The sequence below is a fragment of the Ranitomeya variabilis genome, chromosome 1, assembly GCF_051348905.1.
Source record: "Ranitomeya variabilis isolate aRanVar5 chromosome 1, aRanVar5.hap1, whole genome shotgun sequence".
NCBI lineage: Eukaryota > Metazoa > Chordata > Amphibia > Anura > Dendrobatidae > Ranitomeya > Ranitomeya variabilis.
The window spans coordinates 600552615-600624703 of NC_135232.1; the positions used below are offsets into that span (position 1 = coordinate 600552615).

The 72089-nt window shown below is 48.0% G+C and overlaps 1 protein-coding gene across 2 annotated transcripts; it reads left to right on the forward strand.

The window, feature by feature from the left end:
• Nucleotides 1-27243: 27243 nt before the first annotated feature.
• On the forward strand, nucleotides 27244-60601 carry OTUD7B (OTU deubiquitinase 7B). 2 transcript variants are annotated; one of them, XM_077258992.1, is made up of 11 exons: nucleotides 27244-27498; nucleotides 49013-49177; nucleotides 50002-50217; nucleotides 53986-54087; nucleotides 54161-54288; nucleotides 54433-54545; nucleotides 55317-55444; nucleotides 56385-56534; nucleotides 56810-56927; nucleotides 58906-58990; nucleotides 59181-60601. In XM_077258992.1, the coding sequence occupies exons 1-11, from the start codon at nucleotides 27486-27488 to the stop codon at nucleotides 60468-60470; spliced, it is 2508 nt and encodes an 835-aa protein (XP_077115107.1). In that variant the 5' UTR covers nucleotides 27244-27485; the 3' UTR covers nucleotides 60471-60601. The 2 variants fall into 2 exon arrangements, with proteins under 2 accessions (XP_077115107.1, XP_077115099.1); XM_077258984.1 differs by lacking the exon at nucleotides 27244-27498 and adding an exon at nucleotides 42595-42763.
• The last annotated feature ends 11488 nt before the right edge of the window (nucleotides 60602-72089 follow it).

Genomic DNA, 72089 nt, shown 5'->3' on the forward strand with positions numbered 1-72089 from the left:
TGTAATGCTTCAGAGCAGAATCAGGACATGAGATGGAGGAGATTGGGGCCAATGAGGACTGCAAGTTCTTCATAAGTTTCTGGGTGTTAATGGCCTGTATGTTTCTATAAGTGTGGAAAGTGGGGGTGGCCTGAGCGGGATGGCAGTTCTTGATGGAGAATGAAAGAAGGTTGTGGTCAGAGAGCGGGAGAGGGGAGTTTGTGAAATTGTCCACTGAGCAAAGCCAGGAGAAGACCAAGTCAAGGGAGTTTAAATCTTCATGCGTTGGAGAGTTAGTATGCTGCGAGAGGCTGAAAGAGGAGGATAGAGATAAAAGGTGAAAAGCAGATGGAGAGAGGGGAGAAGCAATGGGGATGTTGAAATCACCCATGATAAGGGTGGGGGTGTCACAGGAGAGAAAGTGTGGAAGCCAGGTGGCAAAGTGATCCAGGAACTGATGAGAGGGGCCGGGAGGACGATACACCACCGCCACTCGCATGGAGAAGGGGACATAGAGTCTGACAGCATGGACCCCAAAGGAAGGGAATACAAGTGAGGGTACTTGGGGGATAACTTGGAAGGTACATTTGGGTGAAAGGAGCAGACCAACGCCTCCACCTGCTCTGTTGTCTGATCTTGGGGTATGAGAAAAGTGTAGTCCACCATATGAAAGAGCAGCAGCAGCGGTGGTGTCTGACTGCTGGATTCAGGTTTCAGTAAGAGCCAAGAGATTAAGAGAGTTAGAAAGGAAGAAGTCATGAATGAAGGAGAGTTTATTACACACAGAGCGAGAACTCCAAAGGGCACAATTGAAAGAGACAGAAGGCATGCATGGAATATTAATAAGGTTAGAGGGGTTTCTGGGTGTAGCAATTGGGAGGTTTGACTTGCTATAACATGGGGGGCTGGGGTTGGGAGAGATGTCTCCAGCAACTAGGAGAAGGAGGATAGAAAGAGTGAGCAGATGGTTACGTGATTTGTGAGAGCGTCTCTTGTGTTGGATGGTGGGACTGAATGGATCTGCGCTGTTAAGCAATGTGAACAGAGCATGAGTGCTATACATAGGAGAGGCAAGAACAGAGGGGCCGATATGGATGGAGTGTAAAGAGTTTATGCAAGGGCGGTGAATGTGAGTGAATGCAGCAGCCAGGATATAGATTATACAAATACATATGGTGAGTATTTGTTCTGTTTCAAATGAATAGGGAATAGATTTAGATTGTCTTACCTGTCTCCTGCCCTGTCTAACTGCCATGTTATAACTGCCGAGTACTTAGAAAAAGTACTTTGAATAAATGCACACGAATAATACTGCACGAATGCATCCCCAAACAGGACAGCAGGACACAATAAATGTAGTGATCAGATAAACAAATGTCCAGGTCTACATGGATCATAAACCGCTTTGAAACAGTTATGTGATCTCTCTGCATAAGGACAAGCAGAAGTGAGTTAAATATCTATAAACACAGTACACAGTGTCAGAGTGTACCCCTATGCACATTGTCAGAGTGTTCCCCTGTATAGTGTCAGAGTATACCCCTATACACAGTGTCAGAATGTGCCCCTATAGGGTGTCAGAGTGTACCCCTATACACAGTATCAGAGTGTTCCCCTGTACACAGTGTCAGAGTGTGCCCCTGTACACAGTGTCAGAGTGTGCCCCTATACACAGTGTCAGAGTGTACCCCGAAACAGTGTCAGAGTGTTGCCCTATACACAGCGTCAGAGTGTACCCCTATATACAGTGTCAGAGTGTTCCCCTGAATAGTGTCAGAGTGTACCCCTATACACAGTGTCAGAGTGTGCCCATATACAGTGTCAGAGTGTTATCCTGTACACAGTGTCAGAGTGTACCCCTACACACAGTGGAAGCCAATATGATACATAAGTGACAGCGTTACTCTGCGCAGAAACCCTTCTGTCACTCAGCAGGGGGCGTTCTCTGGATAGAATATTAAATGCTTTTGGGAAGACTCTGACTGCCCTATCTGGGCGCCCTTTGACACTTTTCGGAGCAGCTTTCTGTCTGGCGTTGGGTGAAGCGGCTCTTTCTTCCTGACAGTTTATGAGGACACTGGCTCAGTACTGTGTGTAGGGTACTTTCTATCCGATACTGTTTCTGGGGGCACTCTCTGACTACTTTTGGAAAGATTCTCTGACTCACACTGTTCATACTGTTCATGGGGTAACATATTGTATGATGCTGTTTATGGGAGGATGCTATCTGCCACTGTTTATAGGGACACTGTCCCAATACTATACTATGTGTACTCTGTGGTTGGCACTGCGTATAGGGGCACTGTCTGTCTAGCCCGTTTGTAGGGAGACTGGCCAACCACTATGCATGAGGTACTCTCTAGCTGAATTTGTTTATGAGGTCACTCTCCCTGACACTGAGGGGGCAGTCTGTCTGGAACAGTATAAATGGGTACTCTCTGGCTGTCCCCCTTTATGGGGTACTGTGAGGCAGTGAGGGGGGTCATATACGAGGGCCAGTATGTGTCCCCCAGGATGTGCATATATAGACATACTAAACCCACTGGAGTGCTCTGTAATTACAGCCACAGAAGTGGTTACAATGCAGAATAAAAGAGAGTGTGGATTCGGTTAAAGGGAACCTGTCACCTGAATTTGGCGGGACCAATATTGCCTTGCGCTGGCGTGTACTCCGGAGGACAGAGAATGAACTTCAATCCAATATTGCAGCCAGCATGCAGCCAGCGGGTAAGGAAAGGGTGAATCAAACACCCCAAAACCCCGCCCATATGACCCAAAACTGGTCCCGCCAAATTCAGGTGACAGGTTCCCTTTAAACTATTTGACCAAGTCAGATTTAGGAAAATCCGACATGTGCACAGGGGTATTCTCTGACTGTCACTGTGTACAGGAGTATTCTCTGGCTGTCACTGTGTACAGGGGTATTCCCTGGTTGTCACTGTGTACAGGGGTATTCCTTGGCTGTCACTGTGTACAGGGGTATTCTCTGACTGTCGCTGTGTATAGGGGTATTCTCTGACTGCCACTGTGTATAGGGGTATTCTCTGGCTGTCACTGTGTATAGGGGTATTCTCTGGCTGTCACTGTGTATAGGGGTATTCTCTGACTGTCACTGTGTATAGGGGTATTCTCTGGCTGTCACTGTGTATAGGGGTATTCTCTGACTGTCACTGTGTATACGGGTATTCTCTGACTGTCACTGTGTATAGGGGTATTCTCTGACTGTCACTGTGTATAGGGGTATTCTCTGACTGTCACTGTGTATAGGGGTATTCTCTGGCTGTCACTGTGTATAGGGGTATTCTCTGACTGTCACTGTGTATAGGGGTATTCTTTGGCTGTCACTGTGTATAGGGGTATTCTCTAGCTGTCACTGTGTACAGGGGTATTCCCTGGCTGCAGGGGTATTCTCTGGCTGTCACTGTGTACAGGGGTTTCTCTGACTGTCGCTGTGTATAGGGGTATTCTCTGGCTGTCACTGTGTATAGGGGTATTCTCTGACTGTCTCTGTGTATAGGGGTATTCTCTGGCTGTCACTGTGTATAGGGGTATTCTCTGACTGTCACTGTGTATAGGGGTATTCTTTGGCTGTCACTGTGTATAGGGGTATTCTCTAGCTGTCACTGTGTACAGGGGTATTCCCTGGCTGCAGGGGTATTCTCTGGCTGTCAGTGTGTACAGGGGTTTCTCTGACTGTCGCTGTGTATAGGGGTATTCTCTGACTGTCACTGTGTACAGGGGTATTCTCTGGCTGTCACTGTGTATCTGGGTATTCTCTGACTGTCACTGTGTATATGGGTATTCTCTGACTGTCACTGTGTACAGGAATATTCTCTGGCTGTCACTGTGTACAGGGGTATTCCCTGGCTGTCACTGTGTTCCGGGGTATTCCTTGGCTGTCACTGTGTACAGGGGTCTTCTCTGGCTGTCACTGTGTATAGGGGTATTCTCTGACTGTCACTGTGTATAGGGGTATTCTTTGGCTGTCACTGTGTATAGGGGTATTCTCTAGCTGTCACTGTGTACAGGGGTATTCCCTGGCTGTCACTGTGTACAGTGGTATTCTCTGGCTGTCACTGTGTACAGGGGTTTCTCTGACTGTCGCTGTGTATAGGGGTATTCTCTGACTGTCACTGTGTACAGGGGTATTCTCTGGCTGTCACTGTGTATACGGGTATTCTCTGACTGTCACTGTGTATAGGGGTATTCTCTGACTGTCACTGTGTACAGGAGTATTCTCTGGCTGTCACTGTGTACAGGGGTATTCCCTGGTTGTCACTGTGTACAGGGGTATTCCTTGGCTGTCACTGTGTACAGGGGTATTCTCTGACTGTCGCTGTGTATAGGGGTATTCTCTGACTGTCACTGTGTATAGGGGCATTCCCTGGCTGTCACTGTATACAGGGGTATTCTCTGGCTGTCACTGTGTATAGGGGTATTCTCTGACTGTCACTGTGTATAGGGGTATTCTTTGGCTGTCACTGTGTACAGGGGTATTCCCTGGTTGTCACTGTGTACAGGGTTATTCCTTGGCTGTCACTGTGTACAGGGGTATTCTCTGACTGTCGCTGTGTATAGGGGTATTCTCTGACTGTCACTGTGTATAGGGGTATTCTCTGACTGTCTCTGTGTATAGGGGTATTCTCTGGCTGTCACTGTGTATAGGGGTATTCTCTGACTGTCACTGTGTATAGGGGTATTCTTTGGCTGTCACTGTGTATAGGGGTATTCTCTAGCTGTCACTGTGTACAGGGGTATTCCCTGGCTGCAGGGGTATTCTCTGGCTGTCACTGTGTACAGGGGTTTCTCTGACTGTCGCTGTGTATAGGGGTATTCTCTGACTGTCACTGTGTACAGGGGTATTCTCTGGCTGTCACTGTGTATCTGGGTATTCTCTGACTGTCACTGTGTATATGGGTATTCTCTGACTGTCACTGTGTACAGGAATATTCTCTGGCTGTCACTGTGTACAGGGGTATTCCCTGGCTGTCACTGTGTTCCGGGGTATTCCTTGGCTGTCACTGTGTACAGGGGTCTTCTCTGGCTGTCACTGTGTATAGGGGTATTCTCTGACTGTCACTGTGTATAGGGGTATTCTTTGGCTGTCACTGTGTATAGGGGTATTCTCTAGCTGTCACTGTGTACAGGGGTATTCCCTGGCTGTCACTGTGTACAGTGGTATTCTCTGGCTGTCACTGTGTACAGGGGTTTCTCTGACTGTCGCTGTGTATAGGGGTATTCTCTGACTGTCACTGTGTACAGGGGTATTCTCTGGCTGTCACTGTGTATACGGGTATTCTCTGACTGTCACTGTGTATAGGGGTATTCTCTGACTGTCACTGTGTACAGGAGTATTCTCTGGCTGTCACTGTGTACAGGGGTATTCCCTGGTTGTCACTGTGTACAGGGGTATTCCTTGGCTGTCACTGTGTACAGGGGTATTCTCTGACTGTCGCTGTGTATAGGGGTATTCTCTGACTGTCACTGTGTATAGGGGCATTCCCTGGCTGTCACTGTATACAGGGGTATTCTCTGGCTGTCACTGTGTATAGGGGTATTCTCTGACTGTCACTGTGTATAGGGGTATTCTCTGACTGTCACTGTGTATAGGGGTATTCTCTGACTGTCACTGTGTATAGGGGTATTCTCTGACTGTCACTGTGTATAGGGGTATTCTCTGGCTGTCACTGTGTATAGGGGTATTCTCTGACTGTCACTGTGTATACGGGTATTCTCTGACTGTCACTGTGTATAGGGGTATTCTCTGACTGTCACTGTGTATAGGGGTATTCTCTGACTGTCACTGTGTATAGGGGTATTTTCTGGCTGTCACTGTGTATAGGGGTATTCTCTGACTGTCACTGTGTATAGGGGTATTCTTTGGCTGTCACTGTGTATAGGGGTATTCTCTAGCTGTCACTGTGTACAGGGGTATTCCCTGGCTGCAGGGGTATTCTCTGGCTGTCACTGTGTACAGGGGTTTCTCTGACTGTCGCTGTGTATAGGGGTATTCTCTGGCTGTCACTGTGTATAGGGGTATTCTCTGACTGTCTCTGTGTATAGGGGTATTCTCTGGCTGTCACTGTGTATAGGGGTATTCTCTGACTGTCACTGTGTATAGGGGTATTCTTTGGCTGTCACTGTGTATAGGGGTATTCTCTAGCTGTCACTGTGTACAGGGGTATTCCCTGGCTGCAGGGGTATTCTCTGGCTGTCACTGTGTACAGGGGTTTCTCTGACTGTCGCTGTGTATAGGGGTATTCTCTGACTGTCACTGTGTACAGGGGTATTCTCTGGCTGTCACTGTGTATCTGGGTATTCTCTGACTGTCACTGTGTATATGGGTATTCTCTGACTGTCACTGTGTACAGGAATATTCTCTGGCTGTCACTGTGTACAGGGCTATTCCCTGGCTGTCACTGTGTTCCGGGGTATTCCTTGGCTGTCACTGTGTACAGGGGTCTTCTCTGGCTGTCACTGTGTACAGGGGTTTCTCTGACTGTCGCTGTGTATAGGGGTATTCTCTGGCTGTCACTGTGTATAGGGGTATTCTCTGACTGTCTCTGTGTATAGGGGTATTCTCTGGCTGTCACTGTGTATAGGGGTATTCTCTGACTGTCACTGTGTATAGGGGTATTCTTTGGCTGTCACTGTGTATAGGGGTATTCTCTAGCTGTCACTGTGTACAGGGGTATTCCCTGGCTGTCACTGTGTACAGTAGTATTCTCTGGCTGTCACTGTGTACAGGGGTTTCTCTGACTGTCGCTGTGTATAGGGGTATTCTCTGACTGTCACTGTGTACAGGGGTATTCTCTGGCTGTCACTGTGTATACGGGTATTCTCTGACTGTCACTGTGTATAGGGGTATTCTCTGACTGTCACTGTGTACAGGAGTATTCTCTGGCTGTCACTGTGTACAGGGGTATTCCCTGGTTGTCACTGTGTACAGGGGTATTCCTTGGCTGTCACTGTGTACAGGGGTATTCTCTGACTGTCGCTGTGTATAGGGGTATTCTCTGACTGTCACTGTGTATAGGGGTATTCTCTGGCTGTCACTGTGTACAGGGGTATTCTCTGACTGTCACTGTGTATAGGGGTATTCTCTGACTGTCACTGTGTATAGGGTTATTCTCTGGCTGTCACTGTGTATAGGGGTATTCTCTGACTGTCACTGTGTATAGGGGTATTCTCTGGCTGTCACTGTGTATAGGGGTATTCTCTGACTGTCACTGTGTATAGGGGTATTCTTTGGCTGTCACTGTGTATAGGGGTATTCTCTAGCTGTCACTGTGTACAGGGGTATTCCCTGGCTGCAGGGGTATTCTCTGGCTGTCACTGTGTACAGGGGTTTCTCTGACTGTCGCTGTGTATAGGGGTATTCTCTGGCTGTCACTGTGTATAGGGGTATTCTCTGACTGTCTCTGTGTATAGGGGTATTCTCTGGCTGTCACTGTGTATAGGGGTATTCTCTGACTCTCACTGTGTATAGGGGTATTCTTTGGCTGTCACTGTGTATAGGGGTATTCTCTAGCTATCACTGTGTACAGGGGTATTCCCTGGCTGCAGGGGTATTCTCTGGCTGTCACTGTGTACAGGGGTTTCTCTGACTGTCGCTGTGTATAGGGGTATTCTCTGACTGTCACTGTGTACAGGGGTATTCTCTGGCTGTCACTGTGTATCCGGGTATTCTCTGACTGTCACTGTGTATATGGGTATTCTCTGACTGTCACTGTGTACAGGAATATTCTCTGGCTGTCACTGTGTATAGGGGTATTCCTTGGCTGTCACTGTGTACAGGGGTCTTCTCTGGCTGTCACTGTGTATAGGGGTATTCTCTGACTGTCACTGTGTATAGGGGTATTCTTTGGCTGTCACTGTGTATAGGGATATTCTCTAGCTGTCACTGTGTACAGGGGTATTCCCTGGCTGTCACTGTGTACAGTGGTATTCTCATGCTGTCACTGTGTACAGGGGTTTCTCTGACTGTCGCTGTGTATAGGGGTATTCTCTGACTGTCACTGTGTACAGGGGTATTCTCTGGCTGTCACTGTGTATACGGGTATTCTCTGACTGTCACTGTGTACAGGAGTATTCTCTGGCTGTCACTGTGTACAGGGGTATTCCCTGGTTGTCACTGTGTACAGGGGTATTCCTTGGCTGTCACTGTGTACAGGGGTATTCTCTGACTGTCGCTGTGTATAGGGGTATTCTCTGACTGCCACTGTGTATAGGGGTATTCTCTGGCTGTCACTGTGTATAGGGGTATTCTCTGGCTGTCACTGTGTATAGGGGTATTCTCTGACTGTCACTGTGTATAGGGGTATTCTCTGGCTGTCACTGTGTATAGGGGTATTCTCTGACTGTCACTGTGTATAGGGGTATTCTCTGGCTGTCACTGTGTATAGGGGTATTCTCTGACTGTCACTGTGTATAGGGGTATTCTTTGGCTGTCACTGTGTATAGGGGTATTCTCTAGCTGTCACTGTGTACAGGGGTATTCCCTGGCTGCAGGGGTATTCTCTGGCTGTCACTGTGTACAGGGGTTTCTCTGACTGTCGCTGTGTATAGGGGTATTCTCTGGCTGTCATTGTGTATAGGGGTATTCTCTGACTGTCTCTGTGTATAGGGGTATTCTCTGGCTGTCACTGTGTATAGGGGTATTCTCTGACTCTCACTGTGTATAGGGGTAGGGGTATTCTTTGGCTGTCACTGTGTATAGGGGTATTCTCTAGCTATCACTGTGTACAGGGGTATTCCCTGGCTGCAGGGGTATTCTCTGGCTGTCACTGTGTACAGGGGTTTCTCTGACTGTCGCTGTGTATAGGGGTATTCTCTGACTGTCACTGTGTACAGGGGTATTCTCTGGCTGTCACTGTGTATCCGGGTATTCTCTGACTGTCACTGTGTATATGGGTATTCTCTGACTGTCACTGTGTACAGGAATATTCTCTGGCTGTCACTGTGTATAGGGGTATTCCTTGGCTGTCACTGTGTACAGGGGTCTTCTCTGGCTGTCACTGTGTATAGGGGTATTCTCTGACTGTCACTGTGTATAGGGGTATTCTTTGGCTGTCACTGTGTATAGGGGTATTCTCTAGCTGTCACTGTGTACAGGGGTATTCCCTGGCTGTCACTGTGTACAGTGGTATTCTCATGCTGTCACTGTGTACAGGGGTTTCTCTGACTGTCGCTGTGTATAGGGGTATTCTCTGACTGTCACTGTGTACAGGGGTATTCTCTGGCTGTCACTGTGTATACGGGTATTCTCTGACTGTCACTGTGTACAGGAGTATTCTCTGGCTGTCACTGTGTACAGGGGTATTCCCTGGTTGTCACTGTGTACAGGGGTATTCCTTAGCTGTCACTGTGTACAGGGGTATTCTCTGACTGTCGCTGTGTATAGGGGTATTCTCTGACTGCCACTGTGTATAGGGGTATTCTCTGGCTGTCACTGTGTATAGAGGTATTCTCTGGCTGTCACTGTGTATAGGGGTATTCTCTGACTGTCACTGTGTATAGGGGTATTCTCTGGCTGTCACTGTGTATAGGGGTATTCTCTGACTGTCACAGTGTATAGGGGTATTCTCTAGCTGTCACTGTGTACAGGGGTATTCTCTGGCTGTCACTGTATATAGGGGTATTCTCTGGCTGTCACTCTGTACAGGGGTATTCTCTGGCTGTCACTGTGTATAGGGGCATTCTCTGGCTTTCACTCTGTACAGGAGTATTCTCTGGCTGTCACTGTGTACAGGCGTATTCTCTGGCTGTCACTGTGTACAGGGGTATTCTCTGGCTGTCACTGTGTATAGGGGTATTATCTGGCTGTCACTGTGTACAGGAGTATTCTCTGTCTGTCACTGTGTATAGGAGTATTCTCTGGCTGTCACTCTGTACAGGGGTATTCTCTGGCTGTCACTGTGTACAGGGGTATTCTCTGGCTGTCACTGTGTACAGGGGTATTCTCTGGCTGTCACTGTGTACAGGGGTATTCTCTGGCTGTCACTGTGTACTGGGGTATTCTCTGGCTGTCACTGTGTACAGGAGTAATCTCTGGCTGTCACTGTGTATTGAGGCACTTTTAGATTGACAAGGTTTATAGGGGTATTCTTAGTCAAACACTATTCATGGAAGCACTCTTTGTCTGGCACTGGGACAACCTTTGCCTGTGAGTGCTGCAGGGGGTACAGCGTATACTCAGCAAGCCACACTGCCCATATACATAATGTATACAGAAGAGACATACGATGGCTGCGTATCTGGACATGGCTCTGTCACAGCTCCAGGGAACAATGGCTGACTGATAGCCAAAGATAAAGCCTGTAACTGTATCGTGTACTAAATCGGCAGTACATCGGATATTGGGAGTGTCTGGGCTTATACCCAAAGCTCCAGCAGGTTCAGTCCTCTGTGTATATAGCGCAGTGCCTCGCCCTCTGGGCAGGACTGGGTTCTATAGGATGAGATTACTGGATTCCTTGCTTCTCCATTGATTATTCTCCATCCTGGTGCTTTGTAAACCATAACTGGTTCTGCGGAGGCCGGACTATGCAAATGGAAAAAGATTCCAGCCTATTGTACAAGATAATCAGAGGGTGCAATTTTACAGGGGTTATGCCATAGAAATAATAGGTGATAAATATATGATAGGTGACAGACATCACTCGGCTTGGTCCCTATCATGACTGTAGTCATGCATGCATGCCCACTACTGCTGGGGACCCCCATTCTTGTGATTGGAGCAGGGTCTCAGAGATCATACTTCTTTAGATAAGTGATCAATGGTTTTTGTGAAATACCCCCTCTTAAAAAACTTGTCTCCTGAAGACTACTGCCTGACCTCTGTTTCTCCACTTTTCTCCTTTTTTAGTGACTTTAGCATTTATCTTCCATACTTTTTACACCGTCTTTCCTCCTTTTTTAGTCTTTTTATATTACGCCGTCTGATTGTGTCATCGGAATCTACCCGTCGGGTGACACCATTTTACAAGTGGTAACATAACGTTCAGGCAGGTCTATGGAATAAATGATCCAGGGTTGAATCACCATGCGCTCGTGTAGAAAAATCATTTCGAGAGGAGCCCAAATATTCGTGGAGCCAGTTCATAAGTTCCCAAAGTGAGAAAAGTTTTGAAAACTTTTTGCATTCAAAAAGGGGGGGTCAAAAATGAGTGAGGGACTTGTGTATTCAAAGTATCTTCCAAGGGCATCACGGATGGCAGTAACGCAATGTACGGGCAGGTGTAGTGAGGGTGAGGTCACCGGATTAGAATTACAGGTAGCACACGTTATTCCTGATTCCTCTCGCAGGATCTCTGCTCCCTGGAGGCTCGGATATACATCCCAGATATGTCTCACCACTACTTATGTAATGATGGGTTCATATAATGGCAGAAGCCTCCTTATATAGTTAGTCGGCTCTCCGGGAGCAGTACGGGAAACCTGAGCGCATCCATCCATGGTCTATTATTTATGGGAATCTAACCTGATCTCTTACAGAGGATTGCAGCCAAGACAGGTAAGGACGAAAAAAGGGAAGAACACGCTGATATTATTACACATTCATCGGCTGCAGATATGTATTTCATGTAGTCACAAACTAACAATCCAAATGACCAGAATGGTACAATATATTTAATGTAATATTTGTCATATTTGGTAAAATTCTAGATAGATTTTATGATTTTCTTGAAACATTTCGTAATGACGGAGACGTTACTGATCTACAGACGATGAGAATGGGGACAACATTTTCTAAACATCTCGATGCATTCAGTCTGGAGTATGAGCCTCGGCTGCTATCACTGAGGTTATTAATGGTCGTCTGAGGAAGGTTCTGCTGGAAGCTCCTGTGTGATCACCGGCCAATGACGTCCCCTATGTGCTCGATGGGAGACAAGTCTGGGGATGCCACAGCCATGTTTGCACGTTTAGACCACGCCGGCTGCCGAAGAGTGGTCCTGCTAGCGTAAACTGTGCCACCACACATCCTGGAAGTAGTATGGTGTTCCCTCTTGAAGGCCTCTTCATGGTGTTGTCCTGTGGTCTTCAGGTAGACACTGGAGGCTTGAATAGAGCAATGGATGGTGGAATGGAGGTCTGTCTTTTTCAGCAATAAGTCCTGCCTTTCTCTCGAGCTCATTTATAGCTGGAGATTGGTCTGGAGATCACGTGGGCAACACCATGAAGAGGCCTTCACGAGGGAATATCACACCAGTCCTGCTCCAGTGTCATGTGCACTAACAACTCGGCCATTTCTCCAGAGTGTTCCAGGAGCCATTTACACCATTTGCAGACCAGTGACGTCTCCATCCTGGGATTTCCACCACTTTTCCTTCTTGGTGTCACAGTTTCAATGTTGAGAAGTGCATAAAATGGAATATAGAAAATGTATGTGGTGCTTGTGTGCACATAAATATCACAAAATGTTTATTAACTGATGGGAATTTCAGAAAACCCCTCCGTCCCACCCCGATCACTACTCTGATCACATATCTCCAAGTCTAAGACACAGTACTGTAGATCTGAAGGTCCTGGAAGCCAGCATCCATCAGCCTGGTCTCCGGCACTTTCTAAGCCCATCTATCGAGTGCCTGAGAACCTCGGGGCAAAACTGCCAGTGATCAGCTACAGGTTCACAGCTGCCCTGGAAAAATCAGATAAATCATGTATCCACTTGTAATGGTCATCGTAGCATTTGTGTTTTGGAACCTTGTGGATTTCAACCCCAGACCACCAGGGTAATCCTGGACACTCACAGCCACCCACACAGCGCACTGCAGAGTGGAATGTAAACGCCTTGTGTGTGTACTGTCTATCTATATAATTGTCTAAGGGGTACTTTCGTCTGTTTATCTGTCTGTCTGTCTGTAACTAACTTCTGTAACGGAAATCCTGCGTCGCTGATTGGTCGCAGCCACAGGCTTAGTCCGGCCACGAATTGGCCCCTCCCTACTCTCCTCCAGTCAGTGCCCCCTCCCTACTCCCCTCCAGTCAGCGCTAGTGTGTCGCCCCATCCCGGACCAACTTTTTACTATTGATGCTGCCTATGCACTGCGTGGGCTGTGCTATATACTACGTGGGCTATGTTATATACTGCATGGTCTGGGTTATATACTGCATGCGCTGTGCTATATATTACATGGGCTGTGCTATGTATTACATGGGCTGTGCTATATATTACGTGGGCTGTGCTATATACTACGTGGCTGTGTTATATACTACGTGACTGTGGTATATACTACGTGGTTGTGCTATATACTACGTGGCTGTGCTAAGAGCGACAGACATACATACATATTCTAGAATACCCAATGCTTTAGAATCGGGCCACCTTCTAGTATATATATTCTGTGTAGTATCAGGGTCACTATATGGCCCTGAATGTTAGTATTTTCTATGTGTGGTGGTATTATGTATGTACTCCGGTAGTATATTGTGCACTATGTGTCAGTATTATGTGTACTCTATGGCGGTATTATGTTTCTACTTGTCTCTATGGTACTATTGTGTGTACTCTATGATAGTATTGTGTGTACTCTATGGCAGTGTTGTGTTTACTCTATTAGCATTATTTTGTGTGTACTCTGTGGTAATATTAGGTGTGTACTCTATGTTAGTATTATATGTGTACTCTGTGTCAGTATTATGTGTACTCTATGGCGGTATTATGTTTGTAACTGTCTCTATGTTAGTATTATGTGTGTACACTATGATAGTATTGTGTGTACTCTATGGTAGTATTATGAGGGTACACTGTGTGTTGTCTATGGTGGTATATGTGTACTCTGTGGCAGTGTTGTGTGTTTACTCAGTATTATGTGTGTACTCTGTGGTATTATGTGTACTCTATGGCAGTATTATGCATGTACTCTATGGTTGCTTCATTTGTGTACTCTATTGCAGTATTATGTGTACTCTTTAGTAGTATGTGTGTACTGTTAGTATTATATTGTACTCTATCGCGGTATTATGTTTGTATTCATCTCTATGGCAGTATTATGTGTGTACTCTATGGCAGTATTGTGTGTACTTTATGGCAGTATTATGTGCACACTCTGTGGTAGTATTATGTGTGTACTCTGTGTCAGTATTATGTGTACTCTATGGCGGTATTATGTTTGCAATTGTCTCTATGGTAGTATTATGTGTGTACTCTATGGTAGTATTACACTGGTCAACGCAATTTTTCTGGCAAAAGGTTTTAAAACATATTTTAAGTCAATTTTGTCTGCCTGCTGATTACAAATATGAACTCCGTTTTTGGCTATCACATCAGGATTTCGAGATTTTAAATTTTTGATGAAAATTACTCCTATCTAATGTTTTATGATAAAAACACATGATTTTCGATACTACATTGTATATTTTTAATCAAGGAATAGCAAAGATTACAAAGTCTATGTACAGCAAATCAAATATACTTACAGAATTAAACTACAAAATATAAAAACACATATATATGGCCCTCAGATGAATGGCAAATGGCAGTTATTTGAACTTTCTTTTCTTATCTGATCTGTGATGTACAGCTTCTGGGTTGTCTCTCATCAAGCTCCAGCAATAGTCAGCCATCATATGTGAGTCCCATCGGCCTCTATACCGTTCTTCCATTGTTTTAATGTCCTGATGAAAACGCTCCCCTTGTTCCTCGCTCACATCCCCAAGGTTCTCTGGAAAAAAGTCCAAATGGCTGTGTAAATGGTGAATCTTGATACTCATTCTACATCCAAGATTTTGCAGACTCATTAGTAGCTCTTCCACAATCTCTTCATAGTTGTCTGCTTTCTTATTCCCTAGAAAACTCTGCACCACATTACAAAATGCATTCCAAGCTCTTTCTTCTGTCTCATTCATTGATGTGATAAAATTTGAGTCTCTCATAAGTGTTCTTATTTGAGGTCCATCAAATATTCCAGCCTTTTTCTTCTCTTCACTAAGACCAGGAAAAGTTGAACATATATAGTTAAAGCATTCTCCACTGTGATTGAGAGCTTTGACGAACTGCTTCATCAATCCAAGTTTTATGTGTAAGGGAGGAAAGACAATGTCCTTCCTATCCATTAGAGGATCATGGATGACATTCTTATCGCCAGATGCCAAACTCTGTCGCTGAGGCCATTCAGTTTTCACCCAAAGCTCTGCTGTAGCTCTACTGCCCCAGTAGCACATAAAACAAGGGTGTTATCATAACAAATGGGAATTATGCATGTTCAAAGAAAGCAAAGATATTCTCACATTTATTGGGAGACTAAATGAAAACTAAATTTACCTTAGTGAACCGTATAAACCGGCACTTTTCATACACTACTTATATTTATCATGGAATTCTTGAAAATTGGCTATATACCTATAGCGCAAAAACGTGATGTGATAGAGAAATTATAAGATCAGATTTTAATTCAGCACCCTCAAATTAGTCTAAAACTGTTCTTAAAGTCCATGCCAGAATTTTTTTTATTTTTCTAGACCAGTGTTATGGGTGTACTCTATGGTAGTATGTGTGTACTCTATGGCAGTATTATGTGTGTACTCTATGTCAGTATCATGTGTGTACTCTGTGTCAGTATTATTATTATTATTATTATTATTTATTTATATAGCACCATTAATTCCATGGTGCTGTACATGAGAAAGGGGTTACATACAGGGTTATAGATATCATTTACAGTAAACAGGTTTACAGTGACAGACTGGTACAGAGGAGAGAGGACCCTGTCCTTGCGGACTTACATTCTATGGGATAGTGGGGAAGAGACAGAAGGTAGGGGTGAGGCGGCGGCGGCTCTGGCGGTGGTGAGACGGCGGCTCGGTTATTGTAGGATGTAGGCTTTCCTGAAGAGATGGGTTTTCAGGTTCCGTCTGAAGGATCCGAGGGTGGTGGATAATCGGACATGTTGAGGCATGGAATTCCAGAGGATGGGGGATATTCGGGAGAAATCTTGGAGGCGATTGTGTGAGGAACGAATAAGTGTGGAGGAGAGCAGGAGGTCTTGGGATGAACGAAGATTACGTGAGGGAAGATAGTGGGAGATTAGTTCAGAGATATAGGGAGGGGACAGGTTGTGGATGGCTTTGTAGATCAGTGTTAGTAGTTTGAACTGGATTCGTTGGGGGATTGGGAGCCAGTGGAGGGATTTGCAGAGGGGAGAAGCAGGGGAGTAGCGAGGAGAGAGGTGGATTAGGCGGGCAGCAGAGTTGAGGACAGACTGGAGTGGTGCAAGAGAGTTAGCGGGGAGGCCACAGAGGAGGGTGTTGCAGTAATCGAGGCGGGAGATGATGAGAGCATGCACAAGAGTTTTGGTAGATTGTGGACTGAGGAAGGAACGGATTCTGGCAATATTTTTGAGTTGGAGGCGACAGGAGGTGGCAAGAGCTTGGACGTGAGGTTTGAAGGACAGGGCAGAGTCAAGAGTTAAGGTACCTTCACATTAAGCGACGCTGCAGCGATAGCGACAACGATGCCGATCGCTGCAGCGTCCCTGTTTGATCGCTGGAGAGCTGTCACACAGACCGCTCTCCAGCGACCAACGATGCCGAGGTCCCCGGGTAACCAGGGTAAACATCGGGTTACTAAGCGCAGGGCCGCGCTTAGTAACCCGATGTTTACCCTGGTTACCAGCGTAAAATGTAAAAAAACCAAACAGTACATACTTACATTCGCGTCCCCCGGCGTCCGCTTCCTGCACTGACTGAGCGCCGGCCCTAACAGCAGAGCGGTGACGTCACCGCTGTGCTGTACTTTCACTTTCACTTTACGGCGCTCAGTCAGTGTGGGAAGCGGACGCCGGGGAACGCGAAGGTGAGTATGTACTGTTTGTTTTTTTTACATTTTACACTGGTAAACAGGGTAAACATCGGGTTACTAAGCGCGGCCCTGCGCTTAGTAACCCGATGTTTACCCTGGTTACCAGTGTAAAACATCGCTGGTATCGTTGCTTTTGGTGTCAAATACGACGATACACGCCGGTCTGACGACCAAATAAAGTTCTGAATTTTGTTCAACGACCAGCGATATCACAGCAGGATCCTGATCGCTGCTGCGTGTCAAACTAAACAATATCGCTAGCCAGGACGCTGCAAGGTCACGGATCGCTAGCGATATCGTTTAGTGTGAAGGTACCTTTACTCCGAGGCAGCGGATTTCAGGTATGTGTACTCTATGGCGGTATTAAGTTTGCAATTGTCTCTATGGTAGTATGTGTTTACTCTATGAAAGTATTGTGTGTACTCTACGGTAGTATTATGTATGTACTCTATGGTAGTATTATGTGTGTACTCTATGGCAGTATTATGTGTGTACTCTATGATAGTATTACCTTATGTGTGTCTCTATGGCAGTATTATGTGTATACTCTATGGCAGTATTATGTATGTGCTCTGTGGTACTGTATGTACTCTATGGCAGTTTTATGTGTGTACTCTATTGTAGTATTATGTGTGTACTCTATGGCAGTATTATGTCTGTACTCTATGATAGTATTATGTGTGTCTCTTACAGTATTATGTGTATACTTTATGGTAGTATTATATGTTTGCTCTGTGGTATTGTATGTACTCTATGGCAGTATTATGTTTGTAGTCTATGGTAGTATTATGTGTGTATGTGTTCTATGGTAGTATTATGTGTGTATTCTATGGCAGTATTACTTCTGCGCTCTGGTAATATTATGTGTGTAGTCTATGGCAGTATTATGTGTGTTCTCTGGGAGCATTGTATGTGTATTGTATGTACTCTATAGGAATATTATGTGTGTACACTATGATAGTATTGTGTGTACTCTATGGTAGTATTATGTGTGTACTCTATGGCAGTATTATGTGCGTACTCTGTGTCAGTATTATGTCTACTCTATGGCGGTATTGTTTACAATTGTCTCGGTAGTATTATGTGTGCACTATATATTATTGTGTGTACTCTACAGTAGTATTATGTATGTACCCTATGGTAGTATTATGTGTGTACTCTATGGCAGTATTATGTGTGTACTCTGGGAGCATTATGTGTGTTGGTGGTGTTATTATGTGTGTACTCTATGGGAATATTATGTGTAGTAATATGTGTGTACTCTATGGCAGTATTATGTGTGTTTTCTATGGGAGTATTATATCTGTACTCTGGGACTATTATGTGTGGTAATATTATGTGTGTACTCTGATAGTATTGTGTGTACTCTATGGTAGTAGTGTAGTGTAGTGTATGGTGGTATATGTGTACTCTATGGCAGTGTTATGTTTATGCTATTAGCAGTATTATGTGTGTACTCTGTGGTATTATGTGTACTCTATGGTGGTATTATGTTTGTACTCATCTCTATGGTAGTATTATGTGTATACTCTATGGCAGTATTATGTGTGTACTCTATGATAGTATTGTGTCTTTATGGCAGTGTTATGTGTACTCTTTGGTAGTATGTATATACTCTGTTAGTATTAGGTGTGTACTCTGTATCAGTATTATGTGTGTACTCTATAACGGTATTATGTGTATACTCTATGGCAGTATTATGTGTGTGCTCTATGGTATTGCGTGTACTCTATGACAGTATTATGTGTCTACCCTATAGCAGCATTATGTGTGTACTCTATGGTAGTATCTGTGTACTCTAAGGCAGCATTATGTGTGTACTCTGTAATAGTATTATGGGTGTACTCTATGGCGGTATTATGTTTGTAGTCTAAGGTAGTACTATATGTTTACTCTATGGCAGAATTATGTGTGTACTCTGTGGCGGACGCGACGGACTAAAAACGTTCACTTGAACGTTTTTTCGTGCCAACGGTGCGCCAAAACACGACGGATCTGTTGCACGACGGAAGCAATGTGTGGCCATCCGTTGCAATCCGTCGCTAATAAAAGTCTATGGGCAAAAAACGCATCCTGCGGGCACATTTGCAGGATTCACTTTTTGCCCAAAACGACGGATTGCGACGGATTAAAAAAAACGCTAGTTTGAAAGTAGCCTAACTTGTACTTCTCAACAACTTTGTCCCTGACATGTTTGTAGATCTCCTTGGTCTTCAAGGTGCTGTTTGGAGATCTTCTTTGGTCTTCAACGTGTTGTTTAGAGATCTCCTTTGGTCTTCATGGTGTTGTTTTGTTAGTTTTGCCTCTTGTTAATGGTGTTGCCGTCTCTGTGGCCTTTCATAAAAGGTAAAGTGTACATAGTGACAGACATGGGACACTTAGGGTATGTGCACACGTCCGGATTTCTTGCAGAAATTTCCTGAAGAAAACCGGAAATTTTCTGCAAGAAATCCGCATTTTTTTTTTGCGGTTTTTTTCAGTTTTTTTCGCGTTTGTTTTAGCATTCTGCAAGCGTAATTAGCTTGCAGAATGCTAAAGTTTTCCAAGCGTTCTGTAGCATCGCTTGGAAAACTGACTGACAGGTTGGTCACACTTGTCAAACATAGTGTTTGACAAGTGTGACCAACTTTTTACTATAGATGCTCCTTATGCAACATCTATAGTAAAAGATAGAATGTTTAAAAATAATAAAAAAAATAAAAAAAATGCTTATACTCACCTGCAGACCTCAGCGGCGTCCGTTCCGTATAGATGGTGTGTGCGCGCAGGACCTTCCATGACGTCGCGGTCACGTGAGCGGTCACATGACCGGTCTCGACCAATCACAGGACCGTGACGTCATCGCAGGTCCTTCACCGCACACCAGCTATAGGAACCGAAGCGGCAGCATGCACCTGAGAGGCGGGAAGACATCGAAGGTGAGTATATCACTATTTTTTATTTTAATTCTTTTTTTTTTACCACTTATATGGTGCCCAGTCTGTGGAGGAGAGTCTCCTCTCCTCCACCCTGGGTACCAACCGCATATAATCTGCTTACTTCCCGCATGGTGTGCATAGCCCCGTGCGGGAAGTATGCAGATCAATGGACTCCTAGGTGTGCGGAATCCCCGCAATTCCGCATTTTTAATTAACATGTTGCTTTTTTTTCCACGATACGATTTTTTCGCGGAAAAAATCGCAACATTTGCACAAAAAATGCGGAATACACTGTAAATAATAGGAGGCATAGGTTACCGTTTTTTTCGCGTTTTTATCACGTTTTTATAGCGAAAAAACCGCGAAAAATCCTGAACGTGTGCACATGGCCTTAGACTGCACACAGGTGGATGTCCTCTCACTAACCATGGGATTTACAAAGGTAATTACTTGCAACAGAAATTTTTAGGGGCTTCATAGCGACAGGGTGAATACATATGCACATGCCAAGTTTTAGTTATTTGATCTCATAAATGTAATTTATGCCTATATTTTTCTAACTTCGCCAACTTAGACTATTTAGTACTGATGTATCATACACAAATTGGATTACAAAAATATTTAAACACAGGTTGTAATGTATCAAAATAGGTAAGCCAAGGGGTGAATACTTTTGCAAGCCACTCTATGTGTGTACATTATAGCAGTATTATGTGTGTACTTTGTGGCAGTATTATACACTACCGTTCAAAAGTTTAGGGTCACTTAGAAATTTCCTTATTTTTGAAAGAAAAGCACAGTTTTTTCCAATGAAGCTAACATTAAATGATTCAGAAATACACTCTATACATTGATAATGTGGTAAATGACTATTCTAGCTGCAAACATCTGGTTTGTAATGCAATATCTTCATAGGTGCATAGAGGCCCATTTCCAACAACCATCACTCCAGTGTTCTTATGGTACTTTGTGTTTGCTAACTGTATAAAAAGGCTAATGGATGGTTAGAATACCCTTGAAAACCGTTGTGCAAGTATGTTAGCACAGCGGAAAACAGTTTGGCTGATTAGAGAACCTATAAATGTGACCTTCCCTTGAGCTAGTTGAGAATCTGGAGCATTACATTTGTTGGTTCCATTAAACTCTCTAAATGGCCAGAAAAAAGAACTTTCATGTGAAACTTGACAGTCTATTCTTGTTCTTAGAAATTAAGGCTATTCCATGCGAGAAATTGCCAAGAAACTGAAGATTTCCTACAACGGTGTGTGCTACTCCCTTCAGAGGAGAGCACAAACAGGCTCTAACCAGAGTAGAAAGAGAAGTGGGAGGCCCCGCTGCACAACCGGACAACAAGACAAGTACATTAGAGTCTGTAGTTTGAGAAATCGACGCCTCACAGGTCCTCAACTGGCAGCTTCATTAAATAATAAACGCAAAACCCCAGTGTCAACGTCTACAGTGAAGAGGCGACTCCGGGATGCTGGCCTTCAGGGCAGAGTGGCAAAGAAAAAGCCATATCTGATACTGGCTAATAAAAGGAAAAGATTAATATGGGCAAAAGAACACAGACATTGGACAGAGGAAGATTGGAAAAAAGTGTTATGGACAGACGAATCCAAGTTTGAGGTGTTTGGATCACACAGAAGAATATTTGTGAGACGCAGAACAACTGAAAAGATGGTGCTGGAAGAGTGCGTGACGCCATCTGTCAAGCATGATGGAGGTAATGTGATGGTCTGGGGTTGCTTTGGTGCTGGTAAAGTGGGAGATTTGTACAAGTTAAAAGGGATAGGCTATCACTCCATTTTGCAACGCCATGCTATACCCTGTGGACAGCACTTGATTGGAGCCAATTTCATCCTACAACAGGACAATGACCCAAAGCACACCTCCAAATTATGCAAGAACTATTTAGGGAAGAAGCAGGCAGCTGGTATTCTATCTGTAATGGAGTGGCCAGCGCAGTCACCAGATCTCAACCTCATTGAGCTGTTGTGGGAGCAGCTTGACCGTATGGTACGCAAAAAGTGCCCATCAAGACAAACCAACTTGTGGGAGGAACTTCTGGAAGCATGGGCTGAAATTTCTCCTGATTACCTCAGCAAATTAACTGCTAGAATGCCAAAGGTCTGCAATGCTGTAATTGCTGCAAAGGGAGCATTCTTTGACAAAAGCAAAGTTTGAAGGAGGAAATTATTATTTCAAATAAAAATCTTTTTTTTCTAACCTTGTCAATGTCTGGAGTAGATTTTCAATTCATTTGGCAACTTATTTGATTAATAAAAGTATGAGTTTTTGTGGAAAGCACAAAATTGTCTGGGTGACCCTAAACTTTTGAACGGTAGTGTATGTGTTCTATATGGCAGTATTATGTGCATACTCTATGGCGGTATTAGGTGTGTACTCTATGGCGGTATTAGGTGTGTACTCTATGGCAGTATTATGTGTGTGCTCTATGGTAGTATTATGAGGTACACTATGTGTGTAGTCTATGGTGGTATTATATGTGTACTCTATAGCAGTAGTATGTGTGTTCTCTATGGCTTTATTATGTATGTACTCTGTGATAGTATTATGTGCACACACTATTGTAGTATTATGTGTGTTCTCACTGGTGGTATTATGTGTGTACTCTATGGTAGTATTATGTGTACACACTTGCAGCATTATGTGTGTACTCTGTGGCAGCATTATGTGTGTACTCTGTGACAGTATTGTGTTTACTCTGTGACAGTATTATGTATGTACTCTGTTATAGTATTATGTGTACATACTATGACAGTACTGTGTGTGTTGTCTATGACAGTATTATTTGTGTACTCTATGGCAGTATTACCGGTATGTATGTACTCAGTAGTAGTGTTATGTGTACACTCTATGGCAGTATTTTGTGTGTACTCTATGGCAGTATTATACATTGTAAGATGGCCGCCGGATTGGTCATTGAGGGGAGATATGTGTCATCTCGGTTATTAGCTTCTGTGATATGAGCTCGGAAGCATACCCAACACATATAGTGCTGAGAGAGCTATTAGGCCATTCTAGGGTCGGGTTTCACGAGCAGTCATAAGAGATGGGTAGGAATGACTGCTCACATATCCCAACCCCAGGGGCATGGTTTAGCAAATAAAATGGAGACCGACTGTGTCATTCAGTGTCTGGATCTGGAGCAGTGTGGATTTCCTATGTGTTGGTCTGTGCTAAGGCCTAAATAACCGGACACTATCCTGAACGGGCGGACCCGCTGTATTGTACGGACTTTTTACTTTGTGTTTCACCTTGTGCTGGAAAAGGCTGTTTTTTGTTTGCTATCCTGAACAGTTTATGAACTTTAAATAATCTTTCCTGGATGTTTCAGCAATACAGCTTCCTGTGCCTACCTCAACAGCGGCTGAGTCAGTACAAATCTCTACAATTGGTGGAGAATTCAGGCAGCGATCCTGGAAAACACATAGCGGCTGTGAACAAACCGCATGTCCTTGGTAAAATCCGCCATCCAGCACGAGATGTCCGGCAGCATGGAGGAGCTTGTGAAGCATTTGGTCCAGATGCAACAGCAGCACCAGCTCGCCAGTTAACAGCAGCAAATGACGCAGGAAGAAACGAATAAGCAGGGGCGGTTCGTGGGAGCCCGGCGATCTCCTCCCCAACTCCAGGTGATGACTCGTACACCAGGAAGACGGTAAGAAGAGCGTTGCAAAAGATTACCCCGAGGGATGACGTTGAGGCATTCCTGATGGTTTTTGAGAGGTTGGTGGAGCGGGAGAAATTGCCCCCTGAGCAGTGGGCGGAGGTTCTGGCACTATATTTAACAGGCAAGCCGCAGAAGGCCTATTATGACCTGGCCTTGCAGGACGCTAAAGGAGTATGCTAAGTTGAAGACTGAGATCTTGGCACGCTTAGGAGTAACTGACTCTCAGGGCGCAGCAAGTGTACCATTGGGCAGTGACAAATTTCCTCGGTCCCAAATGTTTGACCTCCTACACTTGGTCTAAAAATGGTAACAACCTGAATCTTCCTCCCCAGAACAGACGATGGAGAAGGTCGTCACGGATAGGTTTATACATTCCCTTCCGACGCCGCTGCAATCCTGTGTTGCCCAGAGAGATTCCCGTAGTGCTGATGAACTAGTGGATTAGATTAAAAGGTACCAGGCGGTCGAGAGCTCCTTGGAGGAAGCAAGGGGACTTGGCCTCTACATATTGGGGATCCCAAAGGGGGGTGGACACCGAAAAGAGGGGAACAAGAGCCACATCTGGGGGGCATCCAAGAGCCTAGGAGGCATCTGAGTTATTGTCCAAGGCCCCATCTCATAGTGTAATTTCTTGGAGGTGTCATACCTCAGGACACATAGCTGCCCGTTGCCCCATGACTACCGAGAGAATGGACTGCAGCGTAGGACGGTGCTGCTCATATTTTGCATTTCCTGCCTGCACTGTTGTACCTCAACCAGGTGAGGGACCGCAGGCGTGCCCTGTAACGGTGGATAAAGTGCAAATGACTGGCCTGCTGGACCTCGGTAGTTTGGTAACCCTAGTGAGGGCCACAATACCTCATCGGCTGGTTCCTGGGAAGACGGTGAGTGTCCGTTGTATCCATGGGGACGCTAAGAACTACCTTGTGGCCCGAGTGGTCATAGACACAATCTGTGGTACCGTGTGGTGGGTGTAGTCAAGGATCTATTGCACCCTATTGTCATAGGGTGGGACTATGCATTATTTTGGAACTTGGGGAAAGGGAGTACGGCTGATTGTCCACACAAAGCCAAGTCCCTTCCAAAGAAACCTTGTTGCAGGCCACAGCTGACGGGTTTTCTTTTTGTTTCTTTTTGGCGAAGAGGATGAAGATGCATCCCCAGAGGCCAACATCCCAGAGCTGGAGGTGTCTGGGGTAAACTTTGGAACCGCCCAACTCAGGGATTTAACTTTAAATGCCGCGTTTGACAATGTGACAGTGCTTAATGGTGTTGCTCAAGAGCCGGGGGCTGACACGCGTAGCCGTAAATGGGGAGTTACTATACAGGGTCACCCAGCTGAGAGGGGAGGTAATTGAGCAGTTACTGGTGCCAGGGACATACAGACGCAGGGTGTTAGAAATGTCCCATACACATGCGTTAGGTGGTCACCTGGGCATGGAAAAAAACCAGGAACGGATCCTGCTGAGGTTCTATTGGCCCGGTTGTCACCAAGAAATCTGCCAGCTAACCTCCCCAGTGGCCCACTTTCGTAGCCCCTTAGTGCTATTTCCTATTATTGAGGTGCCCTTCGATCGTATAGCCATGGATCTAATGGGACCCCTGATCAAGTTTGCCAGAGGGCATCAGTATATCTCGATGGTACTAGACTATGCTACACGATACCTGGAGGCCATTCCACTACGTAACTCCTCCGCCAAGTGTATCGCCAGAGAGTATCTTCTCTAGAACGGGGACGCCTAATGAGATCCTGACGGACCAAGGGACCCGTTTATGTCTAAGGTGATGAAGGAGTTGTGCAAAACCCTGCAAATCACCCAACTCCACACCTCAGTCTACCATCCACAGACAGATGGCTTGGTAGAAAGGTTCAATAAAACCTTGAAGGCCATGTTAAAGAAGGTCGTAGAGAAGGACTGCCAGGACTGGGACTGTCTACTACCGTACCTTCTATTCTCCATCAGAGAAGTCCCATAGGCCTTGACTGGATTCTCCGCTTTTGATCTTTTGTATGGTCGACACCCCCGTGGGCTCCTCGATGTAGCAAAAGAGACATAGGAGGCAAAGTCTACACCCTACTGGAGTGTGATCGAGCATGTGGCCCAGATGCAAGACAGGATTGCCAAGGTGATGCCCATCGTGAGAGAACACCTCCTCAAAGCCCAAGAGGCGCAGTTGAGAGTGTACAATTGGTCGGCGAGTATGAGACACTTCAACCCTGGGCATCTAGTACTGGTGCTGGTACCTACGGTAGAGAGCAAATTTCTGGCCAAATGGTAATGCCCCTAAGAAATAGTTGAAAAGGTTGGGGATGTCAACTATAAAATCCACCAACTAGGAACAAGGAAGCCCTGCCAGTTATACCATGTCACCCTGATTAAGCCATGGTGAGATAGGGAGCCAGTGGAAGCTCCATGTTCGGTGGCCAAGCCTGAAGCTGACGTGGGAGAAGTCAAGGTGGCAGAGACACTGTTTCATGCCCTGAAGCAACAGTGCCGCAAGTTGTTAGAGTTGTTACAGCGGAACAGAGACCGGCAGTATTGTGTGTACTTCATGGCGGTATTGTGTGTACTCTATGGTAATATTATGTGTGTACTCTACGGCAGTATTATGTATGTACTCTGTGGAAGTATTAGGTGTACACACTATGGCAGCAGGCTCGGACTGTCCCATAGGGTAAAGGGAATCCTCCGGTGAGCCTCTGTGCAGATCTGAGCCCCAACCCCACTGTATGGGCAGTACATAATTCACTTGATTCACTCTGTACAGAAAAAAACAGCATCTCATCATTCATCAACCAAACTACAATGTTTATTATTATATAGAAATATAGGTACATTTGTAGTGTAATATTTGTATGCAGGTGTAAAGTGGGCCCCCCAAAGTCAATGTTACTGGTGGGCCCATGGCACCCCAGTATGACACTGTATGGCAGTATTATATGTGTACTCTGTGGCAGTATTATGTGTGTACTCTGTGGCACTATTATGCGTGTACTCTCAGGGCTGTGCAGTCGGAGTCAGGAAAATTAAGGAGACTGAGATGGAGTCGGAGGCTTGGTTTACCGATCCACAGCCCTGTCTCTATGGTAGTATTATGTGTACTCTATGGCACTATTATGTTGACTCAATGTGATTTCCATGCCGAGGACTTTTAGGCTGTGTGCACACGTTCCGGATTTTTTGCGTTTTTTTCCATTTTTTCGCTATAAAAACGCCAGTAGCCCTGACGGTGACCCCAGGAGCGTGGGATCCCTGACAGTGACCCCAGGAGCATGTGAGTCCTGATGGTGACCCCAGGAGCCCTGACGGTAACCCCGGGAGCCCTGACGGCGACCCCAGCAGCGCGGGAGCTCTGATGGTGACCCCAGGAGCCCTGACGGTAACTCCGGGAGCCCTGACGGCGACCCCAGCAGCGCGGGAGCTCTGATGGTGACCCCAGGAGCGTGTGAGCTCGGGCGGTGACCCCGGGAGCCTGAATGGTGACCGTCCCTCTGCAGCTCCTCCTGGCACACCTCTGCTGGGAGTGAGTTGTTACATGGAGCACTGGGCTGATGTCAGTTATGGGGGGTTGGTGTCCACTGACTTTTTATGTGTATTTTTCTGGCTGAAAAAACTATTTGGGAAGTGTATGTTGACGCGTTTTTCTTGGGTTTTTTTTTGCTTCTGAGTTTCCAACAAGACAAATTAATGTTTAAAAAAAACAAAAAAAAAACTCCTTGCTGGGACTTGTAGTGCTCGTAGCGTCCCTTCTGGGCTGGAGGGAGAGCAGCCAGTGTCGGAGGCGTGGCTTCGGTCACGTGACGGCGCACACGGACTACAGTTCCCGGCATGCCGTGCGGCGGCCGCTGAGTAGTTGGCTGGAGCAGGGCAGCTCCGGAGTCAGGAGGGTCCGAACCCGGTGCTGAAGTCACACGGAGACCCCGGGGGAGGAGCCGCGGGGCGGCTCCGGGAGATGAGCACGACGCCCCGGCCGCAGGAGGCCGCTCCCGGACATGCGTGTGTGGGAACACTGCCCTACTACAGCGCCCGGCTCCGGCCTGCAGTGAGCGTGCGGCGGCGCCCAGCACAGTGACAGACACCCGCGCAACATGACGTCTAGGGGTGAGTGAGCAGTGCGGGGCTGAGGATGCCCCCTGGGGGGTGACGCCCGAGAGAGAGGAGCTAGGTGGGCACCCAGGTATTGGGCATGTGCCTGTATGGGTGGGCGAGAGCCTGACCCATGTAACGTGTGGGGGTCCCACCTCCCTGCTGTGTGTGGGGGTCTGACCCATGTAACGTGTGGGAGTCCCACCTCCCTGCTGTGTGTAGGGGTCTGACCCATGTAACGTGTGGGAGTCCCACCTCCCTGCTGTGTGTGGGGGTCTGACCCATGTAACGTGTGGGAGTCCCACCTCCCTGCTGTGTGTAGGGGTCTTACCCATGTAATGTGTGGGGGTTCCACCTCCCTGCTGTGTGTGGGGGTCTTACCCATGTAATGTGTGGGGGTTCCACCTCCCTGCTGTGTGTGGGGGTCTTACCCATGTAATGTGTGGGGGTTCCACATCCCTGTTGTGTGTGGGGGTCTTACCCATGTAATGGATGGGGGTTCCACCTCCCTGTTGTGTGTGGGGGTTTGACCCATGTAACGTGTGGGGGTCCCACCTCCCTGCTGTGTGGGGGGGTCTGACCCATGTAACGTGTGGGGGTCCCACCTCCCTGCTGTGTGTGGGGGTCTGACCCATGTAACGTGTGGGGGTCCCACCTCCCTGCTGTGTGTGGGGGTCTGACCCATGTAACGTGTGGGGGTCCCACCTCCCTGCTGTGTGGGGGTCTGACCCATGTAATGTGTGGGGGTCCCACCTCCCTGCTGTGTGTGGGGGTCTGACCCATGTAACGTGTGGGGGTCCCACCTCCCAGCTGTGTGTTGGGGTCTTACCCATGTAATGTGTGGGGGTTCCACCTCCCTGCTGTGTGTGGGGGTCTTACCCATGTAATGTGTGGGGGTTCCACATCCCTGCTGTGTGTGGGGGTCTTACCCATGTAATGTGTGGGGGTTCCACATCCCTGCTGTGTGTGGGGGTCTGACCCATGTAATGTGTGGGGGTTCCACATCCCTGCTGTGTGTGGGGGTCTGACCCATGTAACGTGTGGGGGTCCCACCTCCCAGCTGTGTGTTGGGGTCTTACCCATGTAATGTGTGGGGGTTCCACCTCCCTGCTGTGTGTGGGGGTCTTACCCATGTAATGTGTGGGGGTTCCACCTCCCTGCTGTGTGTGGGGGTCTTACCCATGTAATGTGTGGGGGTTCCACATCCCTGCTGTGTGTGGGGGTCTTACCCATGTAATGTGTGGGGGTTCCACCTCCCTGCTGTGTGTGGGGGTTCCACCTCCCTGTTGTGTATGGGGGTTTGACCCATGTAATGTCTGGGAGTCCCACCTTCCTGCTGTGTGTGGAGGTCTGACCCATGTAACGTGTGTGGGGGTCCCACCTCTCTGCTGTGTGTGTGGGTCTTACCCATCTAATGTGTGGGGGTTCCACCTCCCTGTTGTGTGTGGGGGTGTGACCCATGTAATGTCTGGGAGTCCCACCTTCCTGCTGTGTGTGGGGGTCTGACCCATGTAACGTGTGTGGGGGTCCCACTTCCCTGCTGTGTGTGGGGGTCTTACCCATGTAATATGTGGGGGTTCCACCTCCCTGCTGTGTGTGGGGGTCTTAAACATGTAACATGTGGGGTCTCACTTCCCTGCTGTGTGTGGGGGTCTTAACCATGTAATATGTGGGGGCCTCGACTCCCTGCTGTGTGTGGGGGTCTTACCCATGTACCCTCTGGTTGTCCCACATCCCTGCTGTGTGTGGGGGTCTGACCCATGTAATGTCTGGGAGTCCCACCTACCCAATGTGTGGGGGTCTGACCCACCCCATGGGAGTCTCTATGTTAGCACCCACCTTTCCGCACCTCTTGACAGTAGTTTCCATGTTGGCTGGGTGTTGTGTGGTCCGCACTGTTGGCACCTGGGTCATACTTTTAGGAGGGTGCAACACTTTATATGTCCCCGGGCTGCCCATCTGTGTGTGGACCTGGCAGTGTTTATTGTAATAGGCCGTAACTACAATGCCCAGCGCGCCCAGCTCCAGAGAAGCCTTTTATCATTGTCTCGGTGATCTGCCGTTTTGTATATGCAGCTCCCCTGCCGCTGTATGTGTCCCCTTGGTCACAGCCAGTGAGCCCTGTCTTTTTGCCCTTTGATCTCCTGTTTCTGAGAGGGCAGAGATACAGTTGGCATTCCTAACATATGACCTGTCGCCATTCCTGTGGGCGTTGGGCATATCTGAGTGATGAGCAGACAGAGGCCCAGACCAGAATGTATAGTTGTTGTTTTTTTTTGTTAATTGTATATCAAACAAAGATGCAGCTTTCACTGCTTTTTTTTTTTTTAGTTTTTTATTTGTTATATTTCTCCCCTTTCTTCCAAGCTCTCCGCTTGCTGTCAGTGACTGGCAGCAATAATCCAGTAGCTGAAATCTCACCACGCCTGCATGCACTGACCGGCAATAAACCCTGCAGCTGTGATTGTGCAGGGCAGGAATGTATAGAGGTGGCGCAATTCACTGTCAGCAAGCAGAGGATTTAAAGAGAACTTGTCATCAGGGTTATACATATTATACTAAAGGCGCTGGTATACTGACTTACTACGTACTGTCTGTAATTTGGTGTTATTTATTATAGCGCCATTTATTCCATGGCGCTTTACATGTGAGGAGGGGTATACATAATAAAAACAGGTACAATAATCAGATTCTTAAACAATACAAGTCATAACTGGTACAGGAGGAGAGAGGACCCTGCCCGTGAGGGCTCAAAATCTACAGGGAATGGGTGAGGATACAGTAGACGAGGGTAGAGTTGCATCGCTATGGTGGATCGGTGGTTACTGCAGGTTGTAGGTTTGTGGGAAGAGTTGAGTCTTCAGGTTCTTTTTGAAGGTTTCCGTGGTAGGTGAGAGTCTGATATATTGGGGTAGAGAGTTCCAAAATAGGGGGGATGCGCGGGAGAAATTAAATCTTGTATGTGATTGTGGGAAGAGGAGATAAGAGGGGAGTAGAGAAGGAGATCTTGTGATGATCGGAGGTTGCGTGTAGTTAAGTACCGAGAGACGAGGTCACAGATGTATGGAGGAGACAGGTTGCGGATGGCTTTGTACGTCATGGTTAGGGTTTTGTACTGGAGTCTCTGGGTAATGGGGAGCCAGTGGAGGGATTGACAGAGGGGAGAGGCCGGGGAATAGCGGGGGGACAGGTGGATTAGTGGGGCAGCAGAGTTTAGAATAAATTGGAGGGGTGCGAGAGTGTTAGAGGGGAGGCCACAGTGCAGGAGGTTACAGTAGTCGAGGCGGGAGATGATGAGGGCATGGACTAGGGTTTTTGGAGATTCTTGGTTGAGGAATGTACGGATCCGGGAAATATGTTTGAGTTGAAGTCGGCAGGAAGTGGAAAGGGCTTGGATATGTGGTTTGAAGGAGAGATTAGAGTCAAGGATTACCCCGAGACAGCGAGCTTGTGGGACTGGGGAGAGTGGGCAGCAGTTTACTGTAATGAATAGGTTCGATGGGGGAAAGATGATGAATTCTGTTTTGTCCTTGTTAAAATTTAGAAATCTAGCGGAGAAGGAAGATGAAACGGCAGAGAGACATTGTGGGATTTTGGTTAGTAGGAAGGTGATATCTGGTCCAGAGATGTCGATCTGTGTGTCATCAGCATAGAGGTGATACTGCAAGCCGTGAGATTCTATGAGCTGTCCCAGGCCGTAGATGTAAATGGAGAAGAGCAGGGGCCCTAGGACTGAACCTTACAGAACTCCGACAGATAGGGGGCGAGGTGATGAGATGGTGCGCAATTCATCATTAGACGTGTTGGTCTCCGTGCATCGGGGCGGTCCTGTGGTAGTGCCTGGTGGGGTGAGGCGGTCCTGTGGTAGTGCCTGGTGGGGTGAGGCGGTCCTGTGGTAGTGCCTGGTGGGGTGAGGCGGTCCTGTGGTAGGGCCTGGTGGGGTGAGGCGGTCCTGTGGTAGGGCCTGGTGGGGTGAGGCGGTCCTGTGGTAGGGCCTGGTGGGGTGAGGCGGTCCTGTGGTAGGGCCTGGTGGGGTGAGGCGGTCCTGTGGTAGGGCCTGGTGGGGTGAGGCGGTCCTGTGGTAGGGCCTGGTGGGGTGAGGCGGTCCTGTGGTAGGGCCTGGTGGGGTGAGGCGGTCCTGTGGTAGGGCCTGGTGGGGTGAGGCGGTCCTGTGGTAGGGCCTGGTGGGGTGAGGCGGTCCTGTGGTAGGGCCTGGTGGGGTGAGGCGGTCCTGTGGTAGGGCCTGGTGGGGTGAGGCGGTCCTGTGGTAGGGCCTGGTGGGGTGAGGCGGTCCTGTGGTAGGGCCTGGTGGGGTGAGGCGGTCCTGTGGTAGGGCCTGGTGGGGTGAGGCGGTCCTGTGGTAGGGCCTGGTGGGGTGAGGCGCTCCTGTGGTAGGGCCTGGTGGGGTGAGGCGGTCCTGTGGTAGGGCCTGGTGGGGCGGTCCTGTGGTAGGGCCGGTGGGGCGGTCCTGTGGTATGACCGGTCCTGTGGTAGGGCCGGTGGGGCGGTCCTGTGGTAGGGCCGGTGGGGCGGTCCTGTGGTAGGGCCGGTGGGGCGGTCCTGTGGTAGGGCCGGTGGGGCGGTCCTGTGGTAGGGCCGGTGGGGCGGTCCTGTGGTAGGGCCGGTGGGGCGGTCCTGTGGTAGGGCCGGTGGGGCGGTCCTGTGGTAGGGCCGGTGGGGCGGTCCTGTGGTAGGGCCGGAGGGGCGGTCCTGTGGTAGGGCCGGTGGGGCGGTCCTGTGGTTGGGGCGGTCCTGTGGTAGGGCCGGTGGGGCGGTCCTGTGGTTGGGGCGGTCCTGTGGTAGGGCCGGTGGGGCGGTCCTGTGGTTGGGGCGGTCCTGTGGTAGGGCCGGTGGGGCGGTCCTGTGGTAGGGCCGGTGGGGTGTGGCGGTCCTGCGGTTGGGGCGGTCCTGTGGTAGGGCTGGTATGTCGGTCCTGTGGTAGGGGCGGTCCTGTGGTAGGGCCTGGTGGGGTGAGGCGGTCCTGTGGTAGGGCCTGGTGGGGTGAGGCGGTCCTGTGGTAGGGCCTGGTGGGGTGAGGCGGTCCTGTGGTAGGGCCTGGTGGGGTGAGGCGGTCCTGTGGTAGGGCCTGGTGGGGTGAGGCGGTCCTGTGGTAGGGCCTGGTGGGGTGAGGCGGTCCTGTGGTGGGGTGAGGCGGTCCTGTGGTAGGGCCTGGTGGGGTGAGGCGGTCCTGTGGTAGGGCCTGGTGGGGCGGTCCTGTGGTAGGGCCGGTGGGGCGGTCCTGTGGTAGGGCCGGTGGGGCGGTCCTGTGGTATTACCGGTCCTGTGGTAGGGCCGGTGGGGCGGTCCTGTGGTAGGGCCGGTGGGGCGGTCCTGTGGTAGGGCCGGTGGGGCGGTCCTGTGGTAGGGCCGGTGGGGCGGTCCTGTGGTAGGGGCGGTCCTGTGGTAGGTCCTGTGGGTGGGGCGGTCCTGTGGGTGGGGCGGTCCTGTGGTAGGGCCAGAGGGGCGGTCCTGTGGTAGGGGCGGTCCTGTGGTAGGGGCGGTCCTGTGGTAGGGGCCGGTAGGGTGTGGCGGTCCTGTGGTAGGGCCGGTGGGGTGTGGCGGTCCTGTGGTAGGGTCTTTGTTTCTGCCATGGCCCCTCTGCTATCTTATTTGGATTCCGCGCTGTCCTAGCCGCAGGTGTCACTTGTGCAGATTGATCTCTTGCTGGGCTACAATAAATCGCTCCGGGATTGGCACATGCGCAGATTGATCTCCTGGCAGTGTTTGGGAAAACTATGCCAGTGGCGGCGCATGAATAGATTTAGATCTCGGCACAATGATGGGCAGAGGAGGGCAGCGCCAGGTGATATGCCAGGAGAATAGTGATTGCTGTCCTCATAAATCCCATACCAAGGAAGAAAACTGCTCAAAAGGCAATTCCTGAGAATCTGAAATAGCTGTGGGTGTTGGAGCTGAGCAAGCATGTGTAGGAATTGCCTTTTGAGCGATTGCCTGTTATGTGAGCCGAGGATTTGCAGCCCTTTAGGCCTTTCCCTGCGGTCATTACACTTCCCAATAGTTGGGGAGTTGCACTGTAAGCCGTGGAGGTGCACGGAGGTCCTAGATGTGATGTGACTGTGGGGCATGGCATGGGGGGTACAACGCCAGGATCTCGTCCACGGGCAGAGCAGGTGACCCCGGCCATGACACCGTGCTTCCTACCTCTGTAGTTTCCTCCCGTGGCCGCACCTTTTCCTGGACTCGGACTTTGCTCAGGTTGTGTAACGCGTCTTATCTTGGTCATTCATCTCTTGTTGTTTTTTGATTTGTGGAAGGAGGCGCCGCTTAAAACACAATATTGTCACCCGTGAGAAATTGCAGAGAAATGATTTCAGGTCTGCTCTCCAAACTCGGCATTGCTAATCGGAAGCAAAGCTGCAGTGTAAAGCATAGCCTTAGCTGCCTTGTTTAATAGAAATGCAAAGAGATCGGCAACCAGCATCGGTCCCCCATGCTTTACACTGAAGTTTTGTCTGCTGAGAGCATACATAGCCCATCCCATGGGAGTGTTAGCCATATTGCCTGTCATCAGCAGGGTTTTCTATAGGACCTGGCTATCACGGTGCCCCCACAGTAAAATGAAGCATGGGAAAAAAGTTATACCGCCACATGAGCAAAATCGCTGGTGGTTCAGCAGTAAAACCCTCTGGTAGTTGCGGGGTTAATGTTCTGTGGGGTCCCGCTCTGTGACACAGATACCAAGGTGTCGCTAAGCGTTGGCGGATAATTCAATCAACACATCCAGAAAACTATTTATAATCCGCTATTCATGTCCCCGGGATCATTGCCGGGCCATGAGATCCCACCATACAATGCAGCGTTCATCCTGATCCCCCAATGACACCGGGTAGGGTCCTAGTGTCTCCTCATTGGTGTGGAGCGCCCCCTGCCTAATAGGACGTGGGGCCCCCAATCATCGTATGAGGCGCCAAACATTTGTTAGTTTTGGAATGGTTTTTCTAGAACTCTGCTTGCTGTAATCGCTAGCGATGTCGTTTCGTGTGAAGGTACCTTTAGGGAATGGGAACACGCACTTACAGCCTGACCCAGTGCGCCTAATAGCTGAGAGTTTGTTACAGTTGTGTAAAACTGGAAACTTCAAGTTAAAGGTCCTCCATGGTGATGACCCATAAATGGCATGGAGGTCCGCGTCAGTGGCGGCCGCCCTTGTTTTGCTCTCTGGGCACACACCCGGTTGTCCTGCCATGACACAACGTGCCGCCATGTGTACGAGGCTTACTACACCCTGACCTCTTATTACAGTGACTTTCCATGTTACATCAGTCCAACATGTGGGGTGGAAGCCATCAGCATGGCAGTTTACGGTACTCCCTGTCAAATCCTGTGGAGTCCTTGGATCTGGATGTAAGCAGGACTGTTCTCATTCACTGACAACAAGCTGAGATCTTATAATCACCAGGAAGCAAAACCCAAAATCTATAAGAAGCTGCAGAACTGTTACTGATGCATGGAGTAATGTCACTGGTGCTGGGATGGAGTAATGTCACTGGTGCTGGGGGGCTGCATTGATGGGATCCCCCACTGTGTACTGTGAAAGGGGGCCAGTCACTGGTATGAATGTGCATTCATAGGCCCTCTCATTATCTCTAACAGCGGGAGTCCGAGCTCACACATCCCCATCTTTTCCCCTGTAGCCAAGAGATGACTTCAGGAAATCTGCCTGACAGGATCAGGTATAAAGCGCAGTTTACGCCAAATTCAGGATCAGGTGCGAGGGCTGCAGTGTCAGGACCAGGTGCACGGAATGAGAGCTGCAGAATCAGGTGCGAGGGCTGCGGTATCAGGACCAGGTGCACGGAATGAGAGCTGCAGAATCAGATGCGAGGGCTGCGGTGTCAGGACCAGGTGCACGGAATGAGAACTGCAGAATCAGGTGCGAGGGATGCTGTGTCAGGACCAGGTGCACGGAATGAGAACTGCAGAATCAGGTGCGAGGGCTGCGGTGTCAGGACCAGGTGCACGGAATGAGAACTGCAGAATCAGGTGCGAGGGATGCTGTGTCAGGACCAGGTGCACGGAATGAGAGCTGCAGAATCAGGTGCGTGAGCTACGGTGTCAGGACCATGTGCACGTAATAAGAGCTGCAGAATCAGGTGCGAGGGCTGCGGTGTCAGGACCAGGTGCACAGAATGAGGGCTGCAGAATCAGGTGCACGGAATGAGAGCTGCAGAATCAGGTGCGAGGGCTGCGGTATCAGGACCAGGTGCACAGAATGAGAGCTGCAGAATCAGGTGCGAGGGCTGCGGTGTCAGGACCAGGTGCACGTAATGAGAGCTGCAGAATCAGGTGCGAGAGCTACGGTGTCAGGACCAGGTGCACGGAATGAGAGCTGCAGAATCTGGTGCGAGAGCTACGGTGTCAGGACCAGGTGCACGGAATGAGAGCTGCAGAATCAGGTGCGAGAGCTACGGTGTCAGGACCAGGTGCACAGAATGAGGGCTGCAGAATCAGGTGCACGGAATGAGAGCTGCAGAATCAGGTGCGAGGGCTGCGGTATCAGGACCAGGTGCACAGAATGAGAGCTGCAGAATCAGGTGCGAGGGCTGCGGTGTCAGGACCAGGTGCACGTAATGAGAGCTGCAGAATTAGGTGCGAGGGCTGCGGTGTCAGGACCAGGTGCACAGATTGAGCTGCAGAATCAGGTGCGAGAGCTACGGTGTCAGGACCAGGTGCACGGAATGAGAGCTGCAGAATCTGGTGCGAGAGCTACGGTGTCAGGACCAGGTGCACGGAATGAGAGCTGCAGAATCAGGTGCGAGAGCTACGGTGTCAGGACCAGGTGCACAGAATGAGAGCTGCAGAATCTGGTGCGAGAGCTACGGTGTCAGGACCAGGTGCACGGAATGAGAGCTGCAGAATCTGGTGCGAGAGCTACGGTGTCAGGACCAGGTGCACGGAATGAGAGCTGCAGAATCTGGTGCGAGAGCTACGGTGTCAAGACCAGGTGCACGGAATGAGAGCTGCAGAATCTGGTGCGAGAGCTACGGTGTCAGGACCAGGTGCACGGAATGAGAGCTGCAGAATCAGGTGCGAGAGCTGTGGTGTCAGGACCAGGTGCACGGAATGAGAGATGCAGAATCTGGTGCGAGAGCTATGGTGTCAGGACCAGGTGCACGGAATGAGAGCTGCAGAATCTGGTGCGAGAGCTACGGTGTCAAGACCAGGTGCACGGAATGAGAGCTGCAGAATGAGGTGCGAGAGCTACGGTGTCAGGACCAGGTGCACGGAATGAGAGCTGCAGAATCAGGTGTGAGGGCTGCGGTGTCAGGACCAGGTGCACGGAATGAGAGCTGCAGAATCGGGTGCGTGAGCTGCGGTGTCAGGACCAGGTGCACGGAATGAGAGCTGCAGAATCAGGTGCGAGGGCTGCGGTATCAGGACCAGGTGCACGGAATGAGAGCTGCAGAATCAGGTGCGTGAGCTACGGTGTCAGGACCATGTGCACGTAATGAGAGCTGCAGAATCAGGTGTGAGGGCTGCGGTGTAAGGACCAGGTGCACAGATTGAGCTGCAGAATCAGGTGCGAGGGCTGCGGTGTCAGAACCAGGTGCACAGAATGAGAGCTGCAGAATCAGGAGCGAGGGCTGCGGTATCAGGACCAGGTGCACGGAATGAGAGCTGCAGAATCAGGTGCGAGGGCTGCGGTGTCAGGACCAGGTGCACGGAATGAGAGCTGCAGAATCAGGTGCGTGAGCTACGGTGTCAGGACCATGTGCACGTAATGAGAGCTGCAGAATCAGGTGTGAGGGCTGCGGTGTAAGGACCAGGTGCACAGATTGAGCTGCAGAATCAGGTGCGAGGGCTGCGGTGTCAGAACCAGGTGCACAGAATGAGAGCTGCAGAATCAGGTGCGAGGGCTGCGGTGTCAGGACCAGATGCACGGAATGAGAGCTGCAGAATCAGGTGCGTGAGCTACGGTGTCAGGACCAGGTGCACAGATTGAGCTGCAGAATCAGGTGCGAGGGCTGCGGTGTCAGGACCAGGTGCACGGAATGAGAGCTGCAGAATCATGTGCGAGGGCTGCGGTGTCAGGACCAGGTGCACGGAGTGAGAGCTGCAGAATCAGGTGCGTTAGCTGCGTTGTCAGGACCATGTGCACGGAATGAGAGCTGCAGAATCAGATGCGAGGGCTGCGGTGTCAGGACCATGTGCATGGAATGAGAGCTGCAGAATCAGGTGCGAGGGCTGCGGTATCAGGACCATGTGCATGGAATGAGAGCTGCAGAATCAGGTGCGAGGGCTGCGGTGTCAGGACCAGGTGCACAGATTGAGCTGCAGAATCAGGTGCGAGAGCTACGGTGTCAGGACCAGGTGCACGGAATGAGAGCTGCAGAATCTGGTGCGAGAGCTATGGTGTCAGGACCAGGGGCACGGAATGAGAGCTGCAGAATCTGGTGCAAGAGCTGCGGTGTCAGTACCAGGTGCACGGAGTGAGAGCTGCAGAATCAGGTGCTAGGGCTGCAGTGTCAGGACCAGGTGCATGGAATGAGAGCTGCAGAGTCAGGTGCTAGGGCTGCGGTGTCAGGACCAGGTGCACGGAATGAGAACTGCAGAATCAGGTGCCTGAGCTGCGTTGTCAGGATCAGATGCACAGAATGAGAGCTGCAGTGTCAGAACCAGGTGCACGGAATGAGAGCTGCAGAATCAGGTGCGTGAGTTGCGGTGTCAGGACCACATGCACGGAATGAGAGCTGCAGTGTCAGAACCAGGTGCGAGAGCTGCGGTATCAGGACCAGGTGCATGGAATGAGAACTGCAGAATCAGGTGTGAGACCTATAGTGTCAAGATCAGGTTCACGGAGTGAGAGCTGCAGTGTCAGAACGAGTTGCACAGTACGAAAGCTGCAGGACTAGGTGCGCTGTGCAAGAGCTTCGTTGTTAGGACCAGGTGCTCTGTGCGAGAGCTACAGTGCATGGATCAGGTGAGCGGCATTGGTGGTTCAGAATCAGCTATACAGTTTGCTTCAGTTTTAGGTTCAGGTACACTGTGCTGTATTTTAGGGTCAGGTGAATGGCATGGGTGCTGCAGGTTCGGGGTTAGATGCGTGGTGTGCTGTAAATTCAGGATGAGGTGCTTGCCTCGAGACCTGTGGTGTCAAGATCAGGTCCACGGTGCGAGATCTGTGGTGTCAGGATCAGGTGTGCGGAGCGAGAGCTGCAGTGTCAGGACCAGGTGCACAGTGCAAAAGCTGCAGGAACAGGTGCGCTTGTGAGACCTGCAGTGTCAGGACCAGGTGTCAGGGTCATATGCGTGGCAGTTACTTCAGGGTGAGGTGCGTGGTGTGCTATAGTTTAAGGATCAGCTGAGCTGCTCGGGTGGTCAGTGTCAGTTGCGTGGCGTGCTGTAGTTTCAGGGTCAGGTGCGTGGTGTGCTGTAGTTTCAGGGTCAGGTGTGCGATGTGAGTGCTGTAGTTTCAGGGTCACTTGCGTGATGCGAGTGCTGTAGTTTCAGGGTCACTTGCGCAATGCGAGTGCTGTAGTTTCAGGGTCACTTGCACGATGTGAGTGCTGTAGTTTCAGGGTCAGGTGTGCGATGCGAGTGCTGTAGTTTCAGGGTCAGGTGTGCGATGCGAGTGCTGTAGTTTCAGGGTCACTTGCGCGATGCGAGTGCTGTAGTTTCAGGGTCAGGTGTGCGATGCGAGTGCTGTAGTTTCAGGGTCACTTGCGCGATGCGAGTGCTGTAGTTTCAGGGTCAGGTGTGCGATGCGAGTGCTGTAGTTTCAGGGTCAGGTGTGCGATGCGAGTGCTGTAGTTTCAGGGTCACTTGTGCGATGCGAGTGCTGTAGTTTCAGGGTCACTTGCACGATGCGAGTGCTGTAGTTTGAGGGTCACTTGCGCAATGCGAGTGCTGTAGTTTCAGGATCACTTGCGCGATGCGAGTGCTGTAGTTTCAGGGTCACTTGCGCGATGCGAGTGCTGTAGTTTCAGGGTCACTTGCGCGATGCGAGTGCTGTAGTTTCAGGGTCACTTGCGCGATGCGAGTGCTGTAGTTTCAGGGTCACTTGCGCGATGCGAGTGCTGTAGTTTCAGGGTCACTTGCGCGATGCGAGTGCTGTAGTTTCAGGGTCACTTGCGCGATGCGAGTGCTGTAGTTTCAGGGTCACTTGCGCGATGCGAGTGCTGTAGTTTCAGGGTCACTTGCGCGATGCGAGTGCTGTAGTTTCAGGGTCACTTGCGCGATGCGAGTGCTGAAGTTTCAGGGTCACTTGCGCGATGCGAGTGCTGTAGTTTCAGGGTCACTTGCGCGATGCGAGTGCTGTAGTTTCAGGGTCACTTGCGCGATGCGAGTGCTGTAGTTTCAGGGTCACTTGCGCGATGCGAGTGCTGTAGTTTCAGGGTCACTTGCGCGATGCGAGTGCTGTAGTTTCAGCGTCACTTGCGCGATGCGAGTGCTGTAGTTTCAGGGTCAGGTGTGCGATGCGAGTGCTGTAGTTTCAGGGTCACTTGTGCGATGCGAGTGCTGTAGTTTCAGGGTCAGGTGTGCGATGCGAGTGCTGTAGTTTCAGGGTCAGGTGTGCGATGCGAGTGCTGTAGTTTCAGGGTCAGGTGTGCGATGCGAGTGCTGTAGTTTCAGGGTCAGGTGTGCGATGCGAGTGCTGTAGTTTCAGGGTCAGGTGTGCGATGCGAGTGCTGTAGTTTCAGGGTCAGGTGTGCGATGCGAGTGCTGTAGTTTCAGGGTCAGGTGTGCGATGCGAGTGCTGTAGTTTCAGGGTCACTTGCGCGATGCGAGTGCTGTAGTTTCAGGGTCAGGTGTGCGATGCGAGTGCTGTAGTTTCAGGGTCAGGTGTGCGATGCGAGTGCTGTAGTTTCAGGGTCAGGTGTGCGATGCGAGTGCTGTAGTTTCAGGGTCAGGTGTGCGATGCGAGTGCTGTAGTTTCAGGGTCAGGTGTGCGATGCGAGTGCTGTAGTTTCAGGGTCACTTGCGCGATGCGAGTGCTGTAGTTTCAGGGTCAGGTGTGCGATGCGAGTGCTGTAGTTTCAGGGTCACTTGCGCGATGCGAGTGCTGTAGTTTCAGGGTCAGGTGTGCGATGCGAGTGCTGTAGTTTCAGGGTCAGGTGTGCGATGCGAGTGCTGTAGTTTCAGGGTCACTTGCGCGATGCGAGTGCTGTAGTTTCAGCGTCAAGTTCGCTACACACAATGGTCTGTATGGCAGGGAACAAGGTGTGCAGCGCGGGCATGCTACGTATTACGTTTCCGGTGGTTACATAGCCGTGCGCCATCTGCTGCAGGCAGGGCCAATTGTGGTCACTCACAGGCTAAGCTGATTCCCTCCCTCAACACACACATGGCCAAAGCTGCTGCGCGGGCCCTTCTCATTCAGGGACATGAATAGGGATGAGTCTTACCTATTCATGTGCCAGAGATGGGGGGCGGCCTGCGGGGGAGGAGAGGGGGGCTAATTCTGGACAATGGTGGACACGGCCATCTGCCGCCAGCACTGACCCCTCTCAGAGCAGACATCTGCAGGATATAATCCTGGGGGCATCATGGGTCGCATGTTGCTGATCACCTCACAGGAGTCCTTCTGGTGCTTGGCCTGTGAGCCCCCCAGTCTCTTCAGTTCTATGCGTCGCCTATAAAAGCCAACAGTCGCAGGCAATTGTTTTTCCCCCTGCCAACACTTCTTGTCTCCATTCCCAGCCTGATTGTCCCGATCACTTCCTCTGTCTTGTGACACTTACTCTTGACTTCTGGTCTGAGCCTCGGGAAAGAGTTGTTGCTCTCGTCCTCCAGTTCCCCTGCGTTCCTCACTGTCTACATGTCTGCGGTGGGGCACTGCAGATACTGAGCCACCACACACAGGGGCACTCTGTTTTGTATATAGAGCCAAGTCACCACAAAAGGGGTTTACATTTCACGCTTATTGTGCAAACATACTGGTTTGCTTGTAGATCCTGACAACTCAGTGACGGGTTTGCTACAATGGATCAGGTGCAGGCAACACGACTGAAATTACTGTCCGGATGGTGGACACGACCATGTTACAGTGTGACCCGAACCAGCAGCGTTGGTGTGAGACCTGCAGTCAGGCCTTAATATAACCAAATATTGCTCAGGTCTGATCTCCAGGGCAGTCACTGGACAAGTCGCCTGTTGCTGATAGCGGAGGGGCTGACCTCAAGGGTCCCATTGAAATTATTACACGATAGTATCTTGGTGTCCTTCTTCAGGGGGCTGGAGCCTCAGTGATCAGTGAGTAGCCACATGCCTGCAGTTAGAGGTGGGAGTATATACGGTATCTACCAGTGATGACAGTAGGGGGTTAGAACTGTGACAACCTCTTGCCATTTTTCCTTAAAGTTGTCAGCGTCCATAGAGCTCTGTTGTGGATGTGTAGATTCTGAAGTTTGCAGAACTGGTGGATGGGGGCCGGGACAAACTTCTCTGGAATCTGTGAAGCCCATGCTCAGTTCCCCTTTAAGTCCCGGCGGTTTCCCGCTGGCTGTTATCACTGGGTCTCATCGGTGTTGTTTCCAGCTGCGTGGTCTGTGCCCGGCACAATAGCCGTCATGTGATTAAGATATGCCCCAGAACAGGGCTTTGTTTGTCTGCCCCGTGGGCCCATTGTAAACACGGCTTTCAGAATGCACGAGGCGGCTCTGCCATCCAGGGCCTCCCCATTCCCCCTCCTGCGGGCTTTATAGCCTCTATCTATTCTAGATTTGGGGAATATGGCGCCACTCTTGCACAGGGGCTGTTTATGGCACTGCAGGACTTGAATGCTGCAATACTCGACATGACCTGTGGGATCAAAGTGGCGCTGTGCTGCCTCAGGTATTCAGTACTGGAGATATGTGAGAACAAGTGATGATCGGGGGTCATTTTCTTTTACTTCCCTTCTGTTTTTTTTACTCGTGCCAGGACGCAGTGCCCCTTTAAGTGGCCTGTTGTTCTGTGGCCGACAAATACCTGTAGGAGTCAGAACAATGTGCCCCTTCTGAACGGGGAGGCGGGGGCACATGATGAAAAAAAAAAAAATGTGAACAAAGGGAAACCAGAGAGTGTCTTGATCCAGGCGATGGGGGTTATTTGTGTCGGCTGCCGCGCTCCTGCTTTGTGTGGCGGTGACACAGCGCCTCGGCCACCGCCGGCCGTGTAACTCCAGCTTCTGTGCGTTCTCCCAGCCGTAGAGTGAAGAGCTGGATGATGATCCATGACCAGCCCGCCATCACATGACCTGCCGACATGGATCTGGTCCTGTCAGATTTTGTGCGCTCCACTGGGGCGGAGCCTGGGCTGGCGAAGGATCTGCTGGAAGGTAAGATCTGATTGGTCAGTGTAAGGAAAGGCCCTTTTAACATGCAGTTATCAGTTTAATTTCCAGGAGGAATAACAGAGGAACTACAGATAGGAAAATTCTCCAGAATGATTTCATGGCAAATGCAAGTGTTCAGCCAGATATGTCGGGGGAGGCGCCGTGTCCACGTACAACACAGCGGAGGTCTCTGCTGCATACCCCGACACATGGGACAAGAGGCTAAGAAAGATGGGGCACGGCCGACCCAACACACAATTCCGGAGGAGGTCTTATTACATCTTGTGTCGCACTGTTCCTCTGTTGATCCTCCTGGAAATTTGTAATAAATTAAATCAAATTTGTAAATAAATTGAAAATTAGGGAGTTTGCTTAATTATGATTCCAGAAGAGTTGGGTGAGGCCCCCTTGGGAAAGACCCCGTGTAGGACGACCATAAAAATGTTCATCAGGCCAGAAACATTTCCCTTTACACTGGCAGCCTATCCTGAAACCAGACATATCAGTCTGTGACTTACCCTTATGAGAAACACAAGCTGAATAGTGAGTGCAGCTCTGGGGTATAATATAGGATGTAACTCAGGATCAGTAATGTATGTACACAGTGACTGCACCAGCAGAATAGTGAGTGCAGCTCTGGAGTATAATGCAGGATGTAACTCAGGATCAGTAATGTATGTACACAGTGACTGCACCAGCAGAATAGTGAGTGCAGCTCTGGGGTATAATACTGGATGTAACTCAGGATCAGTAATGTAATGTATGTACACAGTGACTGCACTAGCAGAATAGTGAGTGCAGCTCTGGGGTATAATACAGGATGTAAGTCAGGATCAGTACAGGATCAGTAATGAAATGTATGTACACAGTGACTGCACCAGCAGAATAGTGAGTGCAGCTCTGTGATATAATACAGGATGTAACTCAGGATCAGTAATGTATGTACACAGTGACTGCACCAGCAGAATAGTGAGTGCAGCTCTGGGGTATAATACAGGATATAACTCAGGATCAGTAATGTATGTACACAGTGACTGCACCAGCAGAATAGTGAGTGCTGCTCTGGAGTATAATATAGGATGTAACTCAGGATCAGTACAGGATCAGTAATGTAATGTATGTACACAGTGACTGCACCAGCAGAATAGTGAGTGCAGCTCTGGAGTATAATATAGGATGTAACTCAGGATCAGTAATGTAATGTATGTACACAGTGACTGCACCAGCAGAATAGTGAGTGCAGCTCTGGAGTATAATATAGGATGTAACTCAGGATCAGTACAGGATCAGTAATGTAATGTATGTACACAGTGACTGCACTAGCAGAATAGTGAGTGCAGCTCTGGAGTATAATACAGGAGGTAACTCAGGATCAGTACAGGATCAGTAATGTAATGTATGTACACAGTGACTCCACCAGCAGAATAGTGAGTGCAGCTCTGGAGTATAATACAGGATGTAACTCGGGGTCAGTAATGTATGTACACAGTGACTGCACCAGCTGAATAGTGAGTGCAGCTCTGGAGTATAATACAGGATAAGTAATGTAACATGCTCTCTGGTTTGTCACTTCTCCCTTTTTACCTGTGCTTTATATAAACACTATAGTAATCAGTTTTTCTGGCTTTTGCTGACTTTCATTTTTGTGTATTTGCTCCTTGGAACCAGTGTGATAAGCGTCCTGCACTTTGGCACTGGGATCTGCAGGAATCCTGGGCATGTGCCACTCTGTCACTTCTCAGCATTTTCCATTTCTGTTCAGCCTTCATACGGCTACAAATGTTGAGTGTTTGTTGCGATGACTATTAGATACTTGGATTTTTCAGGGCCCTTGTCAGCAGTGGACTGTCAGGATCCACCAGGGATCATGAAATGAAGCACTAGGTTTTATGAATTACCGTAGTTTTTCAATTTCGTTGACTTTGCATAAAACTGGATTGTGATCTATTCCTGCTCATTGAGATTTCAAGGTCTCACCGAAAGATGAATCTGCAGCCCTCGGATGTGTCAGCCAAGTTATTCTTCATAAATAGTATTATTCACAACTCCCCTGAGTTATGTTGTCATATTCAGGGTTCAGTCCTAAAATGTGAACAGGTTATCACTATTCTCAGTGGAGGTTTGTTCACTAGGATCCTGAGGATAGGACATCGCTATGAGATCAGAAGTTAGACCACCAATGATCAGCTGATGAAAGGGCCTGAGTGATCGAATAGTTACACGGTGCCATATGTTGTGCTCAGGCTGTCAATGGGGATCTGTGCCATAGAGATGATGGGGGAGGGGCTATGCACATTCTGTATTCCTTATATAGATAGAGGGTTTATAGGGGAGAGGCTGTGCACATTTTGTATGCCTTATATGGATAATAAGGGATGGGCTGTGCACATTCTGTATTCCTTATATGGGTAGAGGGTTAATAGAGGAGGGGCTGTGCACATTCTGTATACCTTATATGGATAATGGGCAGGGGCTGTGCACATTCTGTGTGTCTTACATGGGTAGAGGGATAATAGGAGAGGGGCTGTGCACATTCTGTATGTCTTACATGGGTAGAGGGATAATAGGGGAGGGGCTGTGCACATTCTGTGTCTTACATGGGTAGAGGGATAATTGGGGAAGGGCTGTGCACATTCTATATGCCTTATATGGATAATAGAAGAGGGGCTGTGCACATTCTATATGCCTTATATGGATAATAGGGGAGGGGCTGTGCACATTCTGTATGTCTTACATGGGTAGAGGGATAATAGGGGAGGGGCTGTGCACATTCTATATGTCTTACATGGGTAGAGGGATAATAGGAGAGGGGTTGTGCACATTCTGTATGTCTTACATGGGTAGAGGGATAATAGGGGAGGGGCTGTGCACATTCTGTATGTCTTACATGGGTAGAGGGATAATAGGAGAGGGGCTGTGCACATTCTGTATGTCTTACATGGGTAGAGGGATAATAGGGGAGGGGCTGTGCACATTCTGTATGTCTTACATGGGTAGAGGGATAATAGGAGAGGGGCTGTGCACATTCTGTATGTCTTACATGGGTAGAGGGATAATAGCGGAGGGGCTGTGCACATTCTATATGTTATATATGGGTAGAGGGATAATAGGGGAGGGGCTGTGCACATTCTGTGTCTTACATGGGTAGAGGGATAATCGGGGAAGGGCTGTGCACATTCTATATGCCTTATATGGTAATAGGAGAGGGGCTGTGCACATTCTATATGCCTTATATGGATAATAGGAGAGGGGCTGTGCACATTCTATATGCCTTATATGGATAATAGGAGAGGGGCTGTGCACATTCTATATGCCTTATATGGATAATAGGGGAGGGGCTGTGCACATTCTATATGCCTTATATGGATAATAGGGGAGGGGCTGTGCACATTCTGTATGTCTTACATGGGTAGAGGGATAATAGGGGAGGGGCTGTGCACATTCTGTATGTCTTACATGGGTAGAGGGATAATAGGGGAGGGGCTGTGCACATTCTGTATGTCTTACATGGGTAGAGGGATAATAGGGGAGGGGCTGTGCACATTCTGTATGTCTTACATGGGTAGAGGGATAATAGGGGAGGGGCTGTGCACATTCTGTGTCTTACATGGGTAGAGGGATAATCGGGGAAGGGCTGTGCACATTCTATATGCCTTATATGGATAATAGGAGAGGGGCTGTGCACATTCTATATGCCTTATATGGATAATAGGGGAGGGGCTGTGCACATTCTGTATGTCTTACATGGGTAGAGGGATAATAGGAGAGGGGCTGTGCACATTCTATATGCCTTATATGGATAATAGGGGAGGGGCTGTGCACATTCTGTATGTCTTACATGGGTAGAGGGATAATAGGAGAGGGGCTGTGCACATTCTGTGTCTTACATGGGTAGAGGGATAATCGGGGAAGGGCTGTGGACGTTCTATATGCCTTAAATGGATAATAGGGGAGGGGCTGTGCGCATTCTGTACATCTTATAAGGATAGACAGATAAAGGGGTGGGGTGTTTTTGTATTTGTGTTTTAGGGACATGGAGAAATAAGCAGAGGATTTGGCTCTCATTAGCACATTTCTCAGGAAGTTTTTCGTGGGTACCCTTGATGCCATTTCTCTACCCCTTTATTGTGACCATCAGTACAGATAACAGTGTAACCTTGGGCAGGGGCACCATAGTTTCCCATAGTCTAGTCTTTCAGTCAGTGCTATGGATTGAGGTTGGTGACGAGACTCGCTGCCCACTGGCATGTTATAAACACCCAGATGCACTGAGACCAGAAAGGAAAGCTGGTATAGCTACCAGGGGTCATTGTAAGGATGAGGAAGACACAGAGATTAACCTCGTCTCACCGGCCACTCATCTCTTCTGCACTGCAGACTACTTTTTGTGGAATAAGGCTCCTGTGTGTGCCCGCTTTCCCAGGGTCTCCTCTGCTCTTGGGTTGTGTTGTGAAGGTCTCGGTTCTCTCTCCCTGTTGACTGGTCCTATGCGGAGTCCTCCATCTTCAGAACATTCCCGATCACTGATCTGTGTAAGCTGGGCAGGGCCTGTGAGATTCTGTGGAGCCTGGGGGACTCTGACTAAAGAGGATTGCCATAACTGATAAAAATGGCTGCCGTAATGTTGCTTCTTATCAGCGAAAGAGATGAGACCTATTTCCTGCTTTCTTCTCTCCTGCCTGTTTTAGGGTTTAGTTACACATTATAATTTTTGCCTTCGTTTTTCAAAATTATAGCAAAACTCTGAAACTTTTGCAGATTTCAGAAAATTACATTTTTTCCTTTAAATTTAGAAACGTAATTTTTTTTAGTTTAAAAAAATACATTTTTAATAAATAACCTCTTTTTAGCCAAATTACTGTACTTTTTTTTTGCTGATTTCATCTGTTGTGCTTTTTTTATATACAGTACATATGATAGCTATTGCATTTTTTCTTCGTGACTAAATCCTTATCCCAGCGCACAACCACTTTCCTTTACTGTCAGGTGTCTGTGTATTGTGCTCGGTGAATGGCTAATGGCCGCCCTTGTTTCTGCTCCTTTTATTTGCCTTGTTGTGGTGACCTCATCTCTTGGCGGACACTGAAGGTGCAGGGACTTTCCAGCAAGTCCAGATGGGAGGTGAGACTAAATTCAGCGTTCTGGGGAATGAGCCAGACGTGGGAGCTCATGTGACCGCTCTGACACATTAAAACCTTTGTGAAATTTGTGAATATCAAGCTGTGAAGTTTAGGAATTTGTTTTGACTTCATGGAGTCTGTGAGTGCAGTGTAGGTGGTGGGACTTGTGAAATATGAGGTCCTGTGGTGGGTGACAACCTGAGCTTCATAGAGAATGCAAGTATTTGGAAAGGTAGGTAACCACCGGTAGTCACCCTGGCATTAAATCTTTGAGACTTTTTTTTTTTTTTCATCTGGAAAAGAGAACAGTCCTTTTTTTTGGCTGTTACTTGCTTTGTTGTGGAGGTTTGGCAGGCAGTGACAGGGGGCGGGCCAGACTACAGTTTACACTTCCTGTTGTCGGTTGCTTCATGGTATAGAAGAAATTTTACAAGATAGAAAGAGGAGGTGGTATTGGAGAAACTTCGATAGAATTTGGTTGGACATTGAGGCCATAACGCCTCAAACAAAAAAATATTAAGCTCCTCCATTCCCATGTGACTCAGAAGATAGACATCACCTTCCTCCTGGTTCGTCTCTTGCTTTTACCATTGCTGTTAATCCACTCGGGGTGTTTGGGACGGGGATGTGAATAAGTTGGGATGTGGCCCTTGTGTGTGGTTCTGGGGCGAGTAAAGCCACCTGCTCCCGCTCAATGACAGGACGTATTTTCTTTCCCGCTGATGGGAGACGACAATATAAATCTGGCTGCGCATATCTCTGTGAGTAGAAGATTACGTTATCTACCGCCATGGTGTAATACATCAGTGTCTGATGGCGGCTCTGCCGACTAGTAACGAAGTGGAAACTCTGCGGCCAAAACAATTCATCTCCAGTGTGATAATGCAGTTTTTGGACAGAAATAAGGTTTTATATGTGACTGATCAGTACAGGGACTGCACCAGCAGAACAGTGAGTGCAGCTCTGGAGTATAACACAGGTATTGCACTTGTATATTGGCCTTTCCAGTACCTTTGGCCACCAGGTTTGTACAGTCTGCAGTGCTCGTCTTGTGTTTCTTGTCCGTTTTGTGGTTAATGCATGGACTGATCTTAAATATCTCGGTAATCCAGAACACATTTATATTTCCTAGGCAAACAATGGGACGTGAACGCGGCACTCGGTGACTATGACCAGCTACGACAAGCTACTGCAGGCGGGCTGACGCACAACCTAACCGATACTAGAGGCTTCAAGCCCCCAGAAGTGGCTCGCCCCATGAGACCGGCACTGCAGAGGCAGGATGACATCGTGCAAGGTGATTATTGCTCTGTCACACAGCGCTCGTGTTATGGGGACCTTCATTACAGTAGGGGGCGCTCTTGCCCTGGTGTCTACAGAATGTCCCCTCTACATTACTGTAGATACTTGCCTGTAAATTATAAGAAGGCTCAACAATGACCCGTAAATTAGCAGTTATCATGGGTAGCCATTTTGAAATCCATTGAGAGCTGTATTTTCACCCAGTCACTGAAGCGCCATAATAACATACACAAACCTCTTCTCCTTGTTTTCAAAGCTTCTGCCTGTCACCCCCTGTGCTTATTTGGGTTTGTACTTTTAAAAGGGCAATTATCTACTAAGCTAGGAATGTCCACATGTCAGCCCATGGGCCCCCTCAGAGTGGGAAAAAGACTGGTGAGAAATGACGTAACCCATTGATACTCGCCCATTGTTCCTTGTTGACCAGGACCAAATTTTCAGATTCTTGGTTTCTAGTGGTCAAACTTCTATTACTTCTTTTGAATTGCTTTTCCCCTAGAAAACAGTGCTGACACGTGACCTGTGTCAGGCCCCCTTTGGCATGGCCATGTGGACACTTCCTCTGCCGGCCTTCCCTGCGGTACGAGTCTTCCTTGGCCCCTTTCTCCACAGACCTGCTTATAGAGGAGCGTCCATGTGAGCATGCTCCACGTCATGGTTGGCTTCCGCTCTTCACACTTGCGTTTTGTAACTTTCCATGACCTCCGCTTACTTTTTGGGCTTTTATTTCTGAATTTTTGGCAGGTTTGCCTGTTGTCCTCTGTTGTCAGCCAGTTTGTTCTGTCGTTATTGAATGTAACAGTCTTTTCTTGTTTTCAGAGAAGCGCCTGTCCCGAGGCATCTCTCACGCCAGCTCCTCCATCGTGTCCTTGGCCCGCTCCCATGTGTCCAGTAACGGCAGCAGCGAGCACCCGCTGGAGCCCCCCGTCTGCACCTTCCAGCTCCCGGACCTAACCGTGTACAGCGATGATTTCCGCAGCTTCATCGAGCGGGACCTCATTGAGCAGTCCATGCTGGTGGCCCTGGAGCACGCCGGTGAGTCCGTGTGGCAAAGTATGGGTGTGAAGGCTTGGCTACACATAAGGGGTTTGTGAGCTACACTCCGGAGACCCCAACAAGCCCCAGCATGGCATTTGCCTCTTCCTGGTAAATGTCACGGCGTTGGATAAACAAAGCTTTATTGAGCGGTGTGGGAGCGACACAACCTGCAGATTCCTCGGGGCTGATGTCACTCCCGGCCTCCATCGTTACACTGGGGGGCACTGCTGACTGCGAGGACGAATAATTACATGTGGCAATGGATTGTGGGAATTACACCCAGTGCTTATTACAGGGCTGCACCCTGCCAGGCCCCATTATTATCACTCATTACTGGGTGCTCTGCCTATGCTGTGCCCTGAGGATGATGGTGAGGGGCTCTATGTAGAGACTGCATGCAACTGTAGCAACTCCTCAGCTGTATTATACTGCATGTTTTCAGCCTATGGAGGAAGTTTCCTTTCACTGACAGTAGGCAGAGCTGGTGACAATAGTCACAGGCATGATAGCACGGAGCCCTGGCTCCTGTGTAGTAAAACCCTGAGATCTGTCACCACTAAACCAATAAACTTAAAAGTAGCTGTCACCTCGCCGCATTCCCAGAATGCCTGCGGTGGTCACATGACCGCGAGGACGGGGCCTGTAAATACCCTTATACATGCTGCTTCATGTCAAGTCTCCAGCAGAGGCCGGGGCTCCCCCAGGACGTGTCCCCTTACATGAGCACACTGCACTGCTGGATGGGAGATGGCCCTTCTACTGACCCCGAGCCCATCCCATCCCCCACCTCCAGGCTAAAATATGTAGTGCACGTGGGGAGGGAGGCTTCTACTGTCTGCACTTCTGACAAGTTGCAGAAGATTTGACAGATGTTTATAACAAACGTCACCGGGTACTAAAGAGCATTCATAACGTGATGGGTCCGAGTACAGGATATGTATATAATGTAAATCTCTGCTTCTGAGTCACATCCTGTATTATACCCCAGAGCTGCACTCACTATTCTGCTGGTGCAGTCACTGTGTACATATATTACATTACTGATCCTGTACTGATCCTGCGTTACATCCTGTATTATACCCCAGAGCTGCACTCACTATTCTGCTGGTGCAGTCACTGTGTACATACATTACATTACTGATCCTGAGTTACATCCTGTATTATACCCCAGAGCTGCACTCACTATTCTGCTGGTGCAGTCACTGTGTACATACATTACATTACTGATCCTGTACTGATCCTGCGTTACATCCTGTATTATACCCCAGAGCTGCACTCACTATTCTGCTGGTGCAGTCACTGTGTACATACATTACATTACTGATCCTGCGTTACATCCTGTATTATACCCCAGAGCTGCACTCTCTATTCTGCTGGTGCAGTCACTGTGTACATACATCACTGATCCTGTACTGATCCTGCGTTACATCCTGTATTATACCCCAGAGCTGCACTCACTATTCTGCTGGTGCAGTCACTGTGTACATACATTACATTACTGATCCTGCGTTACATCCTGTATTATACCCCAGAGCTGCACTCTCTATTCTGCTGGTGCAGTCACTGTGTACATACATCACTGATCCTGTACTGATCCTGCGTTACATCCTGTATTATACCCCAGAGCTGCACTCACTATTCTGCTGGTGCAGTCACTGTGTACATACATTACATTACTGATCTTGTACTGATCCTGAGTTACATCCTGTATTATACCCCAGAGCTGCACTCACTATTCTGCTGGTGGAGTCACTGTGTACATACATTACTGATCCTGTACTGATCCTGAGTTACCTCCTGTATTATACCCCAGAGCTGCACTCACTATTCTGCTGGTGCAGTCACTGTGTACATACATTACATTACTGATCCTGCGTTACATCCTGTATTATACCCCAGAGCTGCACTCACTATTCTGCTGGTGCAGTCACTGTGTACATACATTACTGATCCTGCGTTACATCCTGTATTATACCCCAGAGCTGCACTCACTATTCTGCTGGTGCAGTCACTGTGTACATACATTACTGATCCTGCGTTACATCCTGTATTATACCCCAGAGCTGCACTCTCTATTCTGCTGGTGCAGTCACTGTGTACATACATCACTGATCCTGTACTGATCCTGTGTTACATCCTGTATTATACCCCAGAGCTGCACTCACTATTCTGCTGGTGCAGTCACTGTGTACATACATTACATTACTGATCCTGTACTGATCCTGAGTTACATCCTGTATTATACTCCAGAGCTGCACTCACTATTCTGCTGGTGGAGTCACTGTGTGCATACATTACTGATCCTGTACTGATCCTGAGTTACCTCCTGTATTGTACCCCAGAGCTGCACTCACTGGTCTGCTGGAGCTGCGCTTTGTACTTTGGAGCTGCGCTGTCCTCTGACTGGGAACAGGCGACTGTAGCCAGTTTGGCAGCTGTATGTTGTTGCCTCGCTCCCTGCAGATGCATATACATAGGCACATTCTCTGCTCTCCTCACTTTCCCCCTTATCTGACAGTCGCTCCCTGAACAGAATCTCCATTGACTGGTCTGATCGTCAGTGCTGCTGCTTTTAATATCTAGGCCTATATTAGCGTTTGAGACTTTTACTTTCTTGAAGTGGCACAACGGGTTAATCTACGTGTCTGTGCATACTGGTCTTGTCCTCTGAGGCTGGGGTCCCGTCCGCTTGGCTGCAGTTGAATGAGCGGTGTTTGCTGTGTGGCGCTATTGTCCTCTTCCTCCCGGCATCTCTGCTGGCTCCTGCACTGGAGGCTTCTGCTGAGCCCAGTGCACATTACATTGCAGGGTCTGTCTACACCGCTCAGGCGGGGCCACTGCTGACTGCATCAGTGTCCTGTGAAATGGGGGGAAAAAAGTATAAAAAAAAAATCTGAAAATCTGCATAATTAGGGATATATTGTAAATGTGACACCTGGAACATTTACTTCTGGGAGAGAGCCATCCAAACATGGGTGGTCTCCTGAAAGGGGGGCAATCACTTGTCATAAATGTGTTTTTTTTTGTTTGTTTTTTTACCTCGTGTAAAAGACGCTGTTCTCTTGAATCCGGGGAGGTCTCTCTTTTGTTCCTGCACCTCTCTATTCCTGAGATATGGCCCCCTATTTCCTGTATATAAATCTAGCCTTTTTATTCAAATGGGCAGGGTCATTGTCTGTGTAGGAGTGTTTAAGTGTACCACGCCCACTTGTCTAACAATACTAGATTTATGCATCGGGAAGAGTTGGCCGTATCTCAGGAACGGAGAGGCGCAGGAAGAAGAGGAAAACCTCTCCGGATTCAGAAGACGAGCGGCTTTTACAGCAGGGAAAAATATATAGCAAGTGACCAGTCCTCGAAGGTTATTTGGGTTGTGTTTTTGTATGTGATTTATTATACATTTTGCACCATTTTCCTTGTAAAGCCTCTGCATTTTACTACCTATATCTGGATGTAGAATTAGTCAGTGAGCGCTCCTTCCTTCTCAGTTGCTTTCAGATGATTTTATGACCACAAAGTCCAGCTCTACTTTCATGTAGTCATAAAACTGAGAGGAGCTCCAATGAAGAGCTCTCTGACGGATTCTCAGTTATCTCATTCTACAGCCATCAATGTGCAGGGAAAATAAAAGCCTGTAAAAGTAAAACTTTCCTTAATCTAGAACATTCTGTCCATTAATGACCTGCTGGCACCCACCGCTTGGCTTTGCGCTACCAATCACATGGGTTCAGGTGTATAAATCTATAGTTCCCTGTGTTTTCTCAGGTCGTCTCAACTGGTGGACACAACTTGACCCGTCCTACCAGCGGCTTCTTCCGTTGGCGACGACTGGTGACGGAAACTGCTTGCTGCATGCAGCCTCTCTGGGTAAGAACTAGTGATGGGTACATGAGGGGGCATATTACCCGGCGGAGAGTGCTAACAGACTGTGTGCTCTCAGGGATGTGGGGCTTCCACGACCGGGACCTGATGCTCCGCAAGTCTCTGTACACACTGATGGAGAAGGGCTCTGAGAAGGAAGCGCTGAGGAGGCGCTGGCGGTTCCAACAGACAATGCAGAATAAAGAGGTACGTGGGTGAGGGTGTGTGCAGCCCTCCATACAGTTGGATTATTCATTAACTCTCCTGCTGCAGAACCTCAAAGCACGAAGGAACGCCCAGTGGAGAGTGAGGGAGGGTTCCCCTTCAATAATCTTGTATCTCTTCTTGCAGTCCGGCTTGGTGTACACAGAAGAAGAATGGCAAAGGGAGTGGAATGAGTTAATAAAACTTGCGTCCAGCGAGCCCCGGATGCACTATGGAACCAATGGGTCAAACTGCGGAGGGTAGGTAATAATGGCCGTGTGAAAAGGAGAGTGTTTAAAAAAAACCAGACTGCTGAGGTATCCTTGTAAGATGGGGCATTCCCAATTTGTACTTGTACCGCCCTTCCCTGCCGATCCTGTGGTCAGGAGTGGCGCTGTTTGCAATAATCAGTATGGCATCGCTCCTCTGTTGTGTCCGCAGCCTTTCTAGAATAAGGGATGGCGGGGCTTATTGTCACCCCACTAACTCCCTAGAATCGTCCGCCTTTTTCAGGCTCTGGAGAATAACGGGTTAACGGGCTTCCTCTTTGTGGGCTGGAGACACCGTCCAGGCACGGATAATCTGGAGTGAGGAGCTGCAATGACTGCGAGTGTTTACTCTGCGGCTGGGAGCGGCTTCCTTCCTCCCGGCGGCGACACGGGTCATTCCCAGAGCTGTCACCCGCCGCGTTGTGTCGTCTGCACCGCAACACCTTCCTCGTATGAGAGACTTTCTGTCATTCGTGATCTCTGCCAGCTGAGCGATTATCGGTGCCCCGTGGTCTCAGGACCCCCTGTATTGTTTGCTTTTAGAAATCCTCTCCCAATTAGCAATTAAAACGGATGTTACAAACATGCTACTGCTTTTTTCACTTCACTAAAAATGGCGCCACTTCTGTCCAGTGGCTGTTTTTGGTATTACAGGTCCTCCTCATCAGACACAAGCCGAGCCTTCTTTCTAATCTGAATACCCCTTTTATGTCCTTCATACTTAGTGGTCGCTAGAGCTGATTAGGTGTGCTTGTCCTGCAGGGCGGAAAGCTCAGAGGAGCCGGTGTACGAGAGCCTGGAGGAGTTTCACGTCTTTGTACTGGCTCATGTACTCAAGAGGCCGATCGTGGTTGTGGCAGACACCATGCTCCGAGACTCGGGAGGAGAGGGTGAGCCCCATCTGCCTATATGTTTAGCACTTTCTCCATACTTCTGGCTTTTCTATCCCATTGTGAGTGGTGTCCGGCATGAGAGTTCAACGGTGATGATGATCGCTGGGGTTGGGGTGGAAAACTGGGCAATTGCCCAGTGCCCCGAGCGATTACAAGCAGAAACTGCTGTATATACTATTTATACATGGGTGCAGGAAGTATGCACACACACACACGGTCTGTGCTCTGTATGTACGTACTATGTTTCTGTACTCGTGTGTGCACCGTAAATACATGTGTATATACGTGTTTGAGTTGGGAGGTGTAAATCAAGTAGAACGCTGCTCATCTATCAGGTGATTGGATTGTTTATGCCGGAACAAAATCCCTTGTTCTCGGCAGCCCGGTGTGAATTGCATACATGACATGTACAATCAATCTATTACTTATCTGTTCCCATTTTTGTCAGACTGAGTAAAAAGGCTAATAAACAAGTGCTGAACGATTCCAATATTGTCAATTGCGTTCATGTAACTGTCTGAAATCTCCTTGTGTAAATGCAGCTAATTGTTTGTATGTGATGGTGCAATAGGTGAGCATTTTGGGCTGCACGTCTTGACCTTTTGCCCAGGGCCCCACTTTGTCTAACGCTAGCCCAGCTTAGGATCTAAGATTGCTGCATCTCTGGTGCCCACGATCCGCTGATTGCCACTGGGGTTGGGGAAGGTTCTCCATAGTTGGACTACAAATGTTGTGTAGTCCTCATCAATATTAAGGCTGATCCAGCACAACATGGACCCGTTCTAGCAGTGGACACCACAGGGTGAAGCAGGTGGCTCAGGTCGGGAGACCCAGCGTGGGGCCGGGGTCTTCTTGATGCTCGAGCTTGGTCTTTGTTTCATGGCAATGTGAGAGCTGCTGCTGGCTGACACTTACCTTTTCTTCTCTTTCCTTCTAGCATTTGCCCCAATACCATTTGGAGGAATCTACCTCCCTCTAGAGGTTCCACCTAACAAGTGCCACAGCTCTCCGCTGGTGCTGGCATACGACCAAGCCCACTTCTCTGCCCTCGTATCCATGGAGCAGGGTGACCAGAGCAAGGATCAAGGTACAGGCCTCTTAAGCGATGTTTGGATGTCCTCAGCTTGGACGTCTATGTAGATCTCGGCCCCTAGATGGTGTTTGGTCTGTACCACAGTACTGCACCTGGCGGAGAGTGTTTCTCAGTGGTGCAGCTTATACATGATACAAAACTACCTTAGGAGTCCACTCTTTCCTGCTGCTCTTGTGCTGTGGGATTTATAACTGGCCCTTTATGAACAGAATTTTTTTTTTTGATGTGTGAACATGCGTCTGACTTCTCCCTCTGTTCCTTATGCACAGCGCCTTTCATCCCCCTGACGGACTCTCAACACAAGTTGCTCCCCGTACACTTTGCGGTGGACCCTGGGAAAGACTGGGAGTGGGGCAAGAACGATTCTGACATTGTCCGCCTTGCGGGGTAAGTGACAAAACTCATAGGCTATACGGTGGTATGCTTGCTGAGGCGGTATTACAGTATGGAATTCTCTGTATGTCCAGCTTCCCCTATATGTGTGCCACCTAGCACAGCCAATCCACAATGTTCCACACACCAAATGTCCATCTGACCAGCTGTATTCCGATTGCTCCTGATAGGTTTAAAGGGAACCTCTCACCCCCAAAATCGTAGATGAGCTAAGCCCACCGGCATCAGGGACTTATCTACAGTATTCTGGAATGCTGAAGATAAGCCCCCCGATGTATCCTGAAAGATGAGAAAAAGAGGTTAGATTATACTCACGCTGCGGCTATGGAGCACTTTGTCTGCCCTGCTGAGGGCAGAGCAAAGTACTGTAGTGCGCAGGTGCCGGGCCTCTCTGACCTTTCCTGGCACCTGTGCACTGCAGTGACAAAGTACGCCGGAGCCGCAGCGTGAAGACAAGTAGAGGACATCATCGTAAGAAGAGGGGAGGCCCCGGACCAGACGGCGACGCCTATCGGATCGGACCGCCCGCCCAGGTGAGTATAATCTAACCTCTTTTTCTCATCTTTCAGGATACATGGGGGGCTTATCTACAGCATTCCAGAATGCATTACAGAATGCTGTAGAAAAGCCCCTGATGCCGGCGGGCTTAGCTCATCTATGATTTTGGGGGTGACAGGTTCCCTTTAACTCTCTTCTTCATACCTTGCCCAAAAAATACAAATCTATACTTGACTACCAATTGGCAGGCACTATTGTCTGGTCTCCTTGCTTCCTTTTCCAGCAGGTGTGGACAGGTGATCGCTGCAGCAGGGACGCGTTGATCACTGCTGCAGCCACGGATTGGTACCTTGTCCATAGGATCAGAATAGGATGTGCAAAGACTGGCACTGTGCACTGTGTTCTGGTCTTGCTGATATGACCACTGCTGACCATCCAGAAAGGGAAGTTTGGGGACCCTATTAGTGTTACCAAGGAGAGGCGGGGGACTGGTAGGGGAATATAAGATCCTCCGGCTACTATTGGGGTCTCTTGTACTTTTAAAAGCCGCATACATGCACTATACCACTTAGGAGGGGATGCATTTTGGTGGCAGACATAGGGCTCATGGCCATGATGCTGCATCCTCCCACGTTATGTCATCCTATCACATGTGCCTATAAATGTTTTATGCGCTCCTGTGCTGAGGCTGTAATATAATCTGCAGCACACAGACTGGCGGTAAGGATGATGCCCAGACCAGGGCACCATGGATGGTCTGTCTGGGTGAAGTACTCTTGATGAAGTGCAGTGTTGGGATACAGATTGGTTACTGCTGCCCTCTGCTGGTCACTCTCCTCTTGGAATTTTAGGAGTCATGTATAACCGTGTATTAACCCATTAAAGACTGACTTGTATTTCTCAGCCATAATTTATTTATTTTTCCTGCTGATTTGAGTCTGCAAGGTCTTGTTTGATGCTGGAGAAAAAAATAACATTTTGTGCAGTTCTTACAACTTACTGTCATTTCTTTCTATATTTGTTTTCATAACGTGATTGAAGCAAAATGTAATATTTTGGGGGATGGGAGTTTTTTTTCTTTCTTTAATTTATAAATATTTATTACTTTGTTTCTCAAGATGTCACAGGACATTGATTTTTTTTGGGGGGGTTTGTGCCATTCATAGAACCTCAGTTGTAAGGAAATCTGCCCCATAGACTGACAGACGTCACTGTACCGTCCCATAGTCTTGCTCTAAAACCCCTAATAGGAGCAGTGATAGCAGTCAGAAGCGGTGAAAATGCTGGGATGTGGGTCCCCTCCGATCCCGGTCGTGTATTTTTCCGTGCCACCTAAACAATGGTCGGGCATTATGTTATCAGAAAGGGTTGTCTCGCTGGCACGCACCTTCTGTTCCAGAGACCATTCGGTCTGTCCATGGTTCTGTGGCTGCTGTGTGCCATATACCTAAGTAACGTGATGTTTTCTTTCCAGGGTCACGTTGTCATTGGAAGCAAAGCTAAGCCTGCTGCACAATTACATGACGGTGACATGGCTGTCGCTGCCCTGCGAGATTCAGGTGAGTGGTTGCTCCTGATGACAACTTGTAGGCAACATCAGCCATTTTTCCTCATTTTTATAGTCAACCGTCAATCTGAATCCGCTCCACGGAGCACACTGACCGGAGATTTGTGTCTGAATGAGACCTTACATTTACTGTAGAGTTGGGGTCATTACAACCAATGTCTGATACTGTTTTCTGTCCGCAGGCCCCCCTCGCCCAGCCGGAGTCCCCGACTGCATCGGCCGGAGATGACGCGAGGTCCGCTGCAGAATCTGGAGAGTCCGACAAAGAGTCTGTGTGCAGCAGCTCGGCGAGTAACGGAGGCAGCAAAACCGGAAAGGAGAAAGACAAGGAGAAAGACAAGTCAAAGAAGGATAAAGACAAGGAGAAAGATAAAAAGCGGGCGGACTCTGTGGCCAACAAGCTGGGCAGCTTCGGGAAGAGCCTGGGCAGCAAGCTGAAGAAAAACATGGGCGGCCTAATGCACAGCAAGAGCGGAAAGTCTGGTGTGAGCAACGGACAAGGGGACACACTAGAGAAGAAGAAGAAAGGGTCTTTAAAGGGCCGAAAGGGCAGCAAAGAGGACTCCTCGCAAGGCGACATCTCCACATCCTCTGAGAAGTCCTCCAGCAAGTCCGCCACGGACAAGGCCCAGGGCGATCCCTACAAATACAGCCACGACGTCAAATTGAGTCTGAACATCCTGCGAGCAGCCATGCAAGGGGAACGTAAGTTTATCTTCGCCTGCCTGCTAAAGACCAGCGACCGCCATCCTTACCAGAAGCAGATGATCCAACGGTACCTGGCTGATGCCCATGACCGGTTCATAGTGGAGCAGAAGCAAAGGGAGGCCGAGAAGAAGGCCCTGATGAACTGTGGTGCGGCAAAGAGACTAGAGCAAGACATGCTGCTGCCTAAGGCCGACGAGCTCCTGCCCCTACCATCGTATTCCCAAGTGACTGCTACTTATGGGATGGAGTATGGTGTGAAAGGGCCGCTACCCTCCAGTTATTCCGGGGGCTTCACCATCCCGAGACCTTCCATCGTCAACGCGTCAGACTGCTCCCACCCACACAGCTACCAGGACAGTAGGCGGCAGGTAGCGGGCGGCTCTTGCAATAATCTGCCCTCCTATGCCACCCTCCCCCGGCACTGCATGCAGACTCGGCCTCATCCGTACCAGTCCAGCCCTCCGCACATGGGTAGGCTTTCTCCTTCCGAGTCCGAACTTCCCCCGGTCTATCCCGAGGGCGACCAGACTGTTTGCATTATGCACAGCAATGGCTACCAGGAACACATAGATCCCAGCACCATGTCCAGAGTGGCAGATGGCAACAAGGGGCGGGCGCACTATAACGTCCAGCAGACCAAGTGTAAGCAGACGCACTGCAATTTTTATGGACACCCTGAAACGTGCAACTACTGTTCGTGCTGTTACAAGGAGGAACTGAGGCGGAAAGAGCGTGAAAAACAGGCTTTAATCCACAGGTTCTGAGGGACACCCATAGGGGGCAGCATTGGGGAGTATGCAATATGTTTCTACAGACTTTTCCTTTATGTTTTATGGTTGTTTTTGGGGCGGAGCGGCTGTACAAATTCTAGAGGACGAGGAACTAGTCATTAGAATTCTATATATATATATATATATATATATATATATATATATATATATATATATATATATATATATATATATATATATATACAAACAGAAAATATTAATGCAAATTTGGTAATTTTGTATGTGATGACGCCCTCAGTAGCACTTTAGGTAATTTTCCCCCCTTCCTGTTATTTAAAGTCTCTTTTTTTTTATTTTTTTTTTATTTTGATTGTGGAGGAAAGCAGCCATTTTTCCTAATCTTGGACAAACAGCGCCATCTGTATCTACAGGTTGTATCTGGTATTGCAGCTTTGCAACATTTAGTTCAGTGGTGCTGTAATACCATATACAAACCTGTACATATCTCTTTCCAAAATAGACGGCAGCCATGTTTTTCTAATTGTTGACATCCCTCAAGGACGGTCACGCACATGGCAGGGAGAAAGCAAATTAATTAAAAAAATAATATATTTTTTTTATTGTGCTTGTGCTGTGCGAAAGAGCTCTTTTGGCTGCCTGTATGAGGGGCGTCACATGCATCGGGGGGAATGTAACAAAACAAAACACTATATACATACATTTTCCACAAATTGTCAAATCCTTCATAATAAAAACTATAGAAATGGTTGTATAATCTGAAAGTTGACAATTTGTCAAAAAATTTAAAAAGTGGATGACTTGAGGTATTGTCTTTAATTTGCATAGTTGTGGGTTTTTTTTTCTTCAAATGTGACTTTTTTTTTTTCTGGCAGTACACGCACAGTTCAGACAGCGCACAATCCCCGATAGATTGCTTCAATCTTCCCATTTACGTGAGGTGTCTTATGATGGGCTGATGAAGTTTTATATATTTAGACGTGATTTTTTTCTAAACAAGAGCGAGCTGAAGCATTCTTTCTCACGGCCCAGGCGGTGCCCATGCGTGGCCCGAAAGATCATACATCTACACGGTCACTGAGGCTCACACTGCAGATTTTTTTTTCTCCCCACCATCCCCTCTTAATGCGTCACCATATCTGCCGATGTCACGGAGTACAATTAGTTAATTGTTTTGGTGAATATATGCAATTTCCTATAATTATTTTGAATTCTCACGCCCCTAAGCATGAACACTAACTATAATTTTTTTTTTTCAATAAAGCTGCTAACTACCGTATCTTCCCCCCCAGCCCCGCAATTTCTACACTACCTCTGTCCTGGTAGATAAATAAGGTTAAAAAAAAATAAAAATAAAAAACCTTATTGATGAATAGACTCGTGTATGTCCATCGATGCTCCATATATACAGATGTAAGGATATTGCTCTATTTTCAAGAGTGGAGAATGTTAAACCTGATCTCGAGACAACGCTCGGAGAAGGAAATTCTATTTTTTTATATTTTCATGTTTTAAGATGAACCAATGGAAAGAAATGAGATTGAAACAAGAATGTTCCTTGAAATGCCTTTGAGTGACGATTCTACTCCTATCTTGGGGGAGGGGACGTTTTATCTGCCATCTTTCATCCTTTTATGCATTTTTTTTGGGGGGGGGGGCAGCTCAGCCATTGGAGACGCTCTGTAAATAGGACTACGGCATAAATAGGGAGCTTTATGCAACGCTTTGAATGGTTTTTTTTGCTAAATTTAACTTTTTTTTTTCTTAAAGTTTGTAATCCTGTGAGGCACTTTCTCAATACAGTTACTGATTCTTCCTAACTTGTATACCCGGAAAAGTAATGATTTACCCTGTAAGAGGTACGGGCGCCATTTTATAGACTAAACCAACATTACCTTTTTTTTATAAATTGAAACTCTGATTTATTTATTTTTTCCCCCTTTTTTTTTTTTCTGTCTAGACTAAATCAATATTAAATTATTATTTTTTTAATTGAAAAGTTAAAATTTTCACAAATTTGTGGGGTCTATTGCCGCAGTGTATGTCAACCTGCATCGCTACAGTCAATTTCTGCGCGACTTCACTGGCCAGGCATGATGGGAGTTGTAGTTTTGCAACATTTGCATAGATGACAGGGTAATGTATATATCGGACAGGCCCGGAGTCGCTCATCACTACAGCTTCTGTCTACAACATGGTCGCCTCTGCCTCAATGTGCTTGGTAAATTCATGTCACAGCAGCTTTTTTGTTTTGTTTTTTTACAGCATTAACGCTGTAGAATATAGATTTACTTTTTTCTTTTTTTTTTTAATGCAATGTTGCATTTCTTAATGTTTAAATATGCAAAATCTCCATGTACAGAAGACTAATCCGGGAAGGTGCAGCTGATCGCACTGGTTCCTGTTTGCACATTGACCTAACTGTACGGTGTGTGTATAGATGTGTACACACATACAATACATGTTACACACACATGTAGATACATCGATATATTTATAGAATATTATGGTCCTGTCCTCTTTGGAACTGACGACACGATCGGGGAAGACGCCCGCGGTGAAACTTAGCAGTATTTGCACAAACCTTTCTAACTGTAGAGCACAATGTGGCAGTGCGAGGTTATCATGACGACGTGTATTATATCGGTGTGTATTATATCGGTGTGTTTTACTTGTGTTTTTTTTTTTTTTTTTTTAAATTTCCCCCTCCCCCACTACCACCCTCCTTTTAACAAAAGCTTTAATAACCAGACTTGTGTTGGGAGCAGCAGCGCCACTTACAATGGATCGCAATAAAGGAATTATTAAATGAAGGTTTTTACCATTTGGCAGAATTTCATTGTTTCTTTTCTTGTCGGGATTTGTCTTCTGCCCCCCTGTGGGTAGAACCGATCATTACATGGAAAAGTTGGTCATTAGTTAAAGTGCCTTCAATAAAGTATATTACGCAGCAGACGATTGTGCTTCCATGTCGCCTTCATTCGTGCGCCGGCTCCTTGTTAATGCCACGGGATTTATGGCCTTTATATATCGCCGAGCGCTCACCGGGGCAGAAGTGACCCATGTGCTTCTCCTGATTATTCTTTGCTTTATTAACCCCTGCTTCCGGCTACAGAGACTTCCCGACTTAGAGGCCGTGTGCTTCTCCAGCTTGTAGCACAATTATCAGTTTGTCTGATTGTATCAAAGTTCAGCTCAACTCTGCTGTGCTCTGGATTCATAAGTCAGTGGGCAGGTTACAAAGCCCCCCACTGATGGAGTAATGCAATGGCCAGGGACAGAGGAAGCCCAAAATCTGCCAGTGGGACCGTTCTGATGGAAAAAGAAAAACCGATTCACACCACAGTAAAGTTAAGCTGAACTTTGATGTGATCATAAATCACCACATAGGAAATGAGAAAAAGACAAACGAGGCTCACTGATGGATTCTCCGTTACCTCCGATTGCAGGACAATAAAGTCAAAAACACTGCTAAGTTTTAACATTAATGTAAAACTTGACATATTTTGAGCGGAGTTGTTTTTAAACCCCTTAAAGTTTTCCTACTGATCTATATACCCTAACCATTGACTGGCTCTGCACCCCTAAAAATCCAAGGATTTCATTGAATCAATAGTGACAAGAAATATTAGTTTCTGTAACCTGTCGGATCATTGGTGTGTTCTGGACTGTACAGCCTTAGTATTACCACAAGGTGGCGATGTTTGGTCACACAGTACATGTGACAGCAGTCAGCATACAGCTCGGGTCCTGTTCCCACCTGGATGTGTGTCTGGGGGTCTCTGAATCTATACCTGCTGAAATTGGGGCAGTGTAGTGATGGACACGTTATCCTATACAGAAGAGCAAAACAACGATGTATACCAATCACACTTTATTTTTTATTTTTTTTTAAATTGCAGTTCCAGAACACGTTGCTGGGGTAAATCCTCGATTTACTGCGGTCATATAACATCTGTTTTGTTAATGTTTCCTATCTGTATAATTGTAATGTATTCATGAAAGACGTATCGCATACGAATGCTAACCCGGATGTGATGTGTCCATATACAGTCCTTGTCGGCTTCTCTCTGGCCCTCAGATTCAGTCTTCCCAGACCTGACCCTGCCTTATTTAAGTAATTTATTCCAAATATTACCTCATTAGCATAAGTTTCCATACGTTGTGTAGGCATTGGAAAGTATAAATCAAAATTAGGCAAACATTTAGAAAAAATAACCGTTCTGCTGGGAGCTGCTCACTGGAGGTGGAGATTGTAGACTTGGATGCCGTCCATGGCAGCGCACTAAGGAGAAGGGCACCGGAACGCCGTCCTCTGTCCCTCCAGACGGCCCAGTGATGGTCAGCTGACACAGGGACCTTACGGTATGTGCACACGTTCAGGATTTTCTGCAGGAAATCCGCATGCGGGGTTTTTTTTTTTGCGTGTTTTTGACGCGTTTTTTCCGGAGATTTCCCAATGCAATAAATAGCGGGAAAAATGCGAGAAAATCCACAAAATTAATGAACATGCTGCGTTCTTTACCGCGATACGTTTTTTTTCGCGGAAAAAAACGCATCATGTGCACAAAAATTGCAGAATGCATTAAAAATGATGGAATGCATAATGTATGCCTTTTTTAAGCGTTTTTATAGCGAAAAAACGCGAATAATCTTGAACAGGTGCACACAGCCTACCACTGTCAGAGGCCTCTCACCGGCACATCAGATATTTTAGTTTGTGCTGATGGTCATCAGATGTCTTGAAGAATGTTTTGCTGCAAATGGGGTCTAAGGGGTAACGTTTCTCCTTATGGAGAGTGACATACCAGCTGGCTTGTCAAGGTAAGGAGGCTTATTTGCCGTACAATGCTCCTCTGGGAAATTAAATATGCAAATTGCCTCTTCTGAGAAAAAGAGGACTTAACTCTTAGAGGGTTGATTGTGACTTGTAGGATCGCTACTTCCAACAGGTGGCGCTATAGAGTTAAGTCCTCTTTTTCTCAGAAGAGGCAATTTGCATATTTGCGGCAAATGGCGTTTCGGGCTTGTTAGAGTATGTGCGCACGGTCCGGACTTGCCTGCGGATCCACAGCAGATCCGCGGCAGTTTTCCATGCATTTACAGTACCATGTAAACCTATGGAAAACCAAATCCGCAGTGCCCATGCTGCGGAAGATACAGCGCAGAAACGTAGCGTTGTTTATTCCGCAGCATGTCAATTCTTTGTGTGGATTCCGCAGCGGTTTACACCTGCTCCATAATAGGAATCTGCAGGTGTAAAACCGCAGGTGGAATCCGCACAAAAACCGCAGGTAATCTGCAGGCAAAATGCAGTGTTTTTTACTTGCGGATTTTTCAAAATCGGTGTGGAAGAATCCGCACACGAATCTGCAACGTGTGCACATAGCCTTAAAGGGGGCTTATCTAATGCTGTAGAGAAGCCCCCGATGTATCCTGAAAGATGAGAAAAAGAGGTTAGATTATACTCACCCAGGGGCGGTCCCGGTCCGATGGGTGGTCCGGTTTGGGGCCTACCATCTTCTTACGATGACGTCTTCTTCTTGTCTTCACGCCGCGGCTCCGGTGCAGGCGTACTTTGTCCTGTTGAGGGCAGAGCAAAGTACTGCAGTGCGCAGGCGGCGGGAAAGGTCGGAGATGCCCAGCGCCTGCGCACTGCAGTACTTTGCTCTGCCCTCAACAGGACAAAGTACGCCTGCACCAGAGCCACGGCAGGAAGACAAGAAGAGGACGTCATCGTAAGAAGATGGGAGGCCCCGGACCATGACACCCACTCGGCCAGTTTTAGGCAAAGTGGGGCCCTAGGCAAAGTTTAAAATGGGGCCCCAAATGCTAACATATTGCACATCATACAGAAGCATTTCGGTTGTATTTACATGCACTGATCTCAGGCCGCTAAACGAGTGTGATCGACAATACTGAAGTCGTTGGACGCTTGTTTCCTGGCCTCTTTCCACCGCCTGAGAAAGAATGAAGGGGACAGAATGATCACTAATAGATAACAGATCACCATACAGTATCATGTTATCAGCAGCACAGCTACAGTGTACACAGGCGATGTGCTGCCGAGAACAAGGATTTTTATTCCGGCATAAACAATCCAATCACCCAATGAATATGCAGCATTTTGCTTATTTAGTATAATACACCCCATAGTCCTCCCTATATTATAATGTGCACCACAGTCCTCCATATTGTAAAATGCACACCCCATAGTCCTCCATATAATATAATGTGCCCCATAGTCCTCCATATAGTATAATACACTCCTCATAGTCCTCCATATAGTATTATACACTTCCCATAGTCCTCCATATAGTATAATACACTCCTCATAATCCTCCATATATTAAAATATACTCCTCAGTCCTCCATATAGCATAATACACTCCTCACAGTGCTCCATATAGTATAATGCACCGCCATAGTCATCCATGTAGTACAATTCACTTCCCATAGTATAATGCACCCCATAGTTCTTCATATAGTATAATGTATTCCCCATAGTCCTCGATACAGTATAAGTCAGCCCACATATAGTATAATGCAGCCACCGCAGAGTAGAATGTAACCCCCCCACAGAGTATAATGTAACCTCCCCATAGAATATAATGCAGCCCCCCCCATATAGTATAATGTAGCCCCCTCATAGAGTATGATGCAATCACCCATCAAGGAATATAAATATAATACAGCCCCCCATAGAATATCATGTAGGCCCGAACAAGATATAATACAGCCCACCTCCCCATAGAATATAACGTTGCCCCATCAAAGGGTATGATGCAATCATCCCTCATAAAATCTAATAAAGCCCCCCACAGAATATAATGCTGCCCCCCATAGTGTATAATGTACCCCCAAATATATAACACAGCCACATAGTATATAACACAGCCTCCCCCATAGAATATAATATACCCCCATAGTATATAGCACAGCCCATATAGTAGTATATAGCACAGCCACTTAGTATATAGCACAGCCCACACAGTAGTACACAGCACTGCCCACAGGAGTATGCAGCACTGCCCATACAGTACACAGCACTGCCCACAGGAGTACACAGCACTGCCCACAGGAGTACACAGCACAGCCCACAGGAGTATACAGCACAGCCCACAGGAGTACACAGCACTGCCCACAGGAGTACACAGCACAGCCCACAGGAGTACACAGCACAGCCCACAGGAGTACACAGCACTGCCCACAGGAGTATACAGCACTGCCCATACAGTAGTACACAGCACAGCCCACATATCCCTTCCCTCCCCGCCTCTCGCCTCCCGAAAATGGCCGCACAGTCCAGTAAAAAAAAAACAAAAAAAACACAAGCCCCTTACCTCTCCCTGAGCCCGCGCTGCTCCCTGCTCCTGTGTCGGCGGCTGCCACCGCACTGCCTGACACACAGCGAGTGCGCGATGACGCGCACCCGCTGTGTCAGAGGCAGAGCGGGGAATGATGGGAGAGGGAGCGTCAGGTGACGCTCTCTCCTCCATCATTGCTTTGAACTGTACTGGCAGACACCGGTATAGTTCAATGCGGCGGGGGAGTCAGCGCTGGCGGCAAGCGGACCCCCCTGCCTCACATGGGCCCCATAGCGGCTGCGTGACTTGATGCTAGCTGGAAGCCCCTGGAGGAGCGGGGGCCCCAGGCAGCTGCCTGGTCTGCCTGCCCCTAACGCCGGCCCTGCACCCACTGCAGCGGTACCACCCGCCCAGGTGAGTATAATCTAACCTCTTTTTCTCATCTTTCAGGATACATCGGGGGGCTTATCTACAGCATTACAGAATGCTGTAGATAAGCCCCTGATGCCGGTGGGCTTAGCTCACCTTCCATTTTGGGATGACAGGTTCCATTTAAAGGGTCAGTAATGACTTTTAGGATTTCTGCCTCCAAGAGGTGGCGCTAGAGTTCCAGTTCCTTATATATGCATATGTCTTGGTTCTGACTTACTATGTCTGGTTTCTGAGATAATAAATCAGAGCTATGTGATCATATATTTGCACTGTTAGATTTTTGGCGCCATCCTATGCTTCAATTACCTGGTTCACTAGGCAATGTAAGGGGATGATAGCTGGCTTGCATCGCTTAACAGAAATTCTTTCAGATAGCAGACGCTGGGCAGCACCCAGCTCCATGCCTCCGCCGCAGCAGACTTATCGCCTCCTTACCTGTTGATGAGGAACTTCACTGTTCCCATTCCCGTCCGCTGTCACTTTAATTGCCTTCTGATGGGGGATTATTTGCTGATCTCCGGGGGTCTTCACACTGACAACTGACTGTGTCCCCCCCCCCCAGCAGCTGAACACACGCTGCCTAACCGGCTCCCTCCTGCATTTGGGGGTGGTCGGGGATGCTGATGATGATTTGGTTGCTACTAGTAACTGGTACCCAGGTTCGGACTGGGACTAAAATTCAGCCCTGGCACTTGAAGTCACACAGGCCCACTTGTCACATGGTGACTGTATAATATCTTTGTACACTTGTAGGTTACAAGAAGTGAGGGGAGTGTAACACGACTATATAACATATACAAATCCGAAAAAAACTTGGAACTCTAGATGAATAATTATCATATGCAAATGGTTTATTGATGTGCATCCATAAAAGCAAGTTGAACGATTTCGGTCCACTTCTGGACCTTCATCAGAACAAATATAAGAGACTAGATGGTGGCCCGATTCTAACGCTTCAGGTATTCTAGAATATGTATGTATGTATATAGCAGTCACATAGTATATAGCACAGGCCACGCAGTATATAGGAGCCATGTAGTATATAGCAGACATACTACGTGGCCTGTGCTATATACTATGTGGCTACTATATACATACATACATATTGTAGAATACATATGTGTATGTTATACAATGTGTTAATACAGGCCACGTACTATATAGCAGCCACGCAGTATATTGCACTGCCCACGTGGTATATCGCACTGCCCACGTGGTATATCGCACTGCCCACGCGGTATATCGCACTGCCCACGCGGTATATCGCACTGCCCACGCGGTATATCGCACTGCCCACGCGGTATATCGCACTGCCCACGCGGTATATCGCACTGCCCACGCGGTATATCGCACTGCCCACGCGGTATATCGCACTGCCCACGCGGTATATCACACTGCCCACGCAGTATATCACACTGCCCATGTAGTATATAGCAGCCACGCGATATCCCTGTTAAAAAACAAAACAAAAAAACAATTAAAATAAAAAATAGTTATATACTCACCTGCCGGGATCCAGCGAAGCTCTGGCAATGTGCACGTGGCTGCCGCCTTCTTCCGTTCCCAGGACGCATTGCGAAATTACCCAGATGACTTAGCGGTCTTGCGAGACCACTAAGTCTTCTGGGTAATTTCGCAATGCATCTCTGGGAACGGTAGATGGAGGCCGCGCGAGTGCATCGTCGGACGACGGAGGGTGAGAATAGCAGATTTTTTGTTTTTATTTTATTATTTTTAACATTACATCTTTTTACTATTGATGCTGCATAGGCAGCATCAATAGTTTAAAGTTGGGGACACACAGGGTTAATAGCAGTGGTAATGGAGTGCGTTACACCGTGGCATAACGCGGCCCGTTACCGCTGGCATTAACCCTGTGTGAGCGGTGACCGGAGGGGATTATGGAGCGGGTGCCGGGTACTGAATGCAGGGGAATAGGGAGGGACTAATCGGACTGTGCCCGTTGCTGATTGGTCACGGCAGCCATGACAGGCAGCTGGCGAGACCAGCGACGCGGGATTTCCGTGACAGAAGTTGCTGACAGAAAGACGGAAGTACCCCTTAGACAATTATAAATATAGATCTGGTGCAGGGAGAAACGTTAATCCTGTCTCTATAAATTCCAATACTGGTAGGGTAGCCTGGATGCAGCAAGAAGTCCTGTCCACGTAGGCGCACGTGTAATGCGACCGGAGTCGCTGGGTAAATGGTGCCGAAAACGTTCGACTTGCCTTTATGGATGCACATCAATAAACCTTTTGCATATGATAATTATTCATCTAGAGTGCCAAGTTTTTTCGGATTTGGATTTGTTGGGCTGGATACCCTACTTGAGCACCTACTCTATACACTACTACGAGTGCCGTGTTGTTCTTTTATTATATAACATATAATCACAGCTGTATCCAGCATTACAGCTCAGTCCTATTCATTGCTTTTAGTTGCAGTACCAAGAAAAGACGCTACTTTACCTACATAACTGGGTCTCGTAGATAATGAAGGGATGAGACGACCAAAGGCTATGGAACCTCATTCTGATGCTCCATAAACTTTGCCTACAGCCACTTTTGGCTCCGCTGCGCAGCACGAGACCCGGTGACTCTGAAGAGCGGTGACATCAGTAACGTCACCGCTCTTCAGATATTCCGGGTCTTGCGCTGAGCTTGGTGACTGTGAAGAGCGGTATTGTTACTACCGTCACCGCTCTTCAGAGTTTCTGGGTCTCGCCAGGTCTGGGCTAGTAGTGGGGGTGTCTGATACACTCCTTTCCATTACTTACACCAGGGATTGATAGCAGCTGACATTACGCAGCTGACATCATCCCTAAAAATCATTACACATACCAGAATTAAATGCTTTGGCGGCTGGGAAAAGCAGTAGAGTTAGTGCTATTCCCAGGCGCTGGGTGCTAACTACAACTGTCATCATCCTTGCCTAGTCTTCCTGCGAAGCATTTCTGCTGTATTTAGATGCGCTGATCTCAGGCCACTAAACGAGTGTGATCGACAATGCTGAAGTCGTTCGCTTGTTTCCCGGCCTCTTTACACCAACTGAAAAAGAATGATGGGGACAGAACAATCACAATAAGATCAATCTGTCCCCATACAGTATCATGTTATCAGCACCACATCTACAGTTTACATCGGCGATGTGCTGCTGAGAACAAGGATTTCTGTTCCCACATAAACAATCCAATCACTCAATGAATAGGCAGCATTTTGCTTGTTTAGTATAATACACCCCATAGTCCTCCATATATTATAGTGTGCACCTCAGTCCTCCATATATTATAATACACTACTCAGTCCTCCATATAGTATAATATACTCCTCAGTCCTCCATATAGTATAATACACTCCTCATAGTCCTCCATATAGTATAATAAACTCCTCATAGTCCTCCATATATTAAAATACACTGCTCAGTCCTCCAAATAGTATGATACACTCCTCATAGTGCTCCATATAGTATAATGCACCGCCATTGTCATCCATCTAGTACAATTCACTTCCCATAGTATAATGCACCCCATCGTTCTTCATATAGTATAATGTATTCCCCATACTCCTCGATACAGTATAATGCAGCCCACATATAGTATAATGTTGCCACCCCACAAAATATATTGTAGCCCCCTTAGTATAATGTAACCCCCAGAGAATATAATGCAGCCCCCTCATATAGTATAATGCAGCCCCTGCATATATATGGTAGCCCCCTCATAGAGCATAATGCAGCTCCCCATAGAATATAATGTTGCCCCCTCATAGAGTATGATGCAATCACCCCTCATAGAATATAATGTAGCCCCCCATAGAATATAATACAGCTCCCCATAGAATGTAATACAGCCCACCTCTCCACAGAATATAATACAACCCCCATGGAATATAAT

Bases quoted from the DNA above. Each gene is read 5' to 3' on its own strand.
- OTUD7B (XM_077258984.1), top strand. From the start codon at position 42,691: ATGGATCTGGTCCTGTCAGATTTTGTGCGCTCCACTGGGGCGGAGCCT. The intron at 54,546-55,316 runs GTAGGTAATAAT...CTTGTCCTGCAG, and splicing joins AATGGGTCAAACTGCGGAGG to GGCGGAAAGCTCAGAGGAGC. The intron at 56,928-58,905 runs GTAAGTGACAAA...TTTTCTTTCCAG, and splicing joins GACATTGTCCGCCTTGCGGG to GGTCACGTTGTCATTGGAAG.